This window comes from Medicago sativa, chromosome 8 (genome assembly GCF_051527215.1).
Source record: "Medicago sativa cultivar Bolivia chromosome 8, Bolivia_mono, whole genome shotgun sequence".
Taxonomy (NCBI): Eukaryota; Viridiplantae; Streptophyta; class Magnoliopsida; order Fabales; family Fabaceae; genus Medicago; species Medicago sativa.
In genome coordinates, this window is record NC_140756.1 from 68,519,298 (window position 1) to 68,576,240 (window position 56,943).

General features: G+C 35.2%; 8 protein-coding genes and 1 pseudogene across 9 annotated transcripts; 8 read left to right on the plus strand and 1 right to left on the minus strand.

Annotated features, from left to right (window-relative positions):
- Positions 1–3,035: 3,035 nt before the first annotated feature.
- On the plus strand, positions 3,036–3,971 carry CML41 (calmodulin-like 41). Its single transcript, XM_085734848.1, has one exon. It carries the CDS (start codon positions 3,162–3,164, stop codon positions 3,726–3,728), a length of 567 nt encoding a protein of 188 aa, XP_085590974.1. The 5' UTR covers positions 3,036–3,161; the 3' UTR covers positions 3,729–3,971.
- A 4,007-nt stretch (positions 3,972–7,978) lies between these two features.
- LOC146900887 (putative pectate lyase 4) lies at positions 7,979–10,485 on the plus strand. The gene is made up of 4 exons (XM_085734138.1): positions 7,979–8,836; positions 9,260–9,615; positions 9,729–9,864; positions 9,960–10,485. The coding sequence occupies exons 1-4, from the start codon at positions 8,375–8,377 to the stop codon at positions 10,182–10,184; spliced, it is 1,179 nt and encodes a 392-aa protein (XP_085590264.1). The 5' UTR covers positions 7,979–8,374; the 3' UTR covers positions 10,185–10,485.
- Positions 10,486–12,720: 2,235 nt separating this feature from the next.
- On the plus strand, positions 12,721–15,013 carry LOC146900888 (putative pectate lyase 4; annotated as a pseudogene). Its single transcript, XR_015022908.1, has 4 exons — positions 12,721–13,651; positions 14,075–14,430; positions 14,544–14,691; positions 14,774–15,013. The product of XR_015022908.1 is annotated as a putative pectate lyase 4 (transcript).
- Positions 15,014–15,166: 153 nt separating this feature from the next.
- LOC146900889 (uncharacterized) lies at positions 15,167–21,093 on the plus strand. The gene is made up of 3 exons (XM_085735802.1): positions 15,167–20,265; positions 20,379–20,514; positions 20,605–21,093. The coding sequence occupies exon 1, from the start codon at positions 15,709–15,711 to the stop codon at positions 19,207–19,209; it is 3,501 nt and encodes a 1,166-aa protein (XP_085591928.1). The 5' UTR covers positions 15,167–15,708; the 3' UTR covers positions 19,210–20,265; positions 20,379–20,514; positions 20,605–21,093.
- Positions 21,094–25,635: 4,542 nt separating this feature from the next.
- On the plus strand, positions 25,636–28,417 carry LOC146900890 (putative pectate lyase 16). Its single transcript, XM_085736989.1, has 4 exons — positions 25,636–25,931; positions 26,046–26,181; positions 26,277–26,441; positions 28,352–28,417. The coding sequence occupies exons 1-4, from the start codon at positions 25,636–25,638 to the stop codon at positions 28,415–28,417; spliced, it is 663 nt and encodes a 220-aa protein (XP_085593115.1).
- A 752-nt stretch (positions 28,418–29,169) lies between these two features.
- LOC146900891 (putative pectate lyase 4) lies at positions 29,170–31,466 on the plus strand. The gene is made up of 4 exons (XM_085733898.1): positions 29,170–29,954; positions 30,378–30,733; positions 30,848–30,983; positions 31,079–31,466. The coding sequence occupies exons 1-4, from the start codon at positions 29,493–29,495 to the stop codon at positions 31,301–31,303; spliced, it is 1,179 nt and encodes a 392-aa protein (XP_085590024.1). The 5' UTR covers positions 29,170–29,492; the 3' UTR covers positions 31,304–31,466.
- Positions 31,467–33,973: 2,507 nt separating this feature from the next.
- LOC146900892 (putative pectate lyase 4) lies at positions 33,974–36,237 on the plus strand. The gene is made up of 4 exons (XM_085734229.1): positions 33,974–34,758; positions 35,182–35,537; positions 35,651–35,786; positions 35,882–36,237. Exons 1-4 carry the CDS (start codon positions 34,297–34,299, stop codon positions 36,104–36,106), a joined length of 1,179 nt encoding a protein of 392 aa, XP_085590355.1. The 5' UTR covers positions 33,974–34,296; the 3' UTR covers positions 36,107–36,237.
- Positions 36,238–43,665: 7,428 nt separating this feature from the next.
- Positions 43,666–45,610, minus strand: LOC146900893 (serine/threonine receptor-like kinase NFP). The gene has a single exon (XM_085734632.1). The coding sequence runs from the start codon at positions 45,593–45,595 to the stop codon at positions 43,802–43,804; it is 1,794 nt and encodes a 597-aa protein (XP_085590758.1). The 5' UTR covers positions 45,596–45,610; the 3' UTR covers positions 43,666–43,801.
- A 3,579-nt stretch (positions 45,611–49,189) lies between these two features.
- Positions 49,190–51,105, plus strand: LOC146900894 (putative pectate lyase 4). The gene is made up of 4 exons (XM_085734819.1): positions 49,190–49,651; positions 50,071–50,426; positions 50,540–50,675; positions 50,814–51,105. Exons 1-4 carry the CDS (start codon positions 49,190–49,192, stop codon positions 51,036–51,038), a joined length of 1,179 nt encoding a protein of 392 aa, XP_085590945.1. The 3' UTR covers positions 51,039–51,105.
- The last annotated feature ends 5,838 nt before the right edge of the window (positions 51,106–56,943 follow it).

Here is a 56,943-nt window from a genome sequence, read left to right on the forward strand (position 1 = left end):
AGAGCATGTAGAATTTCTCAGCATGCAATGAGTTTGATACGGTTCGTACTTGCAAATTCAACATCGTTAAGGACTCTTACTTTTAAAGTTTGTCCTGGTTCTAAGAGTTTAGATGCACATAGAATTTTAGAAGATTTGTTACATATGAAAAATTTGGTGCTGGTGCATTCCGGAATATAGAATCCGGATTGCATTAGCACCATGAAAAAAGGGTGTTTAGGGGGTTTTCGGATTATGTAATCCGAAAAAATCATGTAACGCGCCCTATTTTTTGAGCTTTCCGGATTACAAAATCCGGAAAAATCCGTAACTCACGTTGAAAGTCAACAAATAGGGTGAAAAATGATGTTTCCGGATTACATAATCCGGAATACGTTAAACAATTCGGATTTTGTAATCCGGAATGTGATTATATGGAGGATTTCTCTAGTATGGCCAATACTTTTTTCCAGAAACAAGCTTTGAATTGCATAAAAAATGGTTGGTATATTTTGTCGAGAAGAATAAATCCTTGGAACCCGGTGTTGGAGTACTTATTTCTCTACATAACAATGCTCAAAGTATGAAGTTGACATATCCATAACTCTTGTGATGAATGAGACAAGTAAAGTTTCAATACTCACTTCAAAGCATTAGAATCATGACCTAACAAGTATTTGAAAACTTCATTCAGTGCTGATGCCTTTGAAAGAAAGAAATTAAGAAAGACAACTCAGTAATATCATTCATATTATATTTAAAATCTGCAGCACATTGCAGAATATACCTCTCTCCATAAATGTTAAGTGCACCGTTATTTTTAAAATCTGTAGCTTGTACATAACCAATTCCACAGCAATAGAAAGCTTAAAATCAAAAAAATTCTGGAAAAACATCATTCCGGATTATAAAATCCGGAAAACTCCGAGGGTAATTTTGGAAAAAAATAGGGCGCGCGAGGAAAGGCATAGGGTGGGAAAAGTAATACTCTAAGATTCCTACTCCAGAGGTGGATCACCATATCTAACACGGGGCCGTGAAATAGGGGAAAGGAACCCAGAGGATTTGACCCCTTTTCATTATCATCAAACAACAACTCGTATTGCACACCGAGTAGCGCACAATGCTTATTGTAAGGTCGAACTCAGCTAACAATGCATATATCTTTAAGCTAAACACCTTTACTTGAGTTCGAATACGAAATCTCATAGTTGTTTGTTTTAGTTTCACTGGTTTGTAACTTCGTCTAAGACAAAAAATATATATTTTAATTGTGTTTTTTTCCTTTTTATGGAAACTCGGTTTTGTCCTTGAAAATTTGAAATTGTAATTTAAATTACATATTCCTTTCTTGTTCCTCCAAGTTCCAATAAAAACGTAACTTTGAGGAAAATGAAATATTTCTCGGTAAGACTAGTATATGTTTTTTCAGTTTTGTTAACAAATGCCTCCGAGGGACTTCATAAGGATTCCAAATTTATAAATTGTTCATTTAAAAAATTAAATATTACAAATTTCAACCCATTGAATACCAAATTTTCATAAAAACTTACCATATATTAAAGGTCCTTAAAAAGTGTTTGAAGACACTCATTAACCTTTCCCTGTATTTTTTGACGTAGTGACGTTCTCACTAAGATAAGACTGATATATTTGTTCTCAATTTAACATTGATATGTATGAGAGGAGAAAAATACCGAAGACTAACACATGATGACAAATTATTAACTAATCTCAACATTTTCATTGATGTTCCACCATGTATTTTTTTTTATATCGATAATATCTAATGAAATGTTATAGAAGGCCTACATAAAACAAAGGCCTTCTTTTGGACCTTTAAGTTTGACAAAAATATTAGGTTAGTTTTTGAAGTTTTTCAAGTTTCAAATAATTCCTTATTAGCCTTTTAAGGACATATTTGAAACTTAAAAAACTTATAGGACCTATTGAAAACTTAGAAATAACTTAAAGAATTTATTTGAAACTTAACAAACTTAAATGACTAATTCGGTATGTTTGTCAAACTTAAAGGATCAAAAGAGGTATTTTGCCTAAAACAAAAACATTGTCGGTTTATATATATATATATATATATATATATATATATATATAGGGTTATGTTACAAGACACCTTCATAAAAAGTAGTGTGGTGTCTTTTATCAAGTCACACCTCAAGGTGTGATTTTCACTTTTTTAGTTATAACTTTGATAAAAGACACCTTCATAAAAAGTAGTTGGTGTCTTTTAACAAATGCTCATAGTGTAACTTGATAAAAGACACCTTCACAAAAGGTGTCTTCTATCATAACCCATATATATATATATATATATATATATATATATATATATATATATATATATATATATATATATATATATATATATATGAGATTTGCTAGAACACACCCACTAGTTTTTATGTGGTAGTGTTTTAGCAAGCTACACCTTAAGGTGAATGTTGCTAAAACACACCTTCTAAAAAATAAGTGGGTGTATGTTAGCAACTCCTATAAGCATTTGCTAGGATACACCCACTTATTTTTTAGAAGGTGTGTTTTAGCAAGTTATAACTAAAAAGTAGTTAAATACACCTTAAGGTGTAGCTTGCTAAAACAATCCCATATAAAAACTAGTGGGTGTGTTCTGGCAAATCCCATATATATATATATATATATATATATATATATATATATATATATATAGAGAGAGAGAGAGAGAGAGAGAGAGAGAGAGAGACTCATGATATCATGTTGTTTGAATAGAGAAAATTTCTTTACCGGATGTATATAATTTTTTGATTTAAGTGAAAAATAAACCGCCTCAAAATAATTATCAGCTTGACCCCTCAAAAAATAAAATTATCAGCTTGACATTGTTCCATCATTTTCTCGGGACCCTCTTAGGAAACTACCATGCAATTTCCTTCCCATCAGAAAGGTTACGTATCTTTAATTGCCAAAATTCAGTTCTGCTCCCCCAAGCAATTTCATAGCAACTCCCTCAAAAGCTACTCTTAATTAATTTCCTTATATATATCTCAATCTTTTTATTTGACTCTTGCATTATATCAAAAGACTACCTATTAGTAATTTCATGTCACCTTCAAATAATATTTTAATGATTTTTTATGTATTGGAGAGGAAATTAAATTAGGTTTCTCAAAATTTTCATATTTATTATGTCTAGAATTCTAAAACCATCCAAGTGGTTCTCTAACAAATTAGGTCTCAAGGTTATTAGATCAAGATCTTCAAATTCATCATCATTATGCTCTCCAAGATCTCCAACTTCATTGTCCACCACACCAAAAATTAACAACAATGAAGATGAAAAAGGATTAAGAGAGGTTTTTAAGTACTTTGATGGTGATGGAGATGGAAAAATTTCAGCCTATGAATTAAGGTCATATTTTGGTTCAATTGGTGAGCACATGTCTCATGAGGAAGCTGAAAGGGTGATAAATTACCTCGATGCCGACGGTGACAACTTGTTGGATTTCAATGATTTTATTAAGTTGATGAAAGGTGAAGGAGGAAGAGATGATGATAAAGATTTAAGAAAGGCTTTTGAGATGTTTGTGTGCGAGGAGAAAGAAGGTTGTATTACTCCAAAAGGGTTGCAAAGGATGTTGCAACGTCTTGGAGATGATAGGTCTTATGAAGAGTGTGTGGTTATGATTGATGCATTTGATATTGATCATAATGGGGTTCTTGATTTCAATGAGTTTCATCAAATGATGGCTTAATTAATATTAATCTTTATGAATCTTCTTTGATCTTATTGTAAATGTTGATATTCCAAACGAAATATGGAATTGTAAAACTGCGTATATAAATGTGTAAATATACATCGTTGAGAGTGAGTGTGAGTTAGTCAAAAAAGAAAAGGAATGAGTGAGAGTTTGCTAGATTATTAAGATTCGTGCATGTTTTGTTTTAATTTCATCAACATACTTGAAAAAATATACTATCATGACCGCTTTTTGAGATTTGGAATCCATTAGAAAGTGCTTTAATCGTGGCCAAGATCAAGCCCAGGTGAGGGTTAAATTCAGACTGTTCCAATGTATTTGTAGGCATGTATTTATAGGTTTAAAATGAATTTTAAATTGAGACATTTTAAGTGTGTTGATATAGAAATATAAAAACTAATAACACTAAATGTGTAATTTTATCGACGCATGTCAGCTGATGATATTGACTTGGAACATAAGAGTGTTCTTCTTCTCAAGATCTCAGGTTCGTTTCTCTTCAGTGTTGATTTAGATGAGTTAATCTAGTTTTTTTTTCTTTTAAAATATATTCGAATATCAATTCATCGGACTTTGAGAGTTTAACTCTTTCCGTTAGACTCAACCTCATTAATGTAAGAACTTTTTAAAAACAAATAACATTATATTCGTAGAAATATGAAGAAAAAAAGTCTATAACTCTTGGGATCAAACTTGTAATGTGAACTAAATGTCTATAATTCTCCATTTAACTATTAACTCTGCTAGATGCAAAGATATTTAAAGAATATGACTTATAGAAATATGTTTAAAGTAAAAAAAAGATTCAGAGCCTAACATGAGGTTTAAATCTTTTGGAGGCCTAAAGGTCTTGCTTTAGTGACACCTCCCTTAGGCAGACCCTAATTAAAATTCATGCCATAAAATGAGGAAAATATTGCTTTTAATTTTCTGCTCGAGCATTGAATCAACTTTTTTTGGGTCAAATACTTTAGTAACAAGAATGTCACACTATAACCGTGAAGAAGTGACGAATCAAATGCGTGTTTAAACGTACGCTCCAACACATCAAATATCACTGTAGTCATGGGCGTTTCTAAGAATTTGGTGGTCTAAGACGAACCTACAATTTGGGCCATAAATAATGAGTATATAAAAAAAATTAAATTTCTAAAGTATGGAAATAATTTGCTTGAAGAAAATAAGGGGTGTGGGGTGGTTTCTTTTGATTTTGACGGAAGAGTTTGAGATGATGGAAGGTTAAGAATTTGAACTCCTTTTATAACATCACAGTAAATTATAAATCGGTCTATTACTAAAAATCACACCTCCTATTAGAATTTAAATAATTTTTTTTGGGTGTAATGAACCCTTAATTTTTTTTGTTGGGGTCTAAATTCTATACTTATTTTTTAAGCCTAGACAGTCGCTCTGTCTCATATATGACCTTTGACTGTAGTTATAGTCATTTTTTTTTTCCTTTTCGGTTCTACTCGAGCATGATTAACTAAGAAGCTGGCACTACTGTATGTATCGTAAGTTGGAATGGATCTTTCCGATAATGCCTTGTATTGTACTTGTACTTGCACCTTAAGCCAAAGGAAACTGATAAGAACTGGTTGGCAAAGTGAACAAAGAAACATGCCATGTCGACTTTATTTCATTGGTAGATTTTAGGGGTTAAGATAATCTCAATTTATCCAAATAAATGACGGGTTCAATTGAGTAGAGAGATAGGCAAAAACATCTCATTTATGAATACCTCACATAAAATGGTACCCTCAATTTCTTTTGAAAAGCAGTGAGATCTTAACTCAAAAGTTGAAATTCTATCCATTTTAAAAAGAGAAATGATATTTGTACAACCATTTTATGACAACTTTTGAACAACTTTCTCTCTCATACTTACATTATATTCTTTTTCTCTCTCTTCCTTTTTCTCTCTCCATTGTTTTTGACCAATAAAAAGAGAGAAACACAAGGTTGTTATCAAAGTTGCTTTCAAATAGATGTACATATATCACTACTCTTTTAAAAATAATTCTAAAACAGGGTCCCACCAATATTTTAATTAATGTAAGTTAGGATTCTCTCTATTTACAGAGGAAATGAAGCTCTTTGTTTTTCTTTGTATTCATTGGACATGGGATGCTAAAATAATCAACAATCTGTTGAACCACAATGGTTTTTAGAATAATATCTATAATATTTTGATGATAATAATGTATAAAAAAACAATTCAGTACTCTAATTTTTGTTCAAATGTGCATAACTATATGATTAAAGTTTAACCTTGAAGTCAACATCCAGGCTCTGAAACACCATGCTCTGAAGCAAAGTTTTCAAAAACTTTGCTTCAAATGGATAATTTCTCAAATATAAAGAAAGCTCTTGATGCGCTGACAATATCTTCAAACAACGACTCTATTCATTTCTTCTATAAAAGAACATTGATCATTTGAAGAAGATAGAGAACTACACGCTTTCAAATTGTGCCAAAACTCTAGTCAAATTTCAAGCACATAAATACTAGGAAAAATTCTTACAAACTTTCAATCTTAGAATTTCTTAAATGCTTAAAAATCAATTGAGTTTGACATAGTTTACCACTCTTTGTTCTAAAGTGTAAACAATCAATCCTTTTGTAAACTCTGATTGTAGAAGTCATCAAGTAGAGACAGAAAATCTTAGACTTATGTGTCTAAGTAATTGTAATCTGATGAGATAGAGAGCACAAACCAAGACAAAGATACACTAGAATTAGAAGGAGGAATAAATTTGCACCAAATATTGGTAGCCCAAGAGATGGTTGGATCCTTTGGAAAAAGAGGATGATAAGCCTATTTTGCTATTAGTAATCCATCCTTTGTGTGTCTTCAAGCTAATACATCCAGGAGATCATTGATTAAGAGAGTGATTTGAAGAATTTCTTCCCGAATCCTACGAGGGTGATCGATGATGAATTTAGGAATCATCCAAATACCATTCTCATTGACATTGGAAACTTCGGTTGTGTAAGTGTGATGCACATTAGGCGGAATGTTCAGCGCTTCTACTAAAGTATTTCCAAGCCAATTACCCGTCCAAAAAGAGAGATTATGACCATTGCGGATTAACCAAATAGAGTAGTCTACCACTTATTCATAGAATAATCTGATGCCATGCCAGGTAGAAGATTGAATATAGAATGTTCTTCCACAAAGGGCTGCCCATTGATCATGACAACAACAAAGATCAGCTAAGCTTCAAGAGCAAAGAGGCATTAATATTCCTAACAGAGTGAATATCCAAACCCCTGCTCTCAAAAGGAGCACAAATCTTAGACCAAGAGATTGTCCTAACCTTTATAGTAAGAATATTACGACTCTAAATAAAATTTCTAATCCAAGTGTCAATCTGTTTTACGAGGTTCACATGCCATCGATAGATATGAAAACAATACACCGACATACCATGGATAATAGACTTCACCAGCAGAGTTGTTTCTAAGATGCAAGCTTAACTTTGATTCTATCGGCAATAGCTTGGAAATGTAGATAGCCATACTCAACACATCCTAAGCAATACAGAATAGCAAAGGTGATAAAGGGTCGCCTTTCCAAACACCACTAACACAAGTGAAGAATCCAACGAAGTTACCATTAACTAGGATAAAAAGCTTTGTGAAGAGATATAAACATATAAAATCTGCAACAGGTGCGATGTAAACATTGAACGTTGTTTGCATATAAAATAAAAAGTTATTTTTTGATATAAATAAATTAAAAGTTATTTAATAGAAACACTACATTAATGTTTAATTTTTGAAAATAGTAATTGGTTTCCAATATTTTATCATATCGATTTCCTCATATATGTATATAAAATTTGTTTGTGTAGATATAAGCACATAAAATCTGCAACGACAACGGTTCAAACATCAAACAGTATTTTGCATAGAAAATAAAAAGTTATGTAATATAAACACTACATCAATTTTAATATTTTGAAAATAGTTACGAGTTTTCGAAATTTTATCATATTAACTTTCTCATATATGTACATAAAAATTTATTTTCGCATATTAATAAGAATGAGATTTGACATGCATTTTTAGTTATGCCTGTAAAATTAATTAATAATCTAATAAATCAAAGTTAAAAACATTACACAGTCCAATAATATATTATTTAATAGATTGAAATCAATTACTTTTAAATTACACAAAATTGGCTCCATTAATCAGCATACACAAATAAAACATACACACATAAACAAACATAATAACAATAAGAATGATAAACAATTTCTTGTTTACCCAAACCCATTTGTATATATTTACCGCTTCATATTATCTCTTTTTGTAGGCAATGTCTAAATTTAGCCAATTGTTAGATCGTCACAATTTAAGCTAATGATTTAAAACTAACTAAGCCCTACTTCTTTCTATTTTTAGTTTCCCTCTTAAACGAATGAGTCCTTTGGCCAAAGATTAACACAACAACTTAAACAAACTTCCAAACCTCGAACAATCACTAACAAATTTAACCTATAATATCACTTTCTCACACAATTATTCTCCAATATAAAAACCAAGAAAACCTCTTGCTTCTTACCATCCCTCTCTTCTCAATAACTCAATTAGTATTATAATTAATTTAAAAACAAGTATATATAGAATCATGGCTTGTCATCAAGTAATCAACTCCGTCTTTTGGTGTTTTATTTTACTTGTTGTTATGCTCACATTTTTTACAACGAATGCTAGTTCTACCGAGAAAACTAAGATAGAAGACAAGGAAATGAATGTGATCGATCAATGTTGGAGATTCAATCCTGAATGGAGGAAACATCGACAACAACTTGCCGTTTGCTCAGTGGGATATGTAGGGAAAATGACAAACAACATAGGTAAGGACTTAATCCATTATAAAGTTACTGATCCTAGTGACCACCCTTTAAATCCAGCACCTGGAACCTTGAGATATGGAGCATCTAGGATTCAAGGCAAAGTTTGGATCACATTCAAAAGGAACATGAACATTAAGCTTGTGAGACCCCTTCTCATCAGTAGTTTCACCACCATTGACGGTCGAGGCATCGATGTCCACATTGCAGATAATGCGTGCCTAATGATATATAAGGTAATAACTAATGATAAGCTAAAAATTACCAAATAGTATTGAATTTGAAATCAAAATTATAGATGAAACAAATGGACAATTGGAATATCTCCTAGAATGCAGCGTTGTAGCAAAAAAAATCCATGTAAAAAACTGCTACCAACGCTGGCCTAGTTAAAAAAATTGATATACCATAATATACTAGAATATTATCTAAAACATGAACCGAATACATTTTGATTTTATTTTATCGTCTCCAAAACTTATACAACGTTAAAATTTGAGATAAATTCTGTCATTTTTCTCTAACTTTTGTCCATAATTTATTTTTCATTCAAGTTTGTACAACCATTATTATAGTTAATTTCATTTTATTCCTTTAATATTTCAATCAACGTCGACTACTTCCTAACTTATAATGACATGTTTGTTATCTGTTATTAGGCAACCAACATAATCATCCACGGAATTAGGGTTCATCATTGTCGACCTCAAGCTCCTGGAATGGTGATGGGTCCCGATGGGAAGATAATTTCATTAGGTCAAGTTGATGGAGATGCAATCAGATTGGTTTCTGCTTCAAAAATTTGGATAGACCATTACACACTTTATGATTGTCAAGATGGTCTTCTAGACGTTACACGAGGTTCCACTGATATAACGATCTCCAACAATTGGTTTAGAGAGCAAAATAAAGTTATGCTTCTTGGTCACGATGATGGATTTGTGAGAGACAAAAACATGAAAGTCACTGTCATATACAACTATTTTGGACCTAATTGCCACCAGCGCATGCCTAGGTAATTTATGATTGCAAAATCATAAGTTTTTTATACAATAAACAATATTAAAAGTAAAAGAATATTTCCAAATTTATTCATAAGTTTTATCATTCATTTAATTTTTTTTACAGAATTCGTCATGGATATGCACATGTTGCAAATAATCTGTACATGGGATGGGTACAATATGCAATAGGTGGAAGTATGGAACCAAGCCTTAAAAGCCAATCAAACCTCTTCATAGCACCTGCAACAGGGAAAAAGGAGGTAATTATTTCAAGCAATTAATACACCAATATGTTATGATTGTTTCGTTCATAAAATGAGTACAATGTGCTAAATTAAATATATAATTGGTGTAGGTGACATGGAGAAAAAGTAGTAATGGAATTGGAGATACGTGGGAATTTTATTCAGTTGGTGACGCTTTTGAAAATGGAGCATCCTTCGTGGAAACAAAAGGTGGACAAGTGACAAAACCGAATTATAGCCCTGAGCAAAATTTTAAAGTTGTTGATGCCAAATATGTAAGATCATTGACAAGTTCATCCGGCGTGTTACAATGCAGTAAAACCTCAATATGCTGAGTTAAAATCCGTAAAGAAGATGTGTTTCACTCTCGTGATTTAAACATTTGAGAGATTAAATTTTACTATCTACTTATGGAGATCTTTTTAAAAAAAGATTTAATAGATAGACGTCGGCAAAGTGGAGTGTGAGATTCTTCAATCTATTGGAACTTCGTTATTTATTTTTATTTTTTATAGAAAACAGGGTAATGAGTATGTACATTTATTTAAATTTAGGCTTGTAGCATACTTTAGGAGGTGTAATCTAGGACGGGCCTGACTTTTATATATTGAAGATTCAAGCTCGTTGTTGTACTAATTTTTTGTGTGTGTTAATTAGCCTACCGGCTAGAAATTCACCCCTTAAGGTGAATAAATGGGGAGTCCTGAAATCGAACCCCGACCCCTTCATATTATAATGCATTGTCCCTACCAATAAAGTCATGCTTATCGGAACAAAAAATAGTGTATTATTACTACATTATAATATCAATGTGCCTCTATTATGGTTCTAATTAGTGTGGCCGACTTTATTTTATTCCATTATATCATTATTGATGAATATTTGTCTTGAAAGAATTGTGCAATAGTCATAAATAATCATGGGAGCGTCTACCATGCCGTCGGCTTTTAACTGTTTTAAGTCTTGGACTTTTGACGAAAAATATTTAAAATCACTTAAAAACAAATTTTTCTTGAAGGAAAACTAAGAATGAACTAAAATAACACTAACTACCTTTTTTTTCTCCCCTTAAAATCACTTTAAATATTTAAGCTGTTAAATATACAATTTTGATCAATATTCTTCAAAAATAATTAATCATTTTTTTTAATTTATAGATAACTTTTATGTATTTAACCATAATTCACAATAAATTCAATAATTAAAGATAGAAATGATTTTATGAGCAACCAAAAAGTTAATCAGTGTTGCCTTATTTCATTCATAGTTTTCATTTTGAGGAATTTTAAAAAATATATATTATTTAAATTGATTTTTAGTTCTTTTTTCTAAAATGACGATTTTATAACTGTCAAGTATGCAACAACGTGATAGAATTTTCCAAAAATTATTTGCACGTCATTTTTGCAACAAAAAAATGAATATAATTTTCAAAATCTAGTATTTTTTAGCGCAACAGAGAAAGCTTGCAAAACAAACAATCAAATTTTGAAAGAGAATTTGAGAATTGAGAGAGAATAACGAAAGTACATTGTGATATTATCTTGTTATTCTCATTAGCAATGAAAAATTGATGTTGCAAGTTTATATACAAAATAATATGTGAGTTACTTTCCATACAAGTAATCAACCTAAACTAACTAACCTCCAATAAAATAGCTAACAAACTTAACAAACACTTTTAACTACTTTATTATTTCAACCAACTTAAATTAAAAACTAACATCCTCCCTTAATTCAAGTTCTCTAACTTCACCATTCCAATCATACTTCTAAACTTGACAAATTTGTCAACCATCGCAGCTTTTCAATACATCCATGTTCACTTGTTCCCTGATAAAATGAAATCACTATTCAATGGGTTTGCATCTACCATGAAACACAAGATTCTTAGCCAAATAAACAGTTAATTTATTGTCAATGAACAATCCCATAGGATTATATATTTCAATCTTCAATTCCCTGGACACATAGTCTAATCAAGTTGCTTGACATGCTGCTAAGAAACCTGCTATATACTCAGATTCATAGGTCGAAAAAGCTAGTACATTTTGTTTTTTGGTACACCGGGATACTGGAACATCAAAAAACTTAAACAAGTATCCATAAGTTATTTTTCAGTTTGTTTATCTCTACACCAGAATAAGCTAAAAGCTTCATATTTGTTTCATTTTCATTTGCACAGAACAATATGCCAGGTCCTAGAGTTCCTTTGAAGTATCTCATCACTCTTTTGGTTGAAAGCAAGTGAGAGCTTCTTGGTTCGCCCATGAAAGTGCTAATTATACCAATAACAAAAACTATATATGGTCTACCATTGCACAAATATCTAATAGATCCTAAAATTTATTTGAACAATGTAGGATCTACTATCTCGGCATCTTCATTATTCACAAGTTTCTGATTTACTTCCGTTGAAGTATAGGGAGAATTGCAATTCATTATATTGAATCTCTTCAAAATATTTGTTTCATATTTCTTCTATTGCATCACTAATCTTTTTGAGGCTTTAGTGAATTCTATTGCAAGGAAATATGTTAACTTTCCCAACTTAGTAAACATGTGATCCTAATGAATAATGGTATTCTCGAACAAGCTCATATTTTCTTAGACCGTTGTTAATTATTAATAATTTAGGAGTCTCCACTTCTTGTTTAGTTTCTTTGTAGTTATTCTTTTGCATTTAGCCCCTTATTAAAAATAAAATTAAGAAACATTGAAATTACAATTAACACATTCAAGAAAATAAGAATGAGATTTGACATTCTTTTTTAGTTAGGCCTTTAAATTTAAATAATAATCGAATAAATCAAAGTTAAATACATTACACTGTCCAATAATATATTTTTTAATAGATTGAAATCAATTACTTTTAAATTACACAAAATTGGCTCCATTAATCATCATACACAAATAAAACATACACACATAAACAAACATAATAACAATAAGAATGATAAACAATTTCTTGTTTACCCAAACCCATTTGTATATATTTACCGCTTCATATTATCTCTTTCTGTAGGCAATGTCTAAATTTAGCCAATTGTTAGATCGTCACAATTTAAGCTAATGATTTAAAACTAACTAAGCCCTACTTCTTTCTATTTTTAGTTTCCCTCTTAAACGAATGAGTCCTTTGGCCAAAGATTAACACAACAACTTAAACAAACTTCCAAACCTCGAACAATCACTAACAAATTTAACCTATAATATCACTTTCTCACACAATTATTCTCCAATATAAAAACCAAGAAAACCTCTTGCTTCTTACCATCCCTCTCTTCTCAATAACTCAATTAGTATTATAATTAATTTAAAAACAAGTATATATAGAATCATGGCTTGTCATCAAGTAATCAACTCCGTCTTTTGGTGTTTTATTTTACTTGTTGTTATGCTCACATTTTTTACAACGAATGCTAGTTCTACCGAGAAAACTAAGATAGAAGACAAGGAAATGAATGTGATCGATCAATGTTGGAGATTCAATCCTGAATGGAGGAAACATCGACAACAACTTGCCGTTTGCTCAGTGGGATATGTAGGGAAAATGACAAACAACATAGGTAAGGACTTAATCCATTATAAAGTTACCGATCCTAGTGACCACCCTTTAAATCCAGCACCTGGAACCTTGAGATATGGAGCATCTAGGATTCAAGGCAAAGTTTGGATCACATTCAAAAGGAACATGAACATTAAGCTTGTGAGACCCCTTCTCATCAGTAGTTTCACCACCATTGACGGTCGAGGCATCGATGTCCACATTGCAGATAATGCGTGCCTAATGATATATAAGGTAATAACTAATGATAAGCTAAAAATTACCAAATAGTATTGAATTTGAAATCAAAATTATAGATGAAACAAATGGACAATTGGAATATCTCCTAGAATGCAGCGTTGTAGCAAAAAAAATCCATGTAAAAAACTGCTACCAACGCTGGCCTAGTTAAAAAAATTGATATACCATAATATACTAGAATATTATCTAAAACATGAACCGAATACATTTTGATTTTATTTTATCGTCTCCAAAACTTATACAACGTTAAAATTTGAGATAAATTCTGTCATTTTTCTCTAACTTTTGTCCATAATTTATTTTTCATTCAAGTTTGTACAACCATTATTATAGTTAATTTCATTTTATTCCTTTAATATTTCAATCAACGTCTACTACTTCCTAACTTATAATGACATGTTTGTTATCTGTTATTAGGCAACCAACATAATCATCCACGGAATTAGGGTTCATCATTGTCGACCTCAAGCTCCTGGAATGGTGATGGGTCCCGATGGGAAGATAATTTCATTAGGTCAAGTTGATGGAGATGCAATCAGATTGGTTTCTGCTTCAAAAATTTGGATAGACCATAACACACTTTATGATTGTCAAGATGGTCTTCTAGACGTTACACGAGGTTCCACTGATATAACGATCTCCAACAATTGGTTTAGAGAGCAAAATAAAGTTATGCTTCTTGGTCACGATGATGGATTTGTGAGAGACAAAAACATGAAAGTCACTGTCGTATACAACTATTTTGGACCTAATTGCCACCAGCGCATGCCTAGGTAATTTATGATTGCAAAATCATAAGTTTTTTATACAATAAACAATATTAAAAGTAAAAGAATATTTCCAAATTTATTCATAAGTTTTATCATTCATTTAATTTTTTTTACAGAATTCGTCATGGATATGCACATGTTGCAAATAATCTGTACATGGGATGGGTACAATATGCAATAGGTGGAAGTATGGAACCAAGCCTTAAAAGCCAATCAAACCTCTTCATAGCACCTGCAACAGGAAAAAGGAGGTAATTATTTCAAGCAATTAATACACCAATATGTTATGATTGTTTCGTTCATAAAATGAGTACAATGTGCTAAATTAAATATATAATTGGTGTAGGTGACATGGAGAAAAAGTAGTAATGGAATTGGAGATACGTGGGAATTTTATTCAGTTGGTGACGCTTTTGAAAATGGAGCATCCTTCGTGGAAACAAAAGGTGGACAAGTGACAAAACCGAATTATAGCCCTGAGCAAAATTTTAAAGTTGTTGATGCCAAATATGTAAGATCATTGACAAGTTCATCCGGCGTGTTACAATGCAGTAAAACCTCAATATGCTGAGTTAAAATCCGTAAAGAAGATGTGTTTCACTCTCGTGATTTAAACATTTGAGAGATTAAATTTTACTATCTACTTATGGAGATCTTTTTAAAAAAAGATTTAATAGATAGACCTCGGCAAAGTGGAGTGTGAGATTCTTCAATCTATTGGAACTTCGTTATTTATTTTTATTTTTGAACCATCATCATGTTCCTAAGGGCATAGGAGCCCTCCAAAAAAGGCTCTAAGCCCTCCAGAAAGGCCTGGTCGCCCTCTGAAAAGGCCGGGGCGCCCTCCAGAAGGGCTCCTGAGAACTGGCGCGCCCCCTAAAAGGGCGCCGCCTCATTAAGACTTCTAGAAACCGCCCCAAAGCCCAAAAATACGCAAATACCCCTGTTGCTTGGGGACTAAGCAACCGAAACCCAAGCCCATAGCTGGCTATAAATACTACTCTTGAGAACATTCTCAAGACATCTAATCATCAGTAGAAAACCCCTAGTACACGATTCTTAGCCCTAGAATCCTTACCGTACTTTTGCAAGTACAGTTGGCGCCGTCTGTGGGAAAAGGTAAAACCAACCTTGACCACATTCCTGGATCGTAAATCGTGATTCAGAAACCCTTAAACGAGACCTCTAAATCGTAAAACTCCTTTGCGATTTAGAAACCCTAACCCCTTTCGACCAACCTAAATCGCACCTCACGTACGATTTAGAGAAAAGCCTCTCATCATGGCAACAGCCGAAGAATTAGAATCCATGCGAACTCAACTCGCTCAGCTGAAGGATCACAACGATGCCCTTCAGGCCTCAATGGAGACCATGCAACAAAAGCAACTAGAGGAAAGAGAAGAATCACACCAGGGCGAGCTAGATGACCCTGAACCACAACCATTATCCGCTGAAATTTGGGACGCACCAGTTCCAGAGGGCTTCAAGCCGCCCCACCTATCCACCTTCGACGGAAAGAACGACCCCATGGAGCACGTCACGGCTTTCAATACACGCATGGCGGTTGTCGGGGCTCCCGATTCTCTGAAGTGCAAATTACTAGCAGGTACTTTCACTGACGCCGCCTTACGCTGGTACATGAATCTCCCATGGTTCTCCATCCTCAGCTACCAGGACATGACCAGAAAACTCACACAACAGTTCTCCGCCAGTCGACATCGCAAGGTCCCAGCAACTAGCCTTTTCAATGTACGACAAGGGCATAATGAATCCCTCAGAGACTACCTGGCCAGGTTCAACGATACAACCATCAAGGTAATCAACCCCAACCAGGAAGTGTTCGTAGGAGCTTTCCAAAACGGACTAAGGGCAGGGCAGTTCAACGAGTCTCTAGCCCAGAAACCTGCGGATTCCATGGAAGAGGTTATAGCCAGGGCAGAATGCTACATCAAGGGCGAGGAGAGCAACGCAGAAAAGAAGGCCAGAGACGCCAAGGAGCGCGCAAACAATCCAGAACGGCGACCTTATCAACCAGCAGCTGGCAGAGATCGCGCCCCCTACAGAAGGCCGGAGAGGCGACCGTTCAATCCGTATTCTCAAAGGGACTTCACACCCTTGAATACTAGACCAGAGCGCATCATGAAGGAGGTCTTGGAAGCAAGACTGATCCCAGAGCCCTTGCCAGCCCGAAGCCCCGTCATGGGAAGGGATGAAGATAAATGGTGCAAATATCATAAGGTACGAGGACACGACACAGACTCATGCATTCATCTTCGCCAAGAAATCGAGCGACTAATACAAAGTGGGAAGCTAAGAGGGTATGTCGGGGACAGAAGGGGCGAGAATAAACAAAAATCGGATCATAAAAAGGAGGAAGTGAATGACGAAAAAAGACACGCCATAAACACTATCTCAGGTGGCTTCGCCGGAGGGGGGGAGTCAAGTTCGTCGCGAAAGAAATATGTGAGACAGGTAATGCTATGCCAGGAATATGAAGAAACGGATCAGAAGCACGAACCAGAGGTATCATTCGCGCCCAAAGATTTTCGAGAAGTGGTACCCCACGACGACGACCCCATGGTCGTCACTTTACAAATCTTCAAGTGGGACGTAAAGCGGGTGTTGATAGACCCAGGAAGCTCTGCGGATATTCTTTACTATGACACATTTGATCGAATGGGGCTAGACCCGGAGCAGCTGCAACCTTTCAGAGGAACTCTGGCGGGCTTCACGGGCGAGCAGGTTCATGTGAGAGGATACATCACCCTAAAGACAACTTTCGGAAGCGGATCTCACGCCAAAACCATTCGAGTCAGGTACCTCGTCGTGAACTCGCCTAGCTCTTACAACATCATCATAGGACGCCCTGCCTTCAACCTGTTGGGCGGATTCTTATCCACGAAGTATCTAGTAATGAAGTACCCTCTTGACTCTGGAAAAATTGGAACCATTCGAGGCGATCAAAAACTCGCCAGGGAGTGCTATCATAACAGTTTGCGTTTGCAAAAGACCAGAAAGAAGTCAAGTAACGAAGTAATGCACGAAGTCAACATGGTCGATCTAGACCCCAGAGAAGGCTTCCAGCAAGAACGCCTAGAACCCACTGAAGAGTTAAAAGAGGTCTCCATCGGACCAGAAGCCCACCATACAACAAAGATTGGCACGTCACTACCCCCTGAAGAGGAGATCGCCCTGGTCAAGCTACTAAAGAAGAATCTGGATCTCTTCGCCTGGCATCCATCAGAAATGCCAGGGATGGACCCCGACATTGCTTGCCACCACCTATCTATCAAGGCTGGCGTGAAACCGGTAGTACAGCGGAAAAGGAAGATGGGCGAGGAAAGAAGAAAGGCAGTTGATGAGGAAGTGAAAAAATTAGTTGAAGCCCACTTTATCAGCGAAATAAAGTATCCCACGTGGTTAGCCAACACCGTACTTGTTAGGAAAGCAAATGGGAAGTGGCGAATGTGCGTGGACTACACTGATTTGAACATGGCGTGCCCCAAAGATCCTTATCCTCTCCCTAACATTGACCACCTGATCGACAGCTCCTCAGGCTACAAAACTCTAAGCTTTATGGATGCCTATTCAGGTTACAATCAAATACGGATGGACCCTCTGGACGCTCCAAAAACGGCCTTTATGACCAGCACAAAGAATTATCACTACGAAGTCATGTCTTTTGGTCTAAAGAACGCAGGCGCCACCTTCCAGCGATCTATGGACACCGCGTTCTCCGCGCAGATAGGACGAAATCTGGAAGTATATATTGACGACCTAGTCGCAAAGACGAAGGAGGGTTACAGTCACTCTGAAGATCTGGAGGAGATATTGAGCCAGGTTCGAAGATATAGGATTCGTCTGAATCCATCAAAATGTTCTTTCGGAGTGCAGGCGGGAAAATTCTTAGGTTTCCTCTTAACAAGACGAGGCATCGAAGCAAACCCTGATAAATGCCAGGCGATCATCAACATGAGAAGCCCCACCAACATCAAGGAAGTACAGCAACTCACAGGTAGGCTCGCCGCTCTTTCTCGTTTCTTGTCCTGCGCCGGCGACAAAGCCTTCTCTTTCTTCGCCTCCATTAAGAAAAAGGAGAGATTCGAATGGACTCCAGAATGCGAGGATGCTTTCCAGCAGATTAAGAAGTTCTTAGCCAGTCCGCCCATCCTTCAGCGGCCAAGTCCGAACGCCATCCTTTTCCTATATCTGGCGATATCCGACAACGCCATGAGCACAGTCTTGGTAGAAGATTCAGCAACAGGAGAGAGGCCAATTTATTTCGTCAGCAGGGTACTCAAAGGGGCAGAGCTGCGATATCAGAAGATAGAACGTCTCGCCCTTGCTGTCGTCGTAACAGCAAGGAAGCTTCGCCCCTACTTCCAAAGTCACAAGATCGTCGTAAAATCAGATTACCCGATCAGGCAAGTACTGGGGAAACCTGATTTGGCCGGAAGAATGGTAGCCTGGTCCGTAGAGCTTTCAGAGTATGACGTTCAGTTCGCACCGAGAGGGAGCATCAAATCCCAAGTATTGGCAGATTTTGTAGTAGAGCTCGCCTCCCCAGTACAGGAGCAACCTCCTTTCGTATGGCTCTTATCTGTAGATGGCTCATCCAACCTGAAAGGCAGTGGTGCAGGCGTTATCTTGGAAGGGCCGGACGACGTTCTCATCGAGCAATCCCTCAGATTCGAATTCAAGGCAAGCAACAATCAGGCCGAGTATGAAGCTCTAATAGCTGGCATGACCTTAGCCCTAGAGATGGGCGCTGAAAATTTGTGAGCTAAGAGTGATTCCCAGCTCGTAACAAGTCAGATCACGGGCGACTATCAGACAAAAGACACACAGCTAGCCAAATACCTAACTAAGGTGCAGAGCCTCGCCAAGAAATTTAGCTTCTTCGAAGCCATTTATGTACCACGGGAGCAGAATTCCAGAGCAGATTTGTTGGCAAAACTCGCCAGTACCAAACGACCAGGCAACAACAGAACAGTTATCCAGGAAGTAGTTGCAACACCCAGTACGAAGGTGGACGAAGTACTTCAGGTCGTAGAGAACACTGGGGGATGGATGGAACCATTGCTTAGATATTTGACAGGATCATTCACACCGACCGACGGCGAGGAAGAACAGACAATCAGGAGGCGAGCGTCCAAATTCACTTTGGTCTCGGGGAAACTCTACAAAAGAGGCCGCACGACTCCCTTGCTACGATGCCTAGGAGAAGACGAGACGCACTTGGTCCTTCTGGAAGTACACGAGGGCGTTTGCGGTAGCCATATAGGCGGGCGAGCCCTAGCCGCCAAACTCCTCCGCGCCGGCTACTATTGGCCCACCATGCTTCAGGATAGCTCGACTTTCGTAAAGAAATGTGACAAATGCCAAAGGTTCTCCGACAGGAAGCACGTCCCAGCTCAGGAGTTGACCTCTGTATACTCGCCATGGCCCTTCCACAAATGGGCAGTCGACATCGTCGGGCCTTTTCCCCTCGCCCCAGGGCAGCTTAAATTTCTCATAGTGGGAGTGGATTACTTCACCAAATGGATCGAGGCGGAAGCAGTCGCCAAGATAACTGCAGAAAGAGTAAAGAAATTCTATTGGAAGAAGATCATCTGCCGTTTCGGCCTACCTAAGTGCATAGTGTCAGATAATGGAACTCAGTTCGCAAGCTCAACAGTGTTGGACTTCTGCAAGAACCTAGGAATACAGACAAAATTCGTCTCGGTAGTTCACCCGCAAGCCAATGGGCAAGCCGAATCGGCCAACAAAGTTATTCTTAGCGGAATCAAAAAGAAATTGGAAGTCGCCAAAAGTTTGTGGGCAGAACAACTCCATGAGGTATGAACAATTTTCAGAATCAATTTACTCTCGCCGCAATTTTCCAAAGTTTTAAATCTCTTTCAAGCTTCTATACTATATATAAACAAATGCATCGATCAAAATAAGTACAGGTACTATGGTCTTACCACACTACCCCTCATTCTACAACCAAGGAGACGCCGTTCACTATGGTTTATGGCACAGACGCCATGATACCTGTCGAAATCGACACCCCCACGTGGAGGCGAGATACGTTTTCAGAAGAAGGTATCTATCTCATTTCGCCAGGCGACTAACATTTTTTAGTGCAGGGAAATATTGCTATCGTAAATTTACGTACTATTTTCCTTTAAAAAGCTAATGAAGTAGGTATGGCGGTAAGCATGGACGTCATTGACGAGGTCCGGGAGCAGGCACACATCAGGGAATTCGCAGCCAAGCAGAGAGCAGCTAGACGATACAACTCCAGAGTGACGCCCTGGGAGATGAAAGAGGGCGACTTAGTCCTCAAGCAAGTCGTCGCCCCAACCAGAATAGGCAAACTATTTCCAAACTGGGAAGGACCTTACAGAATCAGAGAAAAATACGCTCACGGGGCGTATAAGTTAGAAGAACTGAACGGAGACGCCGTACCTCGCACTTGGAATGTGGCCAATCTGCGTCACTACTATAGCTAGAATTCTTTTTCTTTTGCCTTTTAATTTTATTATGTACCAAATAAGGATGATGTAAGATCACCACTGAAACTCTCATATTTTAACTTTATCAATAATATAGGGTTAGGGTGGCACTCTTTTCCCCTGCAAGGGCAGGGGTTTTTAACGAGGCGCCCTTTTCCTTTTTTCATATCTATGATTCTATCCACATTTTTTCTATCATACAAACAGAATTCGCTCCCTGACAGAAAAAAGATAAAGGATTCACAACGCCAACCTTGATAAAGGCTCTGGCTGCGTCAACGCATCAACTCGCCTCGCCTTCCATCAGAGTTGGAAGTGAAAAGTCTTCCCCCAGAGCGGGAAGCCCAAAGTCCTCCTTCAGAGTAGGGGGCGCCTTCCATCAGAGTTGGAAGTGAAAGTCTTCCCCACATCAGAGTTGGAAGTGAAAGTCTTCCCCCAGAGCGGGAAGCCCAAAGTCCTCCTTCAGAGTAGGGGGCGCCTTCCATCAGAGTTGGAAGTGAAAGTCTTCCCCCAGAGCGGGAAGCCCAAAGTCCTCCTTCAGAGTAGGGGGCGCCTTCCATCAGAGTTGGAAGTGAAAAGTCTTCCCCCAGAGCGGGAAGCCCAAAGTCCTCCTTCAGAGTAGGGGGCGCCTTCCATCAGAGTTGGAAGTGAAAAGTCTTCCCCCAGAGCGGGAAGCCCAAAGTCCTCCTTTAGAGTAGGAGGCGCCTTCCATCAGAGTTGGAAGTGCAAAGTAAAGTCTTCCCTCAGAGTGGGAAGCAAAAGTCCTCCTTCCGAATGGGAGGCACCTTCCATCAGAGTTGGAAGCGTAAATATCTTCCCTCAGAGTGGGAAGCAAAACCTTCCTTCAGAATAAGAGACGAAAGAATAAACGCCAGGCGACGAAATGCGCCAGATGAGTAATAGAGATTTAAATTTAAAAAAGAGACGAAATCGCTGAAAACTCTCACTTTTGAAGAAACAACTCACAAAAACGCATTCAATGAAACCGAAGCAACATAGCAAAATCGCTAAGATATTTAAACATTTGCAGAATATCAAGCCACAACGAGTAAGAGGTACCGCATCTGACATAAGCATGTGTAAGCATTCAAAGTCACAAATCGACGAGCAGATAAAAGTGTTTAAAAGGGCGCTCTAAGAAGCCGCCAGTATCAAGTTACAGACCAAGAAACATAATTTAAATAAAGAACAAATAACAAAGCACGAAACTAGTCATCATCCACCAACTCGCCGTTCGCAATGATCTTGAAGGGATCAAGCTCTTCAACTTTGGCCTCTGGGTTAAACAAAAGCACCTGCTCTTTAGCACGCATAAAGCCATCCTCAAAATATATCGCCAGAGCCCGCCGTCCTTCATCTACCGCCAACTCTGACTTTTCTAGCGCAGCTTTCGTCGCGTCCCTCTCTGCCTCCGCGGCCTCCTTAGCCTGCTTCATTTCTTCTAAGGCGGACTCAGCGGCTGCTTTGTCTTTTAACGCATCCCTGAGACGGCTCTCTAGTCCAGAAGACTTATGTTTCCATTTCTCCACATCTTCCGCAGCATCAGTGTGCTTCTTCTCCACCAAGTCATACTTCGTCTCCAAGCAGTGGCTCAGCAGCATAGTTCTCAAAGCCGCCATATGGATATCCGCCACCAGGTCGCTGCACTTAGCCTTCACGCCAGCTTCCACGTCCACCTTCGTAAAGGGTACATGTTCCTTCATATACCTGCAAGACCATCAAACAACAAAGTCACTAAGGACCAAAGACCAAACGGCCAAAAGGAATCAACGCCTAAGAAAGACAAGAATACTAGTATACCTGCGAATGTCGAACCCAGAATGCCAGAAGGAGTCCATCACGTCATCGTTCAGAGAAGTCCCTCCCGTCTCTTTTCCTGAAGGAGGACGACTGCTGCTGGGCTTAGACCCCTGACCCGTCCTCGCCTTCTTAGACGAAGGAGAGGCCGCCTGAGCAGAAGCATTCCCTCCGCCAGCACTTTCTAAGTCGTCCACCTCGATCACACCAGAATCTCCTTTGACGGACTCCTTCCTCTTCAACCTCCTCAAGGAAACGCCCCCGGGACTGCTGGACACGTAGCCATCAGGGTTCTTACTTCTCTCCAACTCAGCCAGATACTTCCTCATCTCCGCGCCAGTAACGGGCAACATTTCGCCTGCACAAAGTGGAACAAACTCAGGTAAATAAAACAAGTAAAATGACAAAACCAAAACAAAAGCGAAACTTTTGAAAGGCACTCACGCAAATAGGCTGCCATGCGGACAGCGTCGCCCTCCCTATTTAAAAGGTCATGAATATTCGTCAATGGAACCTTCTCCAAGAACTGAGTTAGCTCATGCTCATAGGGCGACATTGCATCCAAGTCATACCCTTTCACCGCCAAAGGGGCACTGGACCACCGAAGAGGAAACCTTGGCTCGCCATTCACCAAGACTGAGGACGTCGAGCATCCAGGCGACCCCTGCACTCTGACGAAAGTATCCCGTCACTCCTTCTTAAAATTACACGCGTAAGTGGGAAAGAGCCTCTTTCCAGAGTGAGCAGAGATAGCTATCCAGGTCCCTTTGTTGACATCTTTTGTACCATAAAAGTGAAAAAAGACGGCGACAGAAGGCTCAAGACCCAGCGACTTACATAGAATTTCAAAACCCCGAATGAACGCCCAGCTATTTGGGAAAATCTGTGTGGGCGCCACGTTCAGAAACTTCAAAACGTCCATCTCAAAGGGCGTGAAAGGAATTTTCACGCCGAATTCCTCTAAGACGGCGGTATAGACAAAGTAAGATTCGTCCCCCTCGCCCGCCATCTCTTGATCACACACGCGCTCGTCTGGATCGCAAGACAGCAGCACCACGTCCTCTTCCCGCCCGGAAGCTGAAATATCGAACTTGCTACGAAATAAATCCATAGCAGAGACATCAACGTAGAGGGATTCTTCTAACAACACTTCCTCCGCAAACAGAGACATCCCCAGTAACCTAGAAGGTAACCTCTTCCCCTCCACTGCGCACGAAGTCCCCTGAAGCGGACGAATTTCCCAGCACTCGTCCTCCTTAGCTGCCCCTGAAGTGGCAGACAGAAACACACAATCACTATCATGGCCCGAATTAGCACTTGACTCGCTCGAAAGGTCACTAAACAATTCTTCCCCGAATAACCCATCATAATAAGCGTCCCAATTAATAATCCCATCGGCACCGGTAGCATGCCTCAGACACGCTTTCCTCAAGTTTTCCTTTTCAATTGGATCAATGGGTTGGACCAGTTTCCCCTCACCATCGCACTCCCTAATCAGAACCATCTCCTAAACTAACGTTTTTTTTCGCTCTAAACATAAAAATACAAGAAGAGGGAAAAAGAAGGGATGAGAAGTCAATAGGTACCTGCGAAGGAGTAGAAGACGGATCTGCAGATGCTATAAACCGACGAGCAAAACGAGAAGCGAACCGAAGGAGAGAGCGGCAGAGAACGTTTGGACAAGTGAAAAATGAAGAAATGAAAACCTAGAAATCCGTTTTTAAGGGAGAGCAAAAGCCGCCTCGGGAAACGTGTCGGGCACAATTAAGATCAAGACACGTGGCGGACATCCGTGGTTAAAGGCATATCAAAGGTCCGTAAACACCCCAAGAACGCCTTGGGGAGCTCGCCATACAAGGGAACGTACGAGATCGCCTAATGGCGACCGCCTTCGAAGCAAAACATACACGAAGCAAACCCGGATAATCAATCATCTCGCCTTGTCCCAAGACTCGTGCTTGGGGGGCATGTAGAATACGGGCACGCAGAACATACACCCTCAGGTTCCGTCAAAGCATTCCATGACAGACTCAGTACAGCGCTCCAAGTTCAAGACATATATCTACCCTTGGGGTATCTGTGACATCCGTAAACCGCCCTGGAGAAATCCTTTGAAATAGTCCGACGGCATAGCGAGATTTCATGAAACCATCATCACTTCGCCCTGTCCCAAGACTCGTGCTTGGGGGGCTGTGGACCGTCATCATATTCCTAGATGAATCGAATGATCCCAGAAAGACTCTTCGCACGTCATCATCACTTCGCCTTGTCCCAAGACTCGTGCTTGGGGGGCTGTGAACCATCATCATGTTCCTAAGGGCATAGGAGACCTCCAAAAAAGGCTCTAAGCCCTCCAGAAAGGCCTGGTCGCCCTCTGAAAAGGCCGGGGCGCCCTCCAGAAGGTAATGCGTGCCTGATGATATATAAGGTAATAACTAATGATAAGCTAAAAATTACCAAATAGTATTGAATTTGAAATCCAAATTATAGATGAAACAAATCGACAATTGGAATGTCTCCTAGAATGCAGCGTTGTAGCAAAAAAAATCCATGTAAAAAACTGCTACCAACGCTGGCCTAGTTAAAAAAATTGATATACCATAATATACTAGAATATTATCTAAAACATGAAACGAATACATTTTGATTTTATTTTATCGTCTCCAAAACTTATACAACGTTAAAATTTGAGATAAATTCTGTCATTTTTCTCTAACTTTTGTCCATAATTTATTTTTCATTCAAGTTTGTACAACCATTATTATAGTTAATTTCATTTTATTCCTTTAATATTTCAATCAACGTCTACTACTTCCTAACTTATAATGACATGTTTGTTATCTGTTATTAGGCAACCAACATAATCATCCACGGAATTAGGGTTCATCATTGTCGACCTCAAGCTCCTGGAATGGTGATGGGTCCCGATGGGAAGATAATTTCATTAGGTCAAGTTGATGGAGATGCAATCAGATTGGTTTCTGCTTCAAAAATTTGGATAGACCATAACACACTTTATGATTGTCAAGATGGTCTTCTAGACGTTACGCGAGGTTCCACTGATATAACGATCTCCAACAATTGGTTTAGAGAGCAAAATAAAGTTATGCTTCTTGGTCACGATGATGGATTTGTGAGAGACAAAAACATGAAAGTCACTGTCGTATACAACTATTTTGGACCTAATTGCCACCAGCGCATGCCTAGGTAATTTATGATTGCAAAATCATAAGTTTTTTATACAATAAACAATATTAAAAGTAAAAGAATATTTCCAAATTTATTCATAAGTTTTATCATTCATTTAATTTTTTTTTACAGAATTCGTCATGGATATGCACATGTTGCAAATAATCTGTACATGGGATGGGTACAGTATGCAATAGGTGGAAGTATGGAACCAAGCCTTAAAAGCCAATCAAACCTCTTCATAGCACCTGCAACAGGGAAAAAGGAGGTAATTATTTCAAGCAATTAATACACCAATATGTTATGATTGTTTCGTTCATAAAATGCGTACAATGTGCTAAATTAAATATATAATTGGTGTAGGTGACATGGAGAAAAAGTAGTAATGGAATTGGAGATACGTGGGAATTTTATTCAGTTGGTGACGCTTTTGAAAATGGAGCATCCTTCGTGGAAACAAAAGGTGGACAAGTGACAAAACCGAATTATAGCCCTGAGCAAAATTTTAAAGTTGTTGATGCCAAATATGTAAGATCATTGACAAGTTCATCCGGCGTGTTACAATGCAGTAAAACCTCAATATGCTGAGTTAAAATCCGTAAAGAAGATGTGTTTCACTCTCGTGATTTAAACATTTGAGAGATTAAATTTTACTATCTACTTATGGAGATCTTTTTAAAAAAAGATTTAATAGATAGACCTCGGCAAAGTGGAGTGTGAGATTCTTCAATCTATTGGAACTGCGTTATTTATTTTTATTTTTTTTATAGAAAACAGGGTAATGAGTATGTACATTTATTTAAATTTAGGCTTGTAGCATACTTTAGGAGGTGTAATCTAGGACGGGCCTGACTTTTATATATTGAAGATTCAAGCTCGTTGTTGTACTAAATTTTTGTGTGTGTTAATTAGCCTAACGGCTAGAAATTCACCCCTTAAGGTGAATAAATGGGGAGTTCTGAAATCGAACCCCGACCCCTTCATATTATAATGCATTGTCCCTACCAATAAAGTCATGCTTATCGGAACAAAAAATAGTGTATTATTACTACATTATAATATCAATGTGCCTCTATTATGGTTCTAATTAGTGTGGCCGACTTTATTTTATTCCATTATATCATTATTGATGAATATTTGTCTTGAAAGAATTGTGCAATAGTCATAAATAATCATGGGAGCGTCTACCATGCCGTCGGCTTTTAACTGTTTTAAGTCTTGGACATTTGACGAAAAATACTTAAAATCACTTAAAAACAAATTTTTCTTGAAGGAAAACTAAGAATGAACTAAAATAACACTAACTACCTTTTTTTTCTCCCCTTAAAATCACTTTAAATATTTAAGCTGTTAAATATACAATTTTGATCAATATTCTTCAAAAATAATTAATCATTTTTTTTTAATTTATAGATAACTTTTATGTATTTAACCATAATTCACAATAAATTCAATAATTAATGATAGAAATGATTTTATGAGCAACCAAAAAGTTAATCAGTGTTGCCTTATTTCATTCATAGTTTTCATTTTGAGGAATTTTAAAAAATATATATTATTTAAATTGATTTTTAGTTCTTTTTTCTAAAATGACGATTTTATAACCGTCAAGTATGCAACGTGATAGAATTTGCCAAAAATTATTTGCACATCATTTTTGCAACAAAAAAATGAATATAATTTTCAAAATCTAGTATTTTTTAGCACAACAGAGAAAGCTTGCAAAACAAACTATCAAATTTTGAAAGAGAATTTAGAGAATCGAGAGAGAATAACGAAAGTACATTGTGATATTAACTTGTTATTCTCATTAGCAATGAAAAATTGATGTTGCAAGTTTATATACAACATAATATGTGAGTTACTTGCTTACAAGTAATCAACCTAAACTAACTAACCTCCAATAAAATAGCTAACAAACTTAACAAACACTTTTAACTACTTTATTATTTCAACCAACTTGAATTAAAAACTAACATCCTCCCTTAATTCAAGTTCTCTAACTTCACCATTCCAATCATACTTCTAAACTTGACAAATTTGTCAACCATCGCATGTTTTCAACACATCCATGTTCACTTGTTTCCTGATAAAATGAAATCACTATTCAATGGGTTTGCATCTACCATGAAACACAAGATTCTTAGCCAAATAAACAGTTAATTTATTGTCAGTGAACAATCCCATAGGATTACATATTTCAATCTTCAATTCCCTGGACACATAGTCTAATCAAGTTGCTTGACATGATGCTAAGAAACCTGCTATATACTCAGATTCACAGGTTGAAAAAGCTAGTACATTTTGTTTTTTGGTACACCGGGATACTGGAACATCAAAAAACTTAAACAAGTATCCATAAGTTATTTTTCAGTTTGTTTATCTCTACACCAGAATAAGCTAAAAGCTTCATATTGGTTTCATTTTCATTTGCACAGAACAATATGCCAGGTCCTAGAGTTCCTTTGAAGTATCTCATCACTCTTTTGGTTGAAAGCAAGTGAGAGCTTCTTGGTTCGCCCATGAACGTGCTAATTATACCAATAACAAAAACTATATATGGTCTGCCATTGCACAAATATCTAATAGATCCTAAAATTTATTTGAACAATGTAGGATCTACTATCTCGGCATCTTCATTATTCACAAGTTTCTGATTTACTTCCGTTGAAGTATAGGGAGAATTGCAATTCATTATATTGAATCTCTTCAAAATATTTGTTGCATATTTCTTCTATTGCATCACTAATCCTTTTGAGGTTTTAGTGAATTCTATTGCAAAGAAATGTGTTAACTTTCCCAACTTAGTAAGACATGTGATCCTAATGAATAATAGTATTCTCGAACAAGGTCATTTTTTCTTAGACCGTTGTTAATTATTAATAATTTAGGAGTCTCCACTTCTTGTTTAGTTTCTTTGTAGTTATTCTTTTGCATCTAGCCCCTTATTAAAAATAAAATTAAGAAACATTGAAATTACAATTAACACATTCAAAAATATAAGAATGAGATTTGACATTCTTTTTTAGTTAGGCTTTTAAATTTAAATAATAATTGAATAAATCAAAGTTAAATACATTACACCGTCCAATAATATATTACTTAATAGATTGAAATCAATTACTTTTAAATTACACAAAATTGGCTCCATTAATCATCATGCACACATAAACAAACATAATAACAATAAGAATGATAAACAATTTCTTGTTTACCCAAACCCATTTGTATATATTTACTGCTTCATATTATCTCTTTCTGTAGGCAATGTCTAAATTTAGCCAATTGTTAAATCGTCACAATTTAAGCTAATGATTTAAAACTAACTAAGCCCTACTTCTTTCTATTTTTAGTTTCCCTCTTAAACGAGTGAGTCCTTTGGCCAAAGATTAACACAACAACTTAAACAAACTTCCAAACCTCGAACAATCACTAACAAATTTAACCTATAATATCACTTTCTCACACAATTATTCTCCAATATAAAAACCAAGAAAACCTCTTGCTTCTTACCATCCCTCTCTTCTCAATAACTCAATTAGTATTATAATTAATTTAAAAACAAGTATATATAGAATCATGGCTTGTCATCAAGTAATCAACTCCGTCTTTTGGTGTTTTATTTTACTTGTTGTTATGCTCACATTTTTTACAACGAATGCTAGTTCTACCGAGAAAACTAAGATAGAAGACAAGGAAATGAATGTGATTGATCAATGTTGGAGATTCAATCCTGAATGGAGGAAACATCGACAACAACTTGCCGTTTGCTCAGTGGGATATGTAGGGAAAATGACAAACAACATAGGTAAGGACTTAATCCATTATAAAGTTACCGATCCTAGTGACCACCCTTTAAATCCAGCACCTGGAACCTTGAGATATGGAGCATCTAGGATTCAAGGCAAAGTTTGGATCACATTCAAAAGGAACATGAACATTAAGCTTGTGAGACCCCTTCTCATCAGTAGTTTCACCACCATTGACGGTCGAGGCGTCGATGTCCACATTGCAGATAATGCGTGCCTGATGATATATAAGGTAATAACTAATGATAAGCTAAAAATTACCAAATAGTATTGAATTTGAAATCCAAATTATAGATGAAACAAATCGACAATTGGAATGTCTCCTAGAATGCAGCGTTGTAGCAAAAAAAATCCATGTAAAAAACTGCTACCAACGCTGGCCTAGTTAAAAAAATTGATATACCATAATATACTAGAATATTATCTAAAACATGAAACGAATACATTTTGATTTTATTTTATCGTCTCCAAAACTTATACAACGTTAAAATTTGAGATAAATTCTGTCATTTTTCTCTAACTTTTGTCCATAATTTATTTTTCATTCAAGTTTGTACAACCATTATTATAGTTAATTTCATTTTATTCCTTTAATATTTCAATCAACGTCTACTACTTCCTAACTTATAATGACATGTTTGTTATCTGTTATTAGGCAACCAACATAATCATCCACGGAATTAGGGTTCATCATTGTCGACCTCAAGCTCCTGGAATGGTGATGGGTCCCGATGGGAAGATAATTTCATTAGGTCAAGTTGATGGAGATGCAATCAGATTGGTTTCTGCTTCAAAAATTTGGATAGACCATAACACACTTTATGATTGTCAAGATGGTCTTCTAGACGTTACACGAGGTTCCACTGATATAACGATCTCCAACAATTGGTTTAGAGAGCAAAATAAAGTTATGCTTCTTGGTCACGATGATGGATTTGTGAGAGACAAAAACATGAAAGTCACTGTCGTATACAACTATTTTGGACCTAATTGCCACCAGCGCATGCCTAGGTAATTTATGATTGCAAAATCATAAGTTTTTTATACAATAAACAATATTAAAAGTAAAAGAATATTTCCAAATTTATTCATAAGTTTTATCATTCATTTAATTTTTTTTTACAGAATTCGTCATGGATATGCACATGTTGCAAATAATCTGTACATGGGATGGGTACAGTATGCAATAGGTGGAAGTATGGAACCAAGCCTTAAAAGCCAATCAAACCTCTTCATAGCACCTGCAACAGGGAAAAAGGAGGTAATTATTTCAAGCAATTAATACACCAATATGTTATGATTGTTTCGTTCATAAAATGCGTACAATGTGCTAAATTAAATATATAATTGGTGTAGGTGACATGGAGAAAAAGTAGTAATGGAATTGGAGATACGTGGGAATTTTATTCAGTTGGTGACGCTTTTGAAAATGGAGCATCCTTCGTGGAAACAAAAGGTGGACAAGTGACAAAACCGAATTATAGCCCTGAGCAAAATTTTAAAGTTGTTGATGCCAAATATGTAAGATCATTGACAAGTTCATCCGGCGTGTTACAATGCAGTAAAACCTCAATATGCTGAGTTAAAATCCGTAAAGAAGATGTGTTTCACTCTCGTGATTTAAACATTTGAGAGATTAAATTTTACTATCTACTTATGGAGATCTTTTTAAAAAAAGATTTAATAGATAGACCTCGGCAAAGTGGAGTGTGAGATTCTTCAATCTATTGGAACTGCGTTATTTATTTTTATTTTTTTTATAGAAAACAGGGTAATGAGTATGTACATTTATTTAAATTTAGGCTTGTAGCATACTTTAGGAGGTGTAATCTAGGACGGGCCTGACTTTTATATATTGAAGATTCAAGCTCGTTGTTGTACTAAATTTTTGTGTGTGTTAATTAGCCTAACGGCTAGAAATTCACCCCTTAAGGTGAATAAATGGGGAGTTCTGTAATCGAACCCCGACCCCTTCATATTATAATGCATTGTCCCTACCAATAAAGTCATGCTTATCGGAACAAAAAATAGTGTATTATTACTACATTATAATATCAATGTGCCTCTATTATGGTTCTAATTAGTGTGGCCGACTTTATTTTATTCCATTATATCATTATTGATGAATATTTGTCTTGAAAGAATTGTGCAATAGTCATAAATAATCATGGGAGCGTCTACCATGCCGTCGGCTTTTAACTGTTTTAAGTCTTGGACATTTGACGAAAAATACTTAAAATCACTTAAAAACAAATTTTTCTTGAAGGAAAACTAAGAATGAACTAAAATAACACTAACTACCTTTTTTTCTCCCCTTAAAATCACTTTAAATATTTAAGCTGTTAAATATACAATTTTGATCAATATTCTTCAAAAATAATTAATCATTTTTTTTTAATTTATAGATAACTTTTATGTATTTAACCATAATTCACAATAAATTCAATAATTAATGATAGAAATGATTTTATGAGCAACCAAAAAGTTAATCAGTGTTGCCTTATTTCATTCATAGTTTTCATTTTGAGGAATTTTAAAAAATATATATTATTTAAATTGATTTTTAGTTCTTTTTTCTAAAATGACGATTTTATAACCGTCAAGTATGCAACAACGTGATAGAATTTGCCAAAAATTATTTGCACATCATTTTTGCAACAAAAAAATGAATATAATTTTCAAAATCTAGTATTTTTTAGCACAACAGAGAAAGCTTGCAAAACAAACTATCAAATTTTGAAAGAGAATTTAGAGAATCGAGAGAGAATAACGAAAGTACATTGTGATATTAACTTGTTATTCTCATTAGCAATGAAAAATTGATGTTGCAAGTTTATATACAACATAATATGTGAGTTACTTGCTTACAAGTAATCAACCTAAACTAACTAACCTCCAATAAAATAGCTAACAAACTTAACAAACACTTTTAACTACTTTATTATTTCAAAAAACTTGAATTAAAAACTAACATCCTCCCTTAATTCAAGTTCTCTAACTTCACCATTCCAATCATACTTCTAAACTTGACAAATTTGTCAACCAGCGCATGTTTTCAACACATCCATGTTCACTTGTTCCCTGATAAAATGAAATCACTATTCAATGGGTTTGCATCTACCATGAAACACAAGATTCTTAGCCAAATAAACAGTTAATTTATTGTCAGTGAACAATCCCATAGGATTACATATTTCAATCTTCAATTCCCTGGACACATAGTCTAATCAAGTTGCTTGACATGATGCTAAGAAACCTGCTATATACTCAGATTCACAGGTTGAAAAAGCTAGTACATTTTGTTTTTTGGTACACCGGGATACTGGAACATCAAAAAACTTAAACAAGTATCCATAAGTTATTTTTCAGTTTGTTTATCTCTACACCAGAATAAGCTAAAAGCTTCATATTGGTTTCATTTTCATTTGCACAGAACAATATGCCAGGTCCTAGAGTTCCTTTGAAGTATCTCATCACTCTTTTGGTTGAAAGCAAGTGAGAGCTTCTTGGTTCGCCCATGAACGTGCTAATTATACCAATAACAAAAACTATATATGGTCTGCCATTGCACAAATATCTAATAGATCCTAAAATTTATTTGAACAATGTAGGATCTACTATCTCGGCATCTTCATTATTCACAAGTTTCTGATTTACTTCCGTTGAAGTATAGGGAGAATTGCAATTCATTATATTGAATCTCTTCAAAATATTTGTTGCATATTTCTTCTATTGCATCACTAATCCTTTTGAGGTTTTAGTGAATTCTATTGCAAAGAAATGTGTTAACTTTCCCAACTTAGTAAGACATGTGATCCTAATGAATAATAGTATTCTCGAACAAGGTCATTTTTTCTTAGACCGTTGTTAATTATTAATAATTTAGGAGTCTCCACTTCTTGTTTAGTTTCTTTGTAGTTATTCTTTTGCATCTAGCCCCTTATTAAAAATAAAATTAAGAAACATTGAAATTACAATTAACACATTCAAAAATATAAGAATGAGATTTGACATTCTTTTTTAGTTAGGCTTTTAAATTTAAATAATAATCGAATAAATCAAAGTTAAATACATTACACCGTCCAATAATATATTACTTAATAGATTGAAATCAATTACTTTTAAATTACACAAAATTGGCTCCATTAATCATCATGCACACATAAACAAACATAATAACAATAAGAATGATAAACAATTTCTTGTTTACCCAAACCCATTTGTATATATTTACTGCTTCATATTATCTCTTTCTGTAGGCAATGTCTAAATTTAGCCAATTGTTAAATCGTCACAATTTAAGCTAATGATTTAAAACTAACTAAGCCCTACTTCTTTCTATTTTTAGTTTCCCTCTTAAACGAGTGAGTCCTTTGGCCAAAGATTAACACAACAACTTAAACAAACTTCCAAACCTCGAACAATCACTAACAAATTTAACCTATAATATCACTTTCTCACACAATTATTCTCCAATATAAAAACCAAGAAAACCTCTTGCTTCTTACCATCCCTCTCTTCTCAATAACTCAATTAGTATTATAATTAATTTAAAAACAAGTATATATAGAATCATGGCTTGTCATCAAGTAATCAACTCCGTCTTTTGGTGTTTTATTTTACTTGTTGTTATGCTCACATTTTTTACAACGAATGCTAGTTCTACCGAGAAAACTAAGATAGAAGACAAGGAAATGAATGTGATTGATCAATGTTGGAGATTCAATCCTGAATGGAGGAAACATCGACAACAACTTGCCGTTTGCTCAGTGGGATATGTAGGGAAAATGACAAATAACATAGGTAAGGACTTAATCCATTATAAAGTTACCGATCCTAGTGACCACCCTTTAAATCCAGCACCTGGAACCTTGAGATATGGAGCATCTAGGATTCAAGGCAAAGTTTGGATCACATTCAAAAGGAACATGAACATTAAGCTTGTGAGACCCCTTCTCATCAGTAGTTTCACCACCATTGACGGTCGAGGCGTCGATGTCCACATTGCAGATAATGCGTGCCTGATGATATATAAGGTAATAACTAATGATAAGCTAAAAATTACCAAATAGTATTGAATTTGAAATCCAAATTATAGATGAAACAAATCGACAATTGGAATGTCTCCTAGAATGCAGCGTTGTAGCAAAAAAAATCCATGTAAAAAACTGCTACCAACGCTGGCCTAGTTAAAAAAATTGATATACCATAATATACTAGAATATTATCTAAAACATGAAACGAATACATTTTGATTTTATTTTATCGTCTCCAAAACTTATACAACGTTAAAATTTGAGATAAATTCTGTCATTTTTCTCTAACTTTTGTCCATAATTTATTTTTCATTCAAGTTTGTACAACCATTATTATAGTTAATTTCATTTTATTCCTTTAATATTTCAATCAACGTCTACTACTTCCTAACTTATAATGACATGTTTGTTATCTGTTATTAGGCAACCAACATAATCATCCACGGAATTAGGGTTCATCATTGTCGACCTCAAGCTCCTGGAATGGTGATGGGTCCCGATGGGAAGATAATTTCATTAGGTCAAGTTGATGGAGATGCAATCAGATTGGTTTCTGCTTCAAAAATTTGGATAGACCATAACACACTTTATGATTGTCAAGATGGTCTTCTAGACGTTACGCGAGGTTCCACTGATATAACGATCTCCAACAATTGGTTTAGAGAGCAAAATAAAGTTATGCTTCTTGGTCACGATGATGGATTTGTGAGAGACAAAAACATGAAAGTCACTGTCGTATACAACTATTTTGGACCTAATTGCCACCAGCGCATGCCTAGGTAATTTATGATTGCAAAATCATAAGTTTTTTATACAATAAACAATATTAAAAGTAAAAGAATATTTCCAAATTTATTCATAAGTTTTATCATTCATTTAATTTTTTTTACAGAATTCGTCATGGATATGCACATGTTGCAAATAATCTGTACATGGGATGGGTACAGTATGCAATAGGTGGAAGTATGGAACCAAGCCTTAAAAGCCAATCAAACCTCTTCATAGCACCTGCAACAGGGAAAAAGGAGGTAATTATTTCAAGCAATTAATACACCAATATGTTATGATTGTTTCGTTCATAAAATGAGTACAATGTGCTAAATTAAATATATAATTGGTGTAGGTGACATGGAGAAAAAGTAGTAATGGAATTGGAGATACATGGGAATTTTATTCAGTTGGTGACGCTTTTGAAAATGGAGCATCCTTCGTGGAAACAAAAGGTGGACAAGTGACAAAACCGAATTATAGCCCTGAGCAAAATTTTAAAGTTGTTGATGCCAAATATGTAAGATCATTGACAAGTTCATCCGGCGTGTTACAATGCAGTAAAACCTCAATATGCTGAGTTAAAATCCGTAAAGAAGATGTGTTTCACTCTCGTGATTTAAACATTTGAGAGATTAAATTTTACTATCTACTTATGGAGATCTTTTTAAAAAAAAGATTTAATAGATAGACCTCGGCAAAGTGGAGTGTGAGATTCCTCAATCTATTGGAACTCCGTTATTTTTATTATTTTTTTTTATAGAAAATAGGGTAATGAGTATGTACATTTATTTAAATTTAGGTTTGTAGCATACTTTAGGAGGTGTAATCTAGGACGGGCCTGACTTGTTTTTATTGAAGATTCAAGCTCGTTGTTGTACTAATTTTTTGTGTGTGTTAATTAGCCTAACGGCTAGAAATTCACCCCTTAAGGTGAATAAATGGGGAGTCCTGGAATTAAACCCCGACCTCTTCACATTATAATGCATTGTCCCTACCAATAAAGCCATGCTTATCGGTTTATCTCTACACCAAAATAAGCTAAAAGCTTCATATTGGTTTCATTTTCATTTGCACAGAACAATATGCCAGGTCCTAGAGTTCCTTTGAAGTATCTCATCACTCTTTTGGTTGAAAGCAAGTGAGAGCTTCTTGGTTCCCCCATGAACGTGCTAATTATACCAACAACAAAAACTATATATGGCCTACCATTGTACAAATATCTAATTGATCCTAAAATTTATTTGCACAATGTAGGACCAACTATCTCGTCATCTTCATTTTTCACGGGTTTCTGATTTACTTCCGTTGAAGTATAGGGAGAATTGCAATTCATTTTATTGAATCTCTTCAAAATATCTGTCGCATATTTCTTATATTGCATCACTAATCCTTTTGAGGTTTTAGTGAATTATATTGGAAGGAAATATGTTAACTTTCCCAAACCAATCATGTCAAACTCTTTCATAATTTGTCTTTTGAATCCATCTATCTCTGAAAATTTGCTTCCAGTTACCACTAAATCATCAAGATATAGACAGATACACACGAGATTATAACCTTTGCAATTCTTCACACATACAACATTTTCAGCTTTGCATTTGACAAATTCTTGTTGAACTAGAAAGTTGTCAATCCTTTTGTTCCAGGCTCTTGGAGCATGCTTCAATCCATACTTTGCTTTGTGCAATCTAAATACTATATATTCCTTTCCTTTAACTTTGAACCCTAGAGGTTGTGAGACATACACCAGTTATTCAAGTGAACCATTTAAGAATGTTGATTTTACGTCCAAATGATACAGAGGCTATTTCTTTCCACAAGTTATTGCTACTATCAATATGACTCTTTCAAGTCTTTCTATAGGTGTATATACTTTTAAATAATCAAGTCCAACTTTCTACATAAAACCTCAAAAAACTAACCTTTGCTTTATGCTTAGCTATGTCACCATTTGGTTTCAATTTGAGCTTGAAATTCCATTTCACATCTATAGCTTTCTTATTTACTCGTAAATTGATGAGCTCCCATCTATTATTTCTATTTATAGCTCTTAACTCTTCAATCATGGCATTTTTCCAAACTTAGTAAGACATGTTTTTTTTTTTTGGTTACAGAAGCTAATTAAAAGCGAAAACAGAAAACAGAAAGCAAAGAAAAGAAGAACAGACAGAGAAACACGCCTAAGGCCTAGGGAAGGAGGTGCCCGACGCGTCGTTCTTCAGCAGGGGAAGCAAATCAGCAGGAGGTGAAGAGTACAAGATGAAATCCTCAGCAGAGGAGGCTCCCAACTTAGCCATGAAATCAGCACTATGGTTTCCTTCTCGCAAGGTATGGTGCAACGTGAAGTTACTGTCATGGAGCAGATCCTTGATATCTTGGATGAGGACGGCGTAAGTATGGTAACTCGGAGTGCTCACATTAATGAGATTGATGGATAGGAGGGAGTCCGAGTAGCATATCAAATCATTTAGGCCCATGTTAATAGCCAAACGTAAGCCTCTGTAGATTGCGGTGAGCTCCGCGAAGAGAATATCATCGGAATTGTTGATGTGTCCTGAAAAGCCAGCAAGGTAGAAACCATGAGTGTTGCGGATGATCCCCCCGAAGCCAGCACGAATAGGAGTGCCCAAGCAACTGCCATCGACGTTGAGGATAGTGCCCATGTGATTGTTGCAATTCCACCTAACGAAACGCTCCTGATGGGTTGCACTGCCGTCCTTCTGGAAGCTCAGGCTGATACTTTCTGCTGAATGGCAGATGTTGTTGGTGATGCGGAAAAGGGACCAAGATTCATTACTGAGGCACATCAAATTACGGTATCGCCAGACCCACCAGATACCTGCAAGGAAAAGGGGACACCGAGGGCCAGAAGCAGCCAAATTTATCCAATCAAGAACATTTTGAGCAGCGAAGAAACCATTATCTGCGAAGCCAACATTGATCCATATACTCCTGGAGAAATGACAGTCCCTAATACAGTGAAGAATAGTTTCGTCATCTTCTCCACATCGAGGACAAATAGCTGAAGCAGCCATGTTTCTATGATGAAGCAGGGATAAAGTAGGTGCAGCATTATGAAAAATTAACCAAATGAAGAATTTGATTTTTTCCGGAGCATGTAACTTCCATATCCAGGACCAAGACCGGTGAGGAGTGGAGACATCATCTGTTTCTTTGAGAGAAAGGAGCCAATCATACCCACTTTTGGTTGTGTAATTTCCGTTTTTATTCCGAGCCCAAATAAAAGAGTCTTGGACAGCGGCATTAAAACTGAAATATGTAGAGTTTATGAACTCTGCGATATCTTGGGGAAGGTTAGTGTAAAGAGCCTGAGAGTGGAGACCGTCACCGGAGAAAACATCCTTAACGGTAAGATGAATGTCATGGATGTCTATAATATCCACATGACTGCCAATAGGACCCTGGGAGTTCCAATTGCTGAACCAAAAAGAAGAAGTACCTGACCCTGCACGCCAAGAGTAACCTTGCTTAAGAATATTTTTAGCACGGACAATAGAGGACCAAGTAGGAGAGCTGCTGCCATTAACAGAGGCTTGAAGAAAGGTCGGCCCTCCTGTGTATTTATTTGACAAAAGATTAACCCATAATTTGTTTGTAGACTGAACCATGTCCCAAACAAGCTTTCCAAGGAGACTAGTGTTGGCTTCTCTAGCTGTACGAATACCCAAACCACCAAGACGCTTAGGAGTAGTAACCGTGTTCCAGTTGACAAGGTTGATGCCTTTGTTACTGGTACCCTTCCAGATAAAATTACGAGTTGCTCTATCAATGCTATCACAAATATTTTGGGGCAACCAGTTTATTTGCATATAGTACGATGGAATGGATGTAAGAATCGAGGATGCTAAGGCCAATCTTCCTGGTTTGTTGAGAAGCTTGTTCTTCCAAGAGGCAAGTCTAGTATTCATTTTATCAATGATGAAGGAAAAATCACTCTTCTTTGGCCGGCCTTTGATGATGGGGAAGCCGAGGTACTTGTGAAGGGAGGGGGTGCTCCGGATGCCTGAGATGGAGGTAAGTCTGCTGATTTTCCTTTGAGGAATTCCAGAAGAATAAAAGGCTCTTGACTTGGAGAGATTGATCTTCAAACCTGATGCATGGCTGAAATTATCTAATAAATTAGTGACAAGACGAATTTGAGCATTTCTAGCCTTAACAAAGAGAAGGACATCATCCGCGAAGAGAAGGTGAGATAAAGGAGGCCCTGTATTAGTGATTCGGATAGGTTCCCAATCTCCTTGGGTGACAGCAGTGCTGATAGCAACAGAGAGCTTTTCCATACAAAGAATAAATAAGTACGGAGATAGTGGGTCACCTTGACGAAGCCCATGAGAAGGTGTGAAGGGAGGCAATTTGTTACCATTCCATAAAATAGAGAAGGTGGGGGAGGTAACACAATGCATGATGAGCTTTATAGTGATTTCTGGAAAACCAAAATCCTTCAAACAAAAATTAAGGAACTCCCAGTTGACATTATCAAAAGCTTTTTCAATGTCCAGTTTGAAAGCCACATAGCCTTTTTTCTTTTTGGATTTTCTCATGAAGTGAACAAGTTCCTGCAAAACAATTGTATTGTCAGAAGTTCCCCTACCAGGCAGGAAGCTGCTCTGATAGGGGCCAATAATATTATTAAGAATCGGTCTCAACCTGTGAACCAAAACTTTGGTAATAATTTTGTAAACAACATTGCAAAGACTGATGGGTCTGAAATCTTTGTAAATGTTTGGAGTGTCAATCTTAGGAATGAGTGCAATGAGAGTATTTGAAATCTCCGGATCAAAGTGACCAGTTTGAAAGGCTGATTGAACCAAGTGAAAAATGTCATCTCCAACTATGTGCCAATATTGTTTGAAAAAGACACATTGGAAACCATCAGGGCCGGGCGATTTGTAAGGTTTCATGGAGTTGAGAGCAGTGAAGACCTCTGTCTTGGTAACAGGCTTGGTTAGGGAAAGTTTACTAGGTTCATCAAAGGTGGGGTGCTGGCCAAGGTTGAAGGTGCGGTTGTGCTGGGGTTGGATGTTGGCCAAAAGGTTTTTGAAATGATTTTGAGCTTCAGTTTGGAGGAAAGTATCGTCGGATGTCCAAGTACCATTAGGGAGTTGAAGCCTGTGGATTCTATTTTTCTTTCTTCTAATGATGGTTTGAGCATGAAAGAAAGAACTGTTCTTATCTCCAAATTTAATCCACTTTTCACGGGATTTTTGGTACCAAAGCATTTCTTCTTGAAATAGAATATGATTGTATTCATTTTGCAGTTCTTTTTCAAGGAGAGTATGCCTAGCTGAATCAACACGCTCTAGGTAGTTCTGAACACCCTTGAGTCTGTTTTCCACATGTTTCTTCCTTTTGAAAATGTTTCCGAAAACTTCTTTGTTAAAAATAATAGACTTATCTCTAACGTTCTGCAAGGCGGCAATGGTGTTGTGATTAGAAGAATTCCAAGAATTAAGAACCAAATCCTCATAGTCGTTGTGGTCAATCCAAGCAGCTTCAAAGCGGAAGGGTCTAGGGCCCCTAGCTAAGGGAAGACCACCGAAGCGGAGGAGAAGAGGATTATGATCTGAATGTAACCTGCAAAGCACCTCAACGAAAGCTTCTGGAAAAGAAATGCGCCAATTAACATTAGCAAGGCTTCTGTCAAGCTTTTTAGATAAAATTCGAATGCCATTGTGGTTACGATGCCAAGTGAAACGACCACCTGTAGTTGTAAGATCAAGAAGATTGCAGCTATCCATAAAATTAGAAAAAAGGGCAGCTCTGTTATGATGAAAGATACCCCCTCTTTGGTCACTGGGAATGAGAGTTTCATTGAAGTCACCAATTAACATCCAAGGGCTAGTGATATTATGGCTGATTGTTGTGAGGTAGGACCAAAAATTAGGGCGCATGGTATGGTTAGGACTAGCATAGACACAAGTGCAGGTAGTGTAGGCATTTCCCTTTTGGATAGTGAAGGTTATGGAGTAACGGTTATGGTCAATAACAGTTGAGGATGTAGTAGTGGCTGTTTGTTTAAGGAGCCAAATTCCTCCTGACTGTCCTATGGCTTCAACAATGTGGACAGGAGTGTAACCAAGATTATTCAAGAGAAAAGAAAGTCTAGAGTAGGGAGTATGAGTTTCAAGAATGGCTAGGTAAGTTGGGTTATACTTTCTAACTAAATCTTTCAAATGTCTTTTTGCATTGCTATTTTGGGCCCCTCTAATATTCCAAGAGAGGATTGAAATATCGAAGAGATCTTCCATAAAATACAAAAAGGAGAGAGATACCTCGGAACTATTTTTTATTCAAGAGGAAGAAAAAAAACATCGACCGTAATTGAAGAAAAAAAAGTTGTATAATATTCTTTTTTTTGCGATTACTCTAGTCGAGGAGGAAAAAAATATTGACCAAATTTGAAGAAAAAAAATACTATAATATGTTTTTGCAATTACTAAGAACGCTAGTTGAAATCTGAAATTCTATTGATAGATGGATAAGGCCGTTGATGTGTACGCAAAACATTGATGGAAAATAGGATTGTAGGTGAGGAGAAGAAGGGTTTTTTTTTTTTTTTTTTTTTAATTTTAACAAAGAGGGGAATAAATGTGTGCCACTCGCTCTAGTACAGAAGATTTAATCCACTTGTCAATTTTTTATTGGGAACAGCAAAAACAACATAAAATGAATTGTTTATAAGTTGGTTTTTTCTAGATTACCGTCGAAGAATAGTGGGTAATTTACCCACCAACCAATGAAAATGAGCAATTTATTGGTGGAGTCAAGATGGTTCATAGATACCACCTAAAAAGGTGAATGTTCATTGGTTGAGGTAAATTACCCACCATTCTTTCCACGGGTTCCCTAGCACCCTAGCTGCTTTGCCTCCGTGTCAAAATATATCCGCCGCAAATATGACCATGTTTTCTAATTTTCCCGTCAAACCGTTGCGGCAGATTCAATCCGTCGTAAATGTAAATTCAAAAAAAAAAATTCCCACCTAGATTTTGCATCCTCCACGAAGGTAAATTCAAACTTTTTTCGCCGATATTTTGCTTGGGCTTTTGCGTCCGCCACAAAGGTAAAAAGGTCGATGCAAATGATTTTCTGAATAAAAACAGTTGAAAATGACTTCAAGTGGGACATTTTCGCCGCAAAGGCATATATTCCCGCCGCAAATTTGCGTAGGAAAGCTGTCTGCCACAAAACCCTAATGCAAATACAAGTATTTTATGTAGTGACATACATCTAAGTGAATTACATTCAGCACATCAGTTGATCTATGAGCTGCATGTGAACTGAATGATTCCTTGGTTACTTACCAATCAAGCAAACTTTACACATTTTCTCTGCTATACTCAACTTTGCTACTCCAATTATCAGTTCTTTTTAAACTAGTTGAATAAGACTTTTGAATTTTGAATGGCCAAACAACTAGTTCTAGAGCCAACTATCATCATTGCTTACAGTTGCTGACAAGTTCTTCAATTCCGCAGCTTTGATATCTGCTTGAAAAGCTCTATTCTTTACAATAGAAGTTTTCAGCACCAACGTTTGATTTTTATCAAAGAGTTATCCTTCATGGTCACATAGTAACCCTTCACTAAGAAGATTGTATTGCATTAGAGGAATATATAACACATCTTCTATCATTGTTATCTTACCATTCTTGCCTTCAATTGCAATTTTCCCATTCCTTATGTTGTTAGTGTTTTATGATAAGCCATATTCACTCTTGTAGTTTTCCTAGCACCAATTCCCTTCACCATTTCTTATTTTTTGTCATATGGTTAGAACAACCAATACCTAAAACCATCAATGTGAATTGCAGCTTTCATTACTGGCTGTTGTAAGCATTATAAGTACAATATTAGAATCTGAGTCTTCTTATGAAATCTAGTACAAAAGTTGAATGTACATTAATGTCCACAAGTACTATTTCTATAGATAAATGAGGTATCTAATCTACACTTAATTTTTGTAAATTTTAATTTGTATGTACATCAATTCTTGTATAGATCAAAAAAAATTATAGGCAGATAAGAAGCAAAATAGTTCTAAATTAAAATATATTTTTTATACAATAGCCCTAATATGATAAGAACATAACTAATAATGTGTACTATACATATCAACCTATCTATCCTAAGAGAAGTTATTTTCTGCCATTTTTCACACAATCTTGCATAAGATCGTTACTAATATACAAAGGAAGGCATCAACAATATACCAAATTTGTAATGCAAGTACTGAATTTGCATTCCCTCAATCAACGAGCTATGATGGGAGTAACCATTTCAGCAACCTCTACATCTAATCCATAAGTCCAAGACCTCTCTAACAAAGTAGGAGAGTGTTGAGTTAGAAGAGAAAGACTAAGAACAACTTCTCCCATAGTTGGTCTTAACAAAGGTTGTTCTTCTATGCAATTCACTGCCAAAGTGAATAAACTAAGAGCTTCAACAACATTATAAAACCTCCCTAACTTAGGATCCATCCATCTTCTAACACTTTCTTCTCTCTTTTCTTCTATATCAAACACACACTTAATATCTTTCCACAACATATTCACCTCACTATGTTCGCTATACGACAAAAACTTCTTTCCTGTTATTAACTCCATCAGAACCATTCCATAACCTAAAACATCAACTTTTGTTATCATAGGATTCTTTGTAGTTCTTGCAACAGAAAAATTTGCTATCTTGGCCTTAAATTTTGAGTCAAGAAGAATGTTACTTGATTTGATGTTCCTATGGACTATACTTGGTTGTGTGTGTTCATGCAAGTATTGCAGCCCTATTGCAATATCAACAGCTATGCTTAACCTCTGACTCCAACTAAGAGTGGAAAACTCAGATAACAACCAGTTATAAAGAGATCCATTTTCAGCATATTCATATACAAGAAAGTGATTTCCATCATATCCTGAAGATACACCTATTAATTTCACTAGATTTGCATGATTTACCTTTTGTAAAATCATCAACTCTTCTGTGACTGTGATATGTCCCTTTACATTTTTCACAGCCAATACCAAACCATCTATTTTAGCTTTGTACACTGATTTCCCTATCTTACACATTTCATTAAGGTTCATTGTAGATTTCATGATCATACCAACTTCATACACTTTTGGCTTACTTACATAGTTTGAAACTTCGGAAATTAACTTATCTGTTATCTCCACAGAAGGCACACACTTATTCTCACAAGCCTTTCTCTTCCTTAAACAATAAACATAAACCAGATATAATATTAGTGAAATTAGAATAGTGCATCCTAGACTTATACCAACGGAAATAATAATAGAAAAATGATTGCTTCTCTTTCTTTCACTTGAAGAATAGTATGATTGAGAAAGAGCAGGTAAGTTTTTCACTGGGATAAAGATTGGAAGGTTGGTTGCAGCAGTGAAGTTTTGACCAAAGTTGTTTGTATTTGCTGTGATTATGTCCATTGGTGATGTACCAAACTTGGAAGCTACAAGGGTGAGATTATCATTAGACTGCCAAACATAGGTAATGAGATACTCTATCCCTTTTGCAAAATAGTTTGAATTAGGACAACTACAGAACAAAGGGATGGATATTTTGGTGCCTATTTTCAACAAATATGGATTTAGATTTGGGTTTGAATCTTCCACTGTCTGCCAATTAGTGAGATTTTGATACGAAACGGTCGAAAGATAGTAGTAACTTTCACCATCTTTGATCAAGTGTGAGATATTGGCAAAAGAGTAGTTTCCATTTCCACTGCAACCACAAGTTATAGGTATAAGCAAAAGTTGGCCTTGAATGAGATTCATATTTTCATCTTTTATGTTGCTTGCTCTTGCAATGGATTGAGGACTAGTGTCAAATATATTAGATATGGCTGTGAGGGTTAAAAAGTTTGGAGAGTTAGCAAAGTATGAAACATATGTGTCACATGAAGGAGGGGAATTCAAAGGGCATGAGAAGTTTGTTCCATTGGTTTGTGGCAATTGAAGTAGGATATGGATGGCAGAGAAGAATATGAGTGCAAGAAATATAGTTTGAGATGGTAGGAAGGAAGAAACCATTGTTTTCAAAAGTTGGTGAACAGATGAAGGGCACAAGGGAAGATAAATAAATAATAATGATAGGTTGACACTCTTACTGTTTACATCCTTTGTACCACTCTGAAAAATTTAAGTTAACCAAATATAGGGTCTTGTGATCACATCTTTTCAGTTGTGTGACCACTATTTTTCAGAATTTAGAAACTGAAAATGTGGTTACGCAACTAAAATGCGCGTGACCACTATTTTTTCACTTAGTTAACCAAATAAATTTGGAAAAATAGTGGTCACACAATTTAAAAAAATGGGGTCACATAGACCAAATATTTGGTTAACTTAAATTTTTTAGAGTGGTACAAAGGATATACATATTAAGAGTGTCAACCTATCATTGCTCTAAATAAATAAAGAAAATTTGTATTAGTCAGAGATAACCAAATTCAATATTGTTAATAAAGTAAGCTGGAGATTTTGTCTGTAGCTTTAACCTAAATTTCTTCTGTTGCTTTCCTTTTTTTTTTATGAGGGATTCTGTTGCTTTCCTATTTGTTGACACATTGGACATTTGTCATTTATGTTGACATTATGCCATTCATGCACACGAATGGAATTACAATAATTCAAATAATTCTATACTACATCTTACTCTTAACGTTTCAGCCAAGATTGTGCAATTTGCTTGAATATTCTAGTGCAAAATCAATCTTAGGACGGCTAGTTGTCTTTGCTCCCACTTTTATCTAAGAATGAGGAGAGCAAGCAAGGCCACATACCAAACCTAAACAAGGACCCAACTCCCTTGCAATCGGACATTCACACATTTGAAATATCATTGGATATTTGATTAAGATAAGACGGTTCAAATTCAAGTTTGGAATTTTAAATTATAAAAGAAGAATTAAAATCTGTTTTTCTTTTCACTTTCAATCTAGATGGAACTGTTACTGATGTCCCGAATTCATAACCTCATATAAAATTCTTGACACATAACTACAGTCGACAAAAATGAATAGTATAGTGTATCCTTAATGTTGTTTTTGGATTTAGAAAAGTACTTAAAAAGATATTTTAAAATTGAAGAGATTACACGGCAAGGTCGCTCTTTTAAGACTTTTCGTTGCATTACACAAAGTTGTGTAAGGTAGGCTGTCAACCGTGCTGCCTCCAACATCAAACAGTTCAGTTTGAACTGTGCGATTATCGATTGTACTATAGATAATCGTTGGAGAATTAAATACCACTCGAATGGACGGGAAGAAAATATGAAGACATGAAAGACTCGTCAACACAAGTCGAAAAGAATTCAAAATTTCAGAATATTTTTCGGAACTAGGCAAGCTCTCCTTTTATATGGAGAATTCGTAACAAATCCGGAGAAACATAATAATTAATAAAGAAAACGCTTTCGTATAATTGGTTAAATTAATAAAAATTAATTTAACATTTTCAGGTGATAAAAATATATATCTTTTTTACCCATGCATGGTCTAGACAGCGTCGTCGTCGCGTGTGTTATATATATTTTCTTAAGCGCTCACTTCGTTCACAAAAGTGTATATCGGCCACAAGAACACACTTTTGGAAATGAACCCTCACTTATATTAACATTACTAGTGTGTGCGTTTTCTCCTATTTCATTCCTTACAGCCACGGATACAAGTAGAGCTAATTGGGGGCACTTGACCCCACATGCTCTATTACTTTTACTTAAATTTGTTGAATAATTTTACTTTTTTACCATTAAAAATAAGTTTTTCCCCCACAAAATATTACTAATAATTTTTTCTGAAGAAATTAATATGCAACAGTATAAAAAATATATTCGAAAAGACTCAAAATGATGAAATAAACAATAGTTTTAAAATATAAAGTCAATAGAAAATTATATTGAATATATTTAAGTATATTCAAATTTTTGGATATAAAATGTCATAATTTTTGTAGTCTCTGCTTTTTTAGTGATAATAATATCACCTATGTATTAGTAGATTTTTTAATGTAAATTATTATAGTATATGATTTCAGAAAATAAAAAAAAAAATTAGTGTATGATTTTGCCCCCACTTAACAATATTTATGGATCCGTCCCTGATTCCTTAAAACAATAATTTTCAAGAAATTACGTATCCATGCCAACGACCAATTTTTATTTCTCAAACGTGTATTCAACATGCCCGCAGAGCACAATGGATTATAAATCACAAAACTTGATTTATTCAATAGTAGAATACCAAGAATACTTATTTCTCATATCAAACTTTTTTAAGGCTTCAAACCTAAATCTTAATCGGCATAGACAATAAATTATTAAAACAGTGAATAAGCTTTGTAATTTAGAATGAACAATGTTTTTAAGATTTGGAATTGAGGTAAATCTATTTTCTTAAAAAATTACACCTCTTGGCTCAATCACAGTGATTAAAACAGTGAATAAGCTTTGTAATTTAGAATGAACAATGTTTTTAAGATTTGGAATTGAGGTAAATCTATTTTCTTAAAAAATTACACCTCTTGGCTCAATCACAGTGATAATAGGATTTAATCTCGGGTAGACTGGTACTACATGTATTTTTTTTTTTTTATGGTGGCCGGGGGTTTGAACCCCGGACCTTGCATATTTTATGCATTGTCCATATCAACTGAGCTAAGCTCACAAGGACGGTACTTACGTGTATATTATAACCGTTAACTATTTAGTCATAATTTTATTCATTTATTAAATAAAGGGATCAAAGTTAAACAAGTTAAAAATATAGAAGGTTGTGAACTTGTTACTTTGGAGGGATTGTACTTGACGAAGAATATAGGGTGGAAGTAGAGCTCAAGTTAAATTGTTCCATCATGGTTAGATGTTTGCATGTTGAGTTAGTGAGCAATACAAGACTCCTTGCTTCAAATTGGAGTGTTCATATTTGTTGGGATACCTGACGGTTGTAGATGTAGATATGTAGTATTGTTAGTAAGATATATTTAACATGCATATTTAGTGAAGTCTATAAATTTAATTAATAAACTAATAAAACCAAAGTTAAATTACACAGTCCAATAATATATTACGTAATAGATTGAAATCAATAATGTTTCAATTGCATAAAAATAGCTCCATCAATCATCATAAACAAATAAAACATACATATACAGATATACTTCCAAACAAAATAACAATAAGGATGATAGACTGTGTTTTGTTTACCGAAACCCGTTATATATATTTACCGAAATAAGATAAATTCTTGATAAAAACTCTCTAAATAAATAACAATGCTCTTATTTATCGCTACTCGTTACCTCTTTCTTCAGTTATTGTCTAGATTTAGTTAATTGTTATATTGTCACAATTTAAGTTAATGATTTAAAAACTAACTAATCCCTTCTTCATCCTATATTTAGTTTCCTTCTTAAACGAGTGAGTCTCTTAGCCAAAGCTTAACACAACAACTTGAATAAACTTCTAAACCACAAGCAACCACTAACAACTTTAACCGATATTACCACTTTCTCACACCATTATTTTCCAATATAAAAATCAAGCAAACTTCTTCCTCCTTAATATCCCTCTCTTCTCAATAACAAAATAGTATTATAATTAATTTAAAAACAAGTATATATTGAATCATGGCTTGTCATCAAGTAATCAACTCTGTCTATTGGTGCTTTATTTTACATGTTGTTATGGTCATATTTTTTACTACAAATTTTAGTTCAGCAAAGCAAACTGAGATAGAAGGCATGGAAATGAATGTGATTGATCAATGTTGGAGATTGAATCCTGAATGGAGGAAACAACGACAACAACTTGCTCTTTGCTCAGTGGGATATGCAGGGAAAATGACAAACAACATTGGTAAAGACCTAATCCATTATAAAGTTACTGATCATAGTGACAACCCTTTAAATCCAAGACCTGGAACATTGAGATATGGAGCTTCTAAGATTCAAGGTAAAGTTTGGATCACATTTCAAAGGGATATGAACATTGAACTTGTGAGACCACTTCTCATTAGCAGTTTTACTACCATTGACGGTCGAGGTGTCGATGTCCACATTGTAGATAATGCGTGTTTGATGATATATAAGGTAATTACTAATAATAATGTCAAAATTACTAACAAATATTCAATTTCAAATGAAAAATTAAAAAAAAAAGTCAATTGGAATCTCTCCCATAGTGCAACTTTGTAGCAAAACAAATGCATGTAAAAAAGTGTTATCAACGTTAGCCTAGTTAATAAAAACTGATATACCTTTAATACTAGAAGATCATCTGAAAATTTAAACAAATGAAATTCATCTTTATTTTATCATCTCTAAAACATATACTAAATTAAAATTGGAGATGAATTTTAACAGTTTTCTCTAACTTTCGTCCATATTTTCTTTTTCATTCAAGTTTGGACAATCATTATTATCGATACTTTAAATTTCTTCTTTTATTATTTCAAACATGTATCTACTACTTCCTAACTTAGAATGACGTGTTTCTTATTTGTTATTAGGCAACCAACATAATCATCCACGGAATTAGGGTTCATCATTGTCGACCCCAAGCTCCTGGAATGGTGATGGGTCCCGATGGAAAGATAATTTCATTAGGTCAAGTTGATGGAGATGCAATCAGATTGGTTTCTGCTTCAAAAATTTGGATAGACCATAACACACTTTATGATTGTCAAGATGGTCTTCTAGACGTTACGCGAGGTTCCACTGATATAACGATCTCCAACAATTGGTTTAGAGAGCAAAACAAAGTTATGCTTCTTGGTCACGATGATGGATTTGTGAGAGACAAAAACATGAAAGTCACTGTTGTATATAACTATTTTGGACCTAATTGCCACCAACGCATGCCTAGGTACTTAAGAATTGCAAAATTATTGTGTTATTATTCAATATAAAAAATTAGAAGTTAAAAAAATTACCATATTTATTTATAATTTTTATCATTAATTAATTAAAATATTACAGAATTCGTCATGGATATGCACATGTTGTGAATAATCTGTACATGGGATGGGTGCAATATGCAATAGGTGGAAGTATGGAACCAAGCCTTAAAAGTCAATCAAACCTCTTCATAGCACCATCCACCGGGAAAAAGGAGGTAACTATTTCAAGCCAATTAATTCACAAAACTTTTATGATTGTTTTGTTTATAAAATAAGTATTTTTTTTTTTGAAGAATCGTTTATAAAATAAGTATAGTATGTTATATTAATTATTAATTATATAATTGGTGTAGGTTACATGGAGAAAAAGTAGTAATGGAATTGGAGATACATGGGAATTTTATTCAGTTGGAGACGCTTTTGAAAATGGAGCATCCTTCATTGAAACAAAAGGTGGACAAGTGATAAAACCAAATTATAACCCAGAACAAAATTTTAAGGTTGTTGATGCCAAATTTGTAAGATCATTAACAAGATCATCTGGTGTATTACAATGTAGTAAAACCTCAATATGTTGAGGTAAAATTTATAAAGAAGTCGTGTTTCACTCTCATAATTTTAATGATTAAGGGATTACTTTTTGCTATCTAATTATGGAGATATTTAAACAATAAACATTATTATTAGAAATTTTGTGTAAAGATATAATCTATACTATATATAAAATATGCAAGGTCCGGTGTTTGAATCCCGGCCACCACCAAAAAAAAATATATAAAGAAAACAATCTCTTTCAGCTCTTCTGGGCTGGCTTTTTCTTTCCAAAAATACCCTCAATTTTCAATACAAATAACACATGTAACAAATAGATAAAAATAAATTTAAATATTAAAATAAAAGTGTAACAAACACGATATAAGTATATATATGTTCAGTTTTTTTCCATTATCATTTAAAAAGTGTAACAAACTAGATTAGTATATTTATACTTACTTTTTCATTATCTCAATTATACCCTTAAACAAATTTTTCTATAATAAAGATTGTTGGTGTCATTAAAAAAAAGAATTTAGATTATATTTTTATGTTATATTGTTGGTGTCATTGAAATAGATAATCATGATTAGTTTGATTTGTTATAACTTGAAAGCAACAAACATTTATATTTTGTTTTAATCAAAATCAAAATTTCATAAAAAAAAAAACACCGTTCATAGTTTTCAAACGTTAGCGCAATAAAAAGAGCAGAAAACGGGCACGTGAGTAACCGTCTTTTCACTAGTCGGAATAATGAAAAGGCCAACTCTTTTAATATTGATATGATCAGTTTGAAATATATTATTAACCTAACTTTCATGACAAACACAAAATGATTGTTAAGAAATTATTGTACTTTTTTTCTTTTTAAATGAAAAATATTAGTAATTAATTAAATTTGTATTTATCCGAATTTAAACTCAAACCTACTACTCCTTAAACTTGAGCTCAAATTAGTTGAGTCATCCAATCTCCTGAAATTGTTGCATGTTAAAAGGAGAATCTTAGAAGATGTCTATAAGTTACAAAGATAAGGTTAAGGCTTTAAAATAAATCTGAGTACGTTAACACGAATTTATTTTCAATATAAATGTAAAATTGAATATTATATGAACATGACAAAATTGTTTTCACACTTCATTTTTTTTTTTTTTTACGAAAACAAAACGATATTCATTTATTCAAATCGATAGAATACATCAGAATCAAGATCGCTAAAAACGTAAAGGATGAATCTGCGAACAAACTCACAGCACCCAAGTTAATAGCATACAACGGCAAAATGCCTACAAATAATATGATAAAATTTAAATCACCAGAATACTCTTGCTTCTGGATCTGCTACGTTGACGTCCAAATCATTGATTGAATCTATGATTGACTGAAGCTGATCTTTCAATATGAACCAACGAACACCGCAACAAGATGCCAAATCAAACAACGCTGCACAAGACGACGAACAACACAAGGTCGCACTCAGACGACGAAATCACGAAAAAACACAAAAGAAAACGCTTGATATTTGTGAAAATCACTTATTTAGATCGAAAGAAAGGGGAAAAAAGATGCAGATGGGTGATTTTAGGTCAAAAAATGACCTAAAACCACCCTCCTCGATGAGTGAAAGAGAAGGAAAACTTAATTGTAGTTAATTATTCATATAGAAGATACATTAATTATTTCATCTATGGGCATGTTATGTTGTTTGTAGTTATTGAGTATGCGCTAAATTTCATACATTTGTTCCATATATAACAAATCTATTATCTGCCATTTTATAACTATTGAATTGAGAAACAAGAAATATCTTACTTCTGGCATCTTCTTGTGTGTATCTTCATTTTAGTTTCTCTCATAGTTTCTTTGGAGAATGACTACTTTGGTAGATATTAAATAAAAAGTCATATATGCCGTTGAGCATATGACTCATCATTGTTAAGAATAATTGAACCCAAAGATTGTTAAAACTTTTTGTTGGGAAGATGTTGCAACACTGTGGACAAAAAAGATGTTGATGAATATTACACTTAGAGAACACGCGTGTGTGCCTTGTGAACAATTCATGGTCTCACGCTTGACTCTACATGAGGTTTTTTTCATGGTCCCACGCTTGACTCTACATGAGGTTTTTTAATAGAGAAATGCTAATTACAATCGCTATTGCAATCGCTTTTGGACACTTGCTACCTTATTGGCACACGTCATTGTTTTACATAAAATTTAAACCGGCAACCGGTTCCATTATTTCAATGCATTTTAAAATAAATAAATAATAAAAAGATATTACAAATATTGACTTCGTCTTCAACATATAGCGTTTTCTCATGTCCCCAGAATTACTTTTCTTCAAGACCTTCTTCTTCCTCAATGCATGCTTGCTCTCACAAAATCATTTATTTTGAAATCTGGTTTTGAGGATTGATGAATAAATTGTTGTTTTCTATAGAGTGGGAATGGTGGTTTGAAAAGAAATTGCTAAAAAATTGCAACGGTGACGGCCACCATCGTCCGACCAAACGTGAGTAAGTTGCACAATAGAACACTGGAAATTAAAAACTCGTAGAGATTAGAGAAGGACTCAGATCTGATTTACAATCCTATAAAAAGTCCTTGTGGCTGTCTGAATTCTAGAGAGAAGTGAATTTGTTTTGAAAGAGAGAAGTGATTTTCTGGAAACATGGTTGATGAAATTATGAGAACATAAATGTCAAAATGAGAAGGAAGGAAGTTAGCAGAAGAAGGAATCTTGAACGTGGCAATGAAAAAAAAAAGATCGATGAGATTAAGTGAGGTGGGTGAGTTGCAGACTTGAAGTATCTGAAAAATAAAATAAAAATAAAAGAAAAATAAAAAATAAATAAAAGGTTTAACAACTAGAACCGGTCAGCAAGTAAGCGATGAAAAAATATAGGTCACGTGGCATGCTATAAGAGGGTGTGTCAAACCGCAAGTGTTAAAACGCCTGTGGCTAGCATTCCTCTTTTTAATAATATAAGCATTATTCAAAAAATTAAGTGGGGATTTTTTTTTTTGGTTACAAAATTAAGTGGGGATTCGAACTTGAAACCAATATACCAATTAATGAAAAAGTTACTAATTTAATTAACAATGAGTATATAACCTTTCAAATATATATTGTTGGTTTACTTACATAGTTTGAAACTTCAGAAATTAATTTATCTGAATGTCAAAGTAATTTATCTGAATGTCAAAGTGGTTTACTTACCCCTAAACCACACCCTGCTCTGAATGTCAAAGTGATTTGAAAGTTTTAACATCACTTCTTCCCGAATCTTTTCCTCTTACACTGTGAAGTGCTCAAACCTTAGAGGCAGGCTCTGATGCCAATTGAAGTGGAAGAAATAGTCACAAGAAAGGGGGTTTGAATTGTGACCCTTTTAAAATTTAGTCCTGCAACTTAAATAAGTATATATATACTCAAGAAGACTCTTGGTAAATGTTAGTCTAACAAGATTAGAGTATTAGATATATAACAATTGATTTATACACGACCAGAATGTTCTGGATTAAATAAACCTTAAATGATTAAATAGTTTTGTCAAGGACCAAAATGTTCTGGAGAATGATTATATAAGTCGAATGAGAAAAATGATATTAAGATAAAATGTGAAAACTATTTTATCAAGGACCAGAATGTTCTGGAGAATGATTAATATAAAAGCAGAATGATAAAACAATATTAAGTTAAAATATATAGTTATTTTAACACGGACCAGAATGTTCTAGAGAATAATTAATATAAGAGAGAATGATAAAACAATATTATAAGCTGAATTTAAACTTTAGTTAAATATTTATGCAGTTGTTTTATCTTGGACCAGAATGTTCTGGAGGCAGTTAATATTGAATAAAATAATATAACAATATTAATGATTAATATTGGACCAGAGAACTCTGGATTAATTTGATTGTCATTAATTATGACCAGAATATTCTGGAGATTAATAAATATTAATATGAGTGTGATAGTGTGTGTGTGTATATTGTGTAGCTTTAAATAAAAGAGAAAGGGAAGAAGAATAACACAGGAGAATTATCCTGGTTCACCAAACCCGGCTACTTCCAGTCCCCACACCTCGTGTGAGATTATCCATTATAGTATACAGTTGGTAGAAACTTCTAACCAACACTATAAGGTCTTGATCACACCAGATCAAACCATTACACCCTGTATTATCAACCTCAGCAGACTTCTACAATTCTTTGCTTTCGCACAAGAAATGTTGTTACAATTTTTTCTCAAACTATCGTTACGGATAAACTTAAGAATTACAATACACTTTGTATGAGAGATTGGTTTGGGATCGAATTTACGCTCAACTCTTGTTTGAGGGTATGATGATCAGAACACACTCACAATATGTGATCCACAAATCTGTTATGAGCTCGAGTGTGTTATAGATGAAGAGATTATGATATTTGCACTTTAAAAAGTGGATTATGGTTAAAATCAATCTCTTAGCCTTAAAGGCTTCTCAACTCTTGTTTGAGATTTCGATGAACAAACTCTTGATGTTGATCAAAGATATATTGAGAGAGCAAGAGCTTGTTTGTTTGTGAAGAACTTTGTAAGTGAATAATATTTGCACTTAAGAGATGATTGCTTTGTATTGTAAGCTCTTGGTTTGATACTTGTAAGCCTTCCTCTATTTATAGAGCTTAGAGAACTTGCTCCCCAATCAATAAACCAGCTGGCCCTTGCTTTATTTGAATTAAGATTTGCGCTCCAAAATTGTTGCTAGAGTTAATTGCCCTTGAAGAATATTCCTTGAAACTTCAGCTTGCTCAAAACTAAAAGCCACGTGCATTCTGCCAGCTTTCACTTGTTGTTTGCGCAAGACAGCTTCTTTGAAGTGACTTCATGATGCACAAAATGCTATCATGTATATGTCACCAATTTGATGCTTTCATGATAATGATTCTTTTTCCATTAATGGGTCGAGAGAAACTAAGGCCCATAAATATTTATTGTACCAAATTAAGTTACATGAGATTATTCTTATAAAACAATTTCTCACAAAAATCATTAGTAATAACAAGAAAAAATAAAATAGATATGTTTGTAATCCTTAAAATAATAAACGAGGATGTCACCTTCACTTTGTATGACCAGAATGTTCTTTGTATGAACATGAGACCTTTCTCAAAGTCAAAATTCATCTGATTGATTTCTATTCTCCCAAATGATATCTTGAATAGTGATGGAATATTCTTGGACCATCATAAGTCTTTTATGATAGAATCTCCAAGCATATGATCATGAATTTTCTTCTTTGATATTTCTCCAACCAATATCATTAATGAGTGAATTAATAAATAATTTATTTATGAATTGATTTCTCTTCAAAGTTGATTCTAATCATTTTGATGAAATGATGAGACTGATTTCGAGTGTAATATGCATCCTCATCATGAGAACATTATTTCATCGGAGTTGATAATGTTCTTTTCTATGACAATATATTCTCGGTTAATTAACCTTGAATTATTTTGTTTGTGATGCGATTTATCTCATAATTTCTCTTGGTGATTGCACACAATGTTTCTTGTCCATTGAGTATCTTTGAGATGTTTTAGTTTAGGAATGTCTTTTATTCCTTGATTCTTTAAGGCTTTGTTAAAAACCATGTGATGAGAATGATGAATCAATTACTAAGAAAGTTCATCTTCTTGTTGAATCTTCACTTAACACTCATTTGATTCAAACAATATTCTTTTTATATCTTCTTTGAGCTTGTGATACTACTGTTTTGGTATTCTTCCAATGAGTATATATGTGCACTTGTAAGAGACTTCTTTCTTGTGAACTTCTGTGAAAAGACTCAAGTGCAAACATCAGTAGATCACCATTCATAAAACTTAGTGTTTATTCCATAAGGATTGTTATCATTAAAACATTCATCAAAAAGATTTTTGTTTCAACAA

Bases quoted from the DNA above. Each gene is read 5' to 3' on its own strand.
- LOC146900889 (XM_085735802.1), top strand. From the start codon at position 15,709: ATGGCAACAGCCGAAGAATTAGAATCCATGCGAACTCAACTCGCTCAG.
- LOC146900892 (XM_085734229.1), top strand. From the start codon at position 34,297: ATGGCTTGTCATCAAGTAATCAACTCCGTCTTTTGGTGTTTTATTTTA. The intron at 35,538-35,650 runs GTAATTTATGAT...TTTTTTTTACAG, and splicing joins TGCCACCAGCGCATGCCTAG to AATTCGTCATGGATATGCAC. The intron at 35,787-35,881 runs GTAATTATTTCA...TAATTGGTGTAG, and splicing joins CTGCAACAGGGAAAAAGGAG to GTGACATGGAGAAAAAGTAG.
- CML41 (XM_085734848.1), top strand. From the start codon at position 3,162: ATGTCTAGAATTCTAAAACCATCCAAGTGGTTCTCTAACAAATTAGGT.
- LOC146900887 (XM_085734138.1), top strand. From the start codon at position 8,375: ATGGCTTGTCATCAAGTAATCAACTCCGTCTTTTGGTGTTTTATTTTA. The intron at 9,616-9,728 runs GTAATTTATGAT...TTTTTTTTACAG, and splicing joins TGCCACCAGCGCATGCCTAG to AATTCGTCATGGATATGCAC. The intron at 9,865-9,959 runs GTAATTATTTCA...TAATTGGTGTAG, and splicing joins CTGCAACAGGGAAAAAGGAG to GTGACATGGAGAAAAAGTAG.
- LOC146900891 (XM_085733898.1), top strand. From the start codon at position 29,493: ATGGCTTGTCATCAAGTAATCAACTCCGTCTTTTGGTGTTTTATTTTA. The intron at 29,955-30,377 runs GTAATAACTAAT...ATCTGTTATTAG, and splicing joins CGTGCCTGATGATATATAAG to GCAACCAACATAATCATCCA. The intron at 30,984-31,078 runs GTAATTATTTCA...TAATTGGTGTAG, and splicing joins CTGCAACAGGGAAAAAGGAG to GTGACATGGAGAAAAAGTAG.
- LOC146900894 (XM_085734819.1), top strand. From the start codon at position 49,190: ATGGCTTGTCATCAAGTAATCAACTCTGTCTATTGGTGCTTTATTTTA. The intron at 50,427-50,539 runs GTACTTAAGAAT...AAAATATTACAG, and splicing joins TGCCACCAACGCATGCCTAG to AATTCGTCATGGATATGCAC. The intron at 50,676-50,813 runs GTAACTATTTCA...TAATTGGTGTAG, and splicing joins CATCCACCGGGAAAAAGGAG to GTTACATGGAGAAAAAGTAG.
- LOC146900890 (XM_085736989.1), top strand. From the start codon at position 25,636: ATGGTGATGGGTCCCGATGGGAAGATAATTTCATTAGGTCAAGTTGAT. The intron at 26,182-26,276 runs GTAATTATTTCA...TAATTGGTGTAG, and splicing joins CTGCAACAGGGAAAAAGGAG to GTGACATGGAGAAAAAGTAG. The intron at 26,442-28,351 runs GTAAGATCATTG...TCATTTGCACAG, and splicing joins AAGTTGTTGATGCCAAATAT to AACAATATGCCAGGTCCTAG.
- LOC146900893 (XM_085734632.1), bottom strand. From the start codon at position 45,595: ATGGTTTCTTCCTTCCTACCATCTCAAACTATATTTCTTGCACTCATA.